This window comes from Coregonus lavaretus, assembly GCF_964263955.1.
Source record: "Coregonus lavaretus genome assembly, chromosome: 13".
NCBI lineage: Eukaryota > Metazoa > Chordata > Actinopteri > Salmoniformes > Salmonidae > Coregonus > Coregonus lavaretus.
Genome location: NC_140000.1, coordinates 22,604,798 through 22,676,886, shown reverse-complemented (window position 1 = coordinate 22,676,886; position 72,089 = coordinate 22,604,798). Strand labels below are relative to the sequence as shown.

Below are 72,089 nucleotides of genomic sequence, written 5' to 3'. Positions count from 1 at the left end.
GAAATAAGTATTTGACCCCCTCTCAATCAGAAAGATTTCTGGCTCCCATGTGTCTTTTATACAGGTAACGAGCTGAGATTAGGAGCACATTCTTAAAGGAAGTGCTCCTAATCTCAGTTTGTTACCTGTATAAAAGACACCTGTCCACAGAAGCAATCAATTCCAAACTCTCCACCATGGCCAAGACCAAAAAGCTCTCCAAGGATGTCAGGGACAAGATTGTAAACCTACACAAGGCTGGAATGGGCTACAAGACCATTGCCAAGCAGCTTGGTGAGAAGGTGACAACAGTTGGTGCAATTATTCTCAAATGGAAGAAACACAAAAGAACTGTCAATCTCCCTCGGCCTGGGGCGCCATGCAAGATCTCACCTTGTGGAGTTGCAATGATCATGAGAACGGCGAGGAATCAGCCCAGAACTACACGGGTGGATCTTGTCAATGATCTCAAGGCAGCTGGGACCATAGTCACCAAGAAAACAATTAGTAACACACTACGCCGTGAAGAACTGAAATCCTGCAGCTCTTTCCCTCAGCCAGGGCATTGAAAATGGGTCGTGGATGGGTATTCCAGCATGACAATGACCCAAAACACACGGCCAAGGCAACAAAGGAGTGGCTCAAGAAGAAGTACATTAAGGTCCTGGAGTGGCCTAGCCAGTCTCCAGACCTTAATCCCATAGAAAATCTGTGGAGGGAGCTGAAGGTTCGAGTTGCCAAACGTCAGCCTCGAAACCTTAATGACTTGGAGAAGATCTGCAATAGAGGAGTGGGACAAAATCCCTCCTGAGATGTGTGCAAACCTGGTGGCCAACTACAAGAAACGTCTGTTTTGCAGGGGGTCAAATACTTATTTCCCTCATTAGAATGCAAATCAATTTATAACATTTTTGACATGCGTTTTTCTGGATTTTTGTTGTTGTTATTCTGTCTCTCACTGTTCAAATAAACCTACCATTAAAATTATAGACTGATCATGTCTTTGTCAGTGGGCAAATGTACAAAATCAGCAGGGGATCAAATACTTTTTTGCCTCATTGTATTGTGTTACATGCCACAATGCAAATCTTATGCCATTAGTAACCCTAACATGTAATCCATATTGCTTTTTTGTTGTTGATTGAAAAGTATGTAAAAACATTTACACCTATTCCTCAGCCCCAATATCTATATACCTCAGCCCACTTACCCACACACATCAACCCAATTACCCACACACCCCAGCCCAGTTACCCCCCGGCACTAACCCTAATACCAACATGTCAATACCCTAATAGTGAAACAATAAAGTACCGATACACCCATATCCTAGCCTTAAATGTCCTATTTGTTAATCATAGACCCCAATTCCTTTACAAAAACTCCTCATCCCTGTTGCTTTCTTATCTCAGCCCTGTTACCCGCTTTGCCTAGGCTTGTATTCCCCAAGTCACCAACAGTAACCTATATCCAGCTCATCGCTGCACATCCCAACGTTCATCTTTGCATATCTTAGTCCTGTGACCTCTGACCTGTAATCACTTAATCAATTCTAATTATTTCATAGATAAACTCATTGTACAGTGCTATAACACTATTGCCCCATTCACTTTTCTTCCTACCACAAACTTTCTGCCAGAATTGATTTGAATGGGCAATAGGCGTCCATTCGGACCCATTATGAGCCTTGTGTATCATTACACCCCATTACTGATATAAACCAGGTAAAACCATGGGTATACTCATATAAAACAGGTCTAACCCAGTACCCAAGCCTCAACATTCATACAAACCAGGTCTACACATGTACTTCAGACCCAATATTGTTACAGACCAGCTGCACGTCTAATCTAATATAGATTTTATTTTGAAACAGGTCTACTTGTCAAGGGTGCTGAAGGTGGGTGTGGTGCAGGAATCAAGCGCAGGACGCAGAAACTAAGTCCAAAAGACTTTAGTGAAATATTCACGTAGTACACGAGCTCAACAAGCCCGGAGGCGAAATAAAGGCGCACACAGGCGTCAAACAAAAGGCGCACTAACATGTGCGAAAAACCCTCTTCTAAACAACGGCGGGAAACACGTAGCACAGAACACCAAACAGAAGCGTAATCACACACAACACCTGACACACACAACGAGAACTAAATAGGACACTAATGAACACTAACTGGAAACAGGTGTACAACATCAAGACAAAACCAAACGAACATGAAACATACAACGGTGGCAGCTAGTACTCCGGGGACGACGACCGCCGAAGCCTGCCCGAGCAAGGAGGAGGAGCAGCCTCGGCCGAAACCGTGACACTACTGCTATGTCAACCTCAATTTTCATAAAAATTTGTATTCTTCTGTATTTCTTCCCCAATATTCATACAAACCAGATCTACACCTGTATCTCAAATTGACATACCTAAAGTATGCACCTGTGCTTGAAGCCAATTAATCAACTAAGCTAGGTCTAAATATGTGCCGAAGCTTGAATACGCATAAACTGTTAACCAGGTCTACCCCTGCATCTTAGCTCCAGTACTCCTACAAACCAGGTCTACAGCTTTGACTGAGTACCAATATTAATATAAACAAAAATCTACACCTGCATCTCAGCCCAAATACCCATACGAACCAGGTTTAGACCTGTGGCCATGTCCCAATACTCTGATAAATACTCCGAAAGGTTTGTGTTAACCTAGGACTTCACGTTTCGTTTGTTGTTTTGTTCGTGTGGTGTACTTCAATAAAAGATGTACGTTTATCACGCTGCGCCTTGGTCCGCTTCATCTTATAACGATCGTGACACACAAAGACAAAAAAACATGAACATGATTCAGCATAAATAGTTACCATATCTGCCTGACTTGCTTTAAACATCATTCAATTATATTATTCACAAACAATTATGATTGTTATAGTCTTCAGTCTGGAAGGCACATTTTTGTAAACTGATAGAAATTAACTAAAAGAGTGACATTGATGAAGAGATGAGAAAGAAAGGCCAAGACTCACCTTTCGGCGAAGAAACGATGGGATTCTTGAAAACCACGGGAGAATAATGCAGCTCTTCTGCCATCCTTTCCTTCTCGTCAACAGTGTGTTTCTTAGAGATACAAGTACGGAGAAACCTTACCCAGTGTTGATCTCTATGAGGTGGTGGCTCTTGTTGTTTTTATCCCTTTTAGGACCTGTATTACTACTTCTGCTTTGACTCTGGTTTGCATTAAACATGTCACAGGAAACAATTTCACTGTTTCATCTGACTGAGAGGAGGAAGTTATGTTGACGTGTGATGATGGTACTGTCATGATGGTACTGAATGACAATGCAGTACTCAATATGAAAAGCTGTATGGAAAGCTGTAGGCCTACAACTGTGAATGGAAAACAGAAATAGTTTTGTACAGAAACAGAAATCGGAGTGTCTCTTACTCTCTGCTCACTTGTTTTAGTGTGAGGATACCTCTGAAGGTGTCATGAGCCTCTCACTCCACCGGGTTACCACCCTAATTTTCTTCCACTCTGCTCACCACTCTCTCTACTCAGCCTAACTAGCTCCACCTGTCCCTGCTCTGCTCTGCTCTAATTACTCTGCCAGCTGCGCTGCATTACCCACTACCTCTCCCAGTATTTAAGGCCCTGTCTTTCAGCTCTCCGGTGTCAGATCGTCTGCAAAGCTCACTCCCGGAACCTGTTTGCTCGCGCTTCTGGCTCACCCTGGTTTTGTGACCCCGGACCTGCCTGATTTTTGGATACTCTTCTGCCCCAGGAGATCCAGACCTGCTTTCTGCCTTAACGACTCCTGACTACTCTTCAATCCCGGTAACTCTGACCAGCCTTCTGCCTTGCTACTACGTATTTTGGATTTCCCTTGAACTGTACTGCTGCCTTGTTTCATTCCGCCCTGTTGTGTCTGTGTCTCCCCCCCCCAGGACTTCTGGACCACCCACCACCGGCTTCATAGGACGCATCGCTGCCACTGGGGGGGGCACAGACCCAGCACATTGGATGGGATCCCTGTTACCCCTGGAGCCTTCATTCACTCCCTACTTCCCTTTTCCCTTAAGTTTTAATAAACTTTCTGGTGTGACGCAATTGTGGTCCTCTGGTCGTCTGTCTGAAGCGTGACAGTACGATCTGACCATTATGGACTCAGCGCACACTTCCCTCGACATGGAAACCGATGAGCATGAGCAGCAGTTCCAGCAGCAGCAACAACAACTCGCCATGATCATTCAACTCCTCACCAACCTTACCCCAGCCAGTCTGCCCACCAGCCCTGCCCCCGAGTTACCTGCCCCGGTCATTGCAGCCGCTGCTCCGGAACCCAAGATTGGAAACCCCGAGCGGTTCAACGGCGATTCAACCCAGGTCCGGCCATTCCTGACTAGCTGCCGACTTCAGTTCTCCTTGCAGCCAAGGACCTTCGCCACGGAGGGGGCTAAAGTTGGGTATGCCATCACTCACCTGACGGGCCGAGCTCGACTCTGGGGAACAGCAGAGTTCGAACGTCAAACCCCCGCATGTGCAACCTTCGACCTGTTTGCTGAGGAGATGCTGAAGGTGTTTGACCTGGATTCACCAACCGCAGAGGCGTCTCGTGAACTGTTCAGTATTCGACAAGGCAGACGTACAGTCGCAGACCATTCCATCGACTTCCGAACCCTGGCTAGACGAAGTTCTTGGAACACACCATCGTTGGTGGACGCGTTCTTCCATAGTTTGGCTGACTATATCAAGGACGAGTTGGTCTCCCATGAACTGCCTTCCACTCTTGATGAAGCCATCGCACTGACTGTCAGGATCGACAGAAGGATACAGACCCGTCGTCGTGAGAGGGGGCGCCAAGGTCCACCTACTACCGGCATTCGGAGAGATCCGACTGGGCTCCTGTCATCTACTGCCACTCACCCAGGTCAGCTTGATCAGTCTGAGCCTATGGAGATTGGGCGAGCCTCTCTCACTCCTGCAGAGCGCCAGCGCCGCTTCACCTCAAACCTCTGCCTCTATTGTGGAGGTGATGGACATCGTGTGGTAACCTGCCCTTTAAAGGGGCGAAGCTCACCGGGCATAGGGGGAGTCCGGTTGAGTTCTATGACCATCCAGTCCTCCGACCGCAAACCCCTGCTGCAAGTTCACCTCCGCCTCTCTGACTCAACTCACACCCTGGCTGCTCTGGTGGATTCTGGCGCCGAAGCCAACATAATGGACATCAAGCTGGCACGCCAACTGGGACTGGAGAACCTCCGTTTGACACCTCCTATTCCTGCCCGGGCACTGGACGGACACTTACTCGGATCGGTCACTCATGTCACGGCCCCGGTCTCGATGGGTCTGTCCGGAAACCATCAAGAAACTATCCAGTTTCACCTGCTCCCCTCTCCAGGCCAACCCCTCATCCTGGGTTACCCATGGCTCCGCCGGCACAACCCTCAGCTCGACTGGGTGACCGGGGTGATCAGGGAGTGGGGAGAGGACTGCCACCGAACCTGCCTGCTTGCTGCCGCACTACCCCCTCGGCCAGAACCTACTAACTCCGCTCCTGACCTCTCCAATGTCCCAGAATGCTACCATGGTCTCAGAGAGTTGTTTAACAAAGCAAGAGCCACATCTCTGCCCCCTCACCGACCGTACGACTGTGCCATCGACCTCCTCCCTGGAACAGCCCCTCCAAAGGGTCGTCTTTATTCGTTGTCTGCTCCTGAAAGAAAGTCCATGGAGGACTACATCAATGGCTCTCTGTCCGCAGGATTAATCCGTTCATCTTCATCTCCTGCTGGTGCTGGCTTCTTCTTTGTGGGGAAGAAGGACGGATCTCTTCGCCCCTGCATCGACTACAGGGGACTCAACGACATCACAGTGAAAAACCGTTACCCTCTGCCTCTGCTCACCTCTGCTTTTGAGTTGCTCCAGGGAGCCACTGTTTTTACCAAGTTGGATCTCAGAAACGCTTACCACCTAGTGCGGATCCGGGAGGGAGATGAATGGAAAACCGCATTCAATACACCAACAGGCCACTACGAGTATCTGGTTATGCCTTTTGGCCTCACCAATGCTCCTGCTGTGTTCCAGGCTCTAGTGAATGATGTACTGCGGGACATGTTAAACAAGTTTGTCTTCGTTTACCTGGATGACATCTTAATCTACTCCAGAAACCTGTCTGAACACACCCGCCATGTCCAGCAAGTCCTTCATCGTCTTCTGGAGAATTCCCTCTACGCCAAGGCAGAGAAATGTGAGTTTCACGTCAAGACAGTGGCCTTCCTGGGGTACATAGTGGCAGAGGGAAGTATCCAAATGGATCCGGCCAAAGTATCAGCAGTCACTTCATGGCCAGTTCCGGAGAACAGAAAGAAGCTGCAACAGTTTCTGGGGTTTGCTAACTTCTATAGAAAGTTTATCCGGAACTACAGTACCGTTGCTGCCCCTCTCACTGCTCTAACCAGCACCAAGCAACCCTTCACCTGGACCCCAGCAGCCGACAAAGCCTTCAGTACCCTCAAGGTGAGGTTCACCTCCGCTCCCATCCTCCAGATGCCTGATGTGGACCGGCAATTCATTGTGGAGGTGGACGCCTCGGATGTGGGAGTTGGTGCTGTGATTTCTCAGTGGGCTGCGGAGGATAGGAAGCTCCATCCCTGTGCCTTTTTCTCACGTCTGTTGTCCCCCTCTGAGTGCAATTACGACATAGGGAACCGTGAGCTGCTGGCTGTGAAGCTTGCCTTGGAGGAGTGGCGTCACTGGCTGGAGGGGTCCACCATTCCATTTCTCGTTTGGACCGATCATAAGAACTTGGAGTACATCCGCACGGCCAAACGGTTGAACTCCAGGCAGTCCCGCTGGGCCCTGTTCTTCACCAGGTTTAATTTCACTCTGTCATACCGGCCTGGATCACGCAACACCAAGCCAGACGCCCTCTCCCGTCAATTCCAGAAGGATGACACCCCCTCCAAGGACCCTGTGTCGATTCTGCCAAGTCCCTGCATCGTTGCAGCTCTGACCTGGGCTGTTGAGGAACAGGTGCTGGAAGCTCTCCGTAACCAGCCAGGTCCCAGCACTTGCCCAGCTGACCGCCTTTTTGTCCCCGAAGACCTGAGGTCCCAGGTCGTTCAGTGGGGACATGACTCCCGCCTAGCTTGTCACCCTGGCTCCACCCGCACTTACAACCTGCTCGCCCAGAGGTTCTGGTGGCCCTCTCTGAGAAAGGATGTACGGGAATTCGTCCAAGCCTGCCCCATCTGCAACCAACACAAGTCGTCCTGCCAGCCCCCAGCCGGATTGCTGCAGCCCCTGCCTGTGCCCAGACGTCCCTGGTCTCACATCGCCCTTGACTTTGTCACGGGGCTGCCCCCTTCAAGTGGCATGACCGTCATTCTCACCATAGTTGACCGTTTCAGCAAGATGGCACACTTCATTCCCCTCCCCAAGCTCCCAACCGCCAAGGAGACCGCCCAGGTGGTCCTGGAACACGTCTTCCGGATCCACGGACTGCCAAAGGATGTAGTTTCTGACCGTGGTCCACAATTCTCCTCCGCTTTTTGGAAGGAGTTCTGTCACCTGCTGGGAGCCACAGTCAGTCTGACTTCCGGATTCCATCCCCAATCCAATGGGCAGTCAGAGCGGGCTAATCAGGAGCTCGAGAAGGCACTGCGATGCATGACTTCACGCAACCCCCACTCCTGGTCGCAGCAATTGACATGGGTGGAGTACGCACACAATTCTCTGACCTGCTCTGCCATCGGTATGTCCCCTTTCCAATGTGTTTATGGATACCAGCCTCCTCTATTTGCCAGCCAGGAAGAGGAGGTTACTTGCCCATCTGCACTTGCTTTTGCCCGTCGATGTCGCCGCACCTGGTCACAAGCCCGAGCCACACTCCTCAGATCCGTTGCCAGCTACACTACCGGGGCCAACCGTCGGAGAATTCCTGCTCCCACCTACCATGTTGGTCAAAGGGTGTGGTTGTCAGCGAAGAACCTGCCACTCAGGGTGGAGTCGCAGAAGCTGGCACCTCGGTTCATTGGCCCATTCCCTATCATAAGAGTGATTAGCCCAACTGCTGTCCGGCTCCAACTGCCTAATTCCCTGAGGGTGCACCCCACTTTCCATGTGTCTAAGATTAAGCCCATCCATGAGAGTCCGCTGGTCCCTGCTGCGCCTTGTCCTCCTCCTCCACGGCTCGTCGATGGTGGTCTGGTTTACACCGTCCGCCGCCTGCTTCGGTCCAGACGGAGGGGTAGGGGTCTCCAGTACCTCATTGACTGGGAGGGCTATGGACCTGAGGAAAGGACCTGGGTGCCAGCTAGTCGGATTGTGGATAGGACTCTCATCACCGCTTTCCACCAACGGCATCCTGATCAACCTGCAATCCGTAGGGGCCGCCCCAGAGGGGTCCCTAACCGTCCTGCCCGCTCGGCTTCCTGTCCTGTGCCTGATCCTGTCTCGGGACCTGTCCCATCTCCCGACCACGGCCCTCCGGCTTCCTCCGAGGATGAGGACGTTCACTCGGACCGTTCGGAGGAGTTCTAGCCCTCCTCCGGCTCCCCTCCTCCCGCCCGGCGTGGTGTTGCTCTTGGGACTTCTGGGGCCGTCCCTTGGGGGGGGGGTTCTGTCATGAGCCTCTCACTCCACCGGGTTACCACCCTAATTTTCTTCCACTCTGCTCACCACTCTCTCTACTCAGCCTAACTAGCTCCACCTGTCCCTGCTCTGCTCTGCTCTAATTACTCTGCCAGCTGCGCTGCATTACCCACTACCTCTCCCAGTATTTAAGGTCCTGTCTTTCAGCTCTCCGGTGTCAGATCGTCTGCAAAGCTCACTCCCGGAACCTGTTTGCTCGCGCTTCTGGCTCACCCTGGTTTTGTGACCCCGGACCTGCCTGATTTTTGGATACTCTTCTGCCCCAGGAGATCCAGACCTGCTTTCTGCCTTAACGACTCCTGACTACTCTTCAATCCCGGTAACTCTGACCAGCCTTCTGCCTTGCTACTACGTATTTTGGATTTCCCTTGAACTGTACTGCTGCCTTGTTTCATTCCGCCCTGTTGTGTCTGTGTCTCCCCCCCCCAGGACTTCTGGACCACCCACCACCGGCTTCATAGGACGCATCGCTGCCACTGGGGGGGGCACAGACCCAGCACATTGGACGGGATCCCTGTTACCCCTGGAGCCTTCATTCACTCCCTACTTCCCTTTTCCCTTAAGTTTTAATAAACTTTCTGGTGTGACGCAATTGTGGTCCTCTGGTCGTCTGTCTGAAGCGTGACAGAAGGCCTTCCATATCCTCCTGTCAGTGGTTGGTTGAGAAGTTTTTTGAGAAGTTGGCCAATCCACATTGTGGTTGACAAGTTAAAGGAAATTCCCTGATTTGCTAAGACATCAGAAAATGTTGTAATGTGTTTCCTATTTGTCTGTCTGTAACAGTAATTATCAAAATGCCTGCAATAGTGCTTCAGTAAGGGATAGTGGGGTAAGTTGAGCCTTTAGTTTTACATTCAGCATATAGCATTCTTTCTAACAAATATATCTACATATACAGTGCATTCGGAAAGTATTCAGACTCCTTGATCTTTTCCACATTTTGTTACATTACAGCCTTATTCTAAAATTGCTTAAATCGGTTTATCCCCCTCATCAATCTACACAAAATATCCCATAATGACAAAGCAAAAATAGGTTTTTAAAATGTTTTGCAAATGTATAAAAAAAAAAAAAAGGAAATATCACATTAACATAAGTATTCAGACTCTTTACTCAGGACTTTGTTGAAGCACATTTGGCAGAGATTACAGCCTTGAGTCTTCTTGGGTATGACACTACGGGTATGACACTACTATGTGCGGCACACCTGTATTTGGGGAGTTTCTCCCATTCTTCTCTGCATATCCTCTCAAGCTCTGTCAGGTTGGATGGGGAGCGTTGCTGTACAGTTATATTCAGGTCTCTCCAGAGATGTTAAACCAAGTTCAAGTCTGGGCTCTTGCTGGGCCATTCAAGGACATTCAGATACTTGTCCCGAAGCCACTCCTGCGTTGTCTTGGCTGTGTGCTTAGGGTCGTTGTCTATGTTGGAAGGTGAACCTTCGCCCCTGTCTGAGGTCCCGAGCGCTCTGGAGCAGGTTTTCATGAAGGATCTCTCTGTACTTTGCTCCATTCATCTTTCCTTCTATCCTTACTAGTCTCCCAGTCCCTGCCGCTGAAAAACATCCCCACAGCATGATGCTGCCACCACCATTTATTTTATTTGTATTTTATTTCACCTTTATTTAACCAGGTAAGCCAGTTGAGAACAAGTTCTCATTTACAACTGCGACCTGGCCAAGATAAAGCAAAGCAGTGCGATAAAAACAACAACACAGAGTTACATATGGGGCAAAACAAAGTCAAAAAATACAACAGAAAATATATATACAGTGTGTGCAAATGTAGCAAGTTATGGAGGTAAGGCAATAAATAGGCTATAGTGTAAAATAATTACAATTAGTATTAACACTGGAATGATAGATGTGCAAGAGATTATGTGCAAATAGAGATACTGGGGTGCAAATTAGCAAAATAAATAACAATATAGGGATGAGGTAGTTGGGTGGGCTAATTTCAGATGGGCTGTGTACAGGTGCAGTGATCTGTAAGGTGCTCTGACAACTGATGCTTAAAGTTAGTGAGGGAGATAAGATGGGATGTAGGGATGGTGCCAGGTTTCCTCCAGACGTGACGCTTGGCATTCAGGCCAAAGAGTTCAATCTTGGTTTCATCAGACCAGAGAATCTTGTTTCTCATGGTCTGAGAGTTTTTAAGTGCCTTTTGTCAAACTCTAAGCGGGCTATCATTTGCCTTTTACTGAGGAGTGGCTTCCGTCTGGCCACTCTACCATAAATGCCTGATTGGTGGAGTGATACAGAGATGGTTGTCCTTCTGGAAGGTTCTCCTATCTCCAAAGAGGAAATCTAGAGCTCTGTCAGTGTGACCATCGGGTTCTTGGTCACCTCCCTGGCCAAGGCCCTTCTTCCCCGGCCAGCTTTAGGAAGAGTCTTGGTGGTTCCAAACTTCTTCCATTTAAGAATGATGGAGGCCACTGTGTTCTTGGGGATCTTCAATGCTGCAGAAATGTTTTGGTACCCTAAAGGTACCATAAATGTGCCAACATTTCTAAAAACCTGTTTTCGCTAGTTTGCTGAGGATTTATTTTTATTTAATCAATTTTAGAAGGCTGTAATGTAACAACATTTTGATAAAGAGAAGGGGTTTGAATACTTTCCGAAGGCACTGTATGTCAGGATGTTGTGTGTCCCTGGAAATAATCAGAATTCATGTAGAAATTACAGTTTTGAAAAAATAGCTTGTCCACACAGCCAAGACAGCACAGTAGTGGCTTCGGGACAAGTCTCTAAATGTCCTTGAGTGGCCCAGCCAGAGCCCGGACTTGAACCCAATCGAACATCTCTGGAGAGACCTGAAAATAACTGTGCAGTGACGCTCCCCTTCCAACCTGACAGAGCTTGAGTGTATCTGCAGAGAAGAATGGACGAAACTCCCCAAATACAGGTGTGCCAAGCTTGTAGCTTCATACCCAGGAAGATTCATTATGGGGTATTGTGTGTAGATTGATGAGGAAAAAACCCAATTTAATCACTTTTAGAAAAAGACTCTGACGTAACAAAATGTGGAAATAGTCAAGGGGTCTGAATACTTTCTGAATGCACTGTAACTATGTGCAGAAACAGAAATAGGATTGTCTTTTATTCCTCTCTTGTTTTAGTGTGAGCATACCTCTGAAGACATGCCGTACCCTCTCTATACCCTCCAGTCACTGGTTGATTTATAAGTTGACCAAGCCACATTGACTGGTTACAAGTTAAAGGAAATGCCCAGACTTGTCAAAATGTAGTAATCGGTTTCCCTTTTGTTTGTAATATTAATAAATTTCCCATATGAATGCAATAAATCTTCAGTACACTAATGAGCCAACCCTAGGAGGTTGAATGGAAGCGGTGTTGCTACAATATGGACGTGGGGCAGCTGCAATGTTGAAATATTGTCACCAGAGGACAGTAGTGAGGTCGAAATGGATCAGAGAAAATAGCTACACCACTTGTTTAATCAAGATGGCATCCAATCCTTTATTCTGTCCATCAATTACCCAATTAGATGAATTTGATGAGATTAGTTATTTTGTACACAAAATAGTCTCACAATATGTGTGTATCAGATAAACTAAAACCATTGTGTACATATTACATAAAATACTTGCAAATGTATATGCAGAGACAGTCTTCTAAACAGAACAGTAATGTCAATCAAATTGTGAATTTCTTCCAGTGACTGATTCAGACACTACTATCAAAAAGAACAAGAAGTCCTCCAAGAACAAAGAGGAGTCTCCAGTGGCTGAGGAGATGGAACACACTAATGATACAGAAACCAACCAATCAGAGACTGTGGAGGACTCTGCAAAAAAGAAAATGAAACGGGATGCAGCAATAAAGGAGAGCGAAGAAGTGAGATCAGTGGAGGAGGAACAAAAAAAAAAGTAAAAAAAAAAAATGCAAAGAGGACAAACAGACAATAGGGGACAGGTTACACAATGAGTCCATACTCATGATATCAACATCAGATATGAGGTTGCTAGATACAGTGAGGGAAAAAAGTATTTGATCCACTGCTGATTTTGTACGTTTGCCCACTGACAAAGAAATGATCAGTCTATAATATTAATGGTAGATTTATTTGAACAGTGAGAGACAGAATAACAACAAACAAATCCTTAAAAACGCATGTCAAAAATGTTATAAATTGATTTACATTTTAATGAGGGAAATAAGTATTGGATTTCTTTATTGTTATTCTGTCTCTCACTGTTCAAATAAACCTACCATTAAAATTATAGACTGATCATGTCTTTGTCAGTGGGCAAACGTACAAAATCAGCAGGGGATCAAATACTTTTTTCCCTCACTGTATGAGCACAGTAATGTCTCTGTTTTATTTTGCTCAATGAGCTTTCCTTACTACTTTCTGTGATGTCACACATTTGCATGATGCTTAAGAAGCAATCTGCAGTTGCTACATTCATTTTTGGACTTATAAATTAATAATATGTACCCATTGATTTTTGAAGAATATGTCTTATAAATGCCTCATGAGCTTAGTTCAACTGTCGTACCCAGAACCCAAAATATATGCTTGTTTTTCTCCAATATTTGTAAACAAAGTAAATGTAACCAAACACTATTTAGCCTCATTACATGGTTAAAACTAGCATTTTGATATCATAGAGTCTGAATTTGAGAGTGGTTCCATTTCTCCAGCCCCATCCCTCAGCTTTTTACCAAAACAGGGACCAAAACAGGGATGGGGAATTGGCTTTATTATTGTTTCAACTGCTGATTGCCGCTTTAAAGGTGAATTTCATCAAGTGCCTAAAGCTACTGATTTAGCAGAAATATTACATTGTTTATACAACGGAGTGATTTCATAAAAAACTTGAAACTTCCATTCTATGTATTAAACTTGTACTTCATATGCTATGACCTTTCAAAATGGAAGGAAGACAATCTTTGAAGACAAGTCCTGCTTTGCTTTGTAAACTGAATATTATATGATTTCTGATCTATGAAAGACCAAAACAAATGTTATTATTAAACATGACTATACATACAGGTGATCTATGATTGTGAAAATTTCAACAACTGTACGGAACATAATACATTAAGACAATAGAAGAACATTAATTCATTGTCAAAGTGAAATTATTGATATTAAAGTAAATGTGCTTGATTTATATAAAAGCTCAAAACTAAACATACTTTTTTTAATTCACTGTAGCTACATTACAACAGATCATTGGTTGTTAACATATCAAGAACGTACAAAACAGACAATGATTGGGGTCAATTCAAATTGAAGTAAGCTCATTAAGGTTTTCCATTGTGAATTTTTTATTAAAATCACTTCCTGAATTGAGTGAATTCGAATTGACCCCAATAGACAGATGTCATGGGTCCTTAAATTAGAAGAATATAACTCAATTTAATTATCATAGGGAGATGCAATAATATATGGGTTCAGTATGTGAGAATACCTCTTAAGAGAGTGTCTCTGCAATTTAATCTGACCATATTAATGCTCTACTCACAGATCCAACGGTTCTCCATGTCACACCATGCAGGATTCCAATTAGCCAATGGTGCATTATTTGGGACAGTTAACACGCAATTACCTCCAGTTTGACTGTTCCAAAACCTGTGAAAAGAGAACAACACCATGAATGAAAAGAAACGACTGAATCAAATAATGATTTAACAATGCCTCTTTGTTGTGTTTATACTGAATGAAATGTCATTACCCATCAATCAGATTCTGATGACTTCCATCAATCCAAAGCCATTGGCCGTCTTTAGCCATGTCAGTCAGGCCGATCCAGTATCCACGATGTTTATCATAGTAGTGTTGAGTGTGGTTATGAATGAATTCCTGAATGAGAAGTGAGTGAAACAGTTCTCATAATTCACAGTTTCGGGAGGCAGTGTGTAAATACTGGATCTAATGGATGTAATCAGGTCCAAATGAGAATATAACAAAGAGCACAACAGGAAGTAGCATTGTAATGGGCTTTTGTCTTTCAGTTATGACTGCTTTACCCTGAGCTCATAGCTATCACACATTTTAATCTAGTTCCTATTTAACTTTTTTTTCATTTTCATTGTTTGAGTTACTTAAAGGTTGAGTGAATCGGTCCCTCAAAACTCTTGTTTGTACCAGTGTGCTACCTGATCCTCTTGGCTGCCAATGACTGCCAAATCAGCATTCTCTTGTTTGCAATATTGTTGGCTTTCTGTCCAGTTCTTCCATGGAGCGGCAGGGTGCAAAATCAGGTAACAACTAGATTGGAACAACATCCAGCCACCTTGACAAGAGTTACACGCTCTCTACAATATAAACAATATTAGTATTATCATACTGTATATTAATTTAAAGTGTGATATCTAATAAATAATGTATTTGAATGTACAAGAAGGAGGATTACCTCCTGTGTCTTTTTTTTGTGAACGATATTTCTTGACAGGAAAATATCCCTCTCTCTTGACACCTCTTCTTTCTCAGCCGCTAAAAGTTGGTTTGCAGTGTTTACATTGTTATAATCACTCTGCAATGTGATTGGCTGTACTCAGATTTGCAGCCAGTTCCCTCACCAACTTTGTGTTGTGCTCTGAGAAGGCAGTGCTGACTGTGGAGAAAGACGTGTTTCCTCTATGATGTCAACCTGCACCACTGCAAAATCCATACTACTTTATGATCCATATACTCACAGTAGACACAGAGGCATATAATGGCTTAAACCAAGAGGACACAAAGATCCTAACTTATATGCTCTCTGTCACTGCCGGCTGCATGGCAAATGGTCCAAAAAAACACAAAGGACAAAGATTTAAAGGCCAGTACGCACTTCCCCCTTTGAGGGGCCAAAATTATTTGAAAAAACTCCTAAGCCTAAGTTCCATCACTATCATAAAAAAAACGATAGATCTGAAAACCAGCCATGTTGCAGACACCGATGTCTTGCTCCAGGACAAGCTAAACACCTTCTTCGCCTGCGTCGAGGGAAACACAATGTCGCCGACGCGGGCCACCACCGCACCCGTGGACTGTGAGCTCTTGTTCTCCGTTGCCGACGTGAGTAAGACAATTAAGCGTGTTAACCCTCGCAAGGCTGCCGGCCCAGACGGCATCCCTAGCCGCGTCCTCAGAGCATGCGCAGACCAGCTGGCTGGATTGTTTACGGACATATTCAATCTCTCCCTATCCCAGTCTGTTGTTCCCACTTGCTTCAAGATGTCCAGCATTGTTCCTGTACCCAAGAAAGCGAAGGTAACTGAATTAAATGACTATCGCCCCATAGCACTCACTTCTGTCATCATGAAGTGCTTTGAGAGGCTAGTTAACGATCATATCGCCTCCACCTTACCCGACACCCGACACCCACTGCAATTTGCATACCGCCCCAACAGATCCACGGATGACGCAATCGCCATCGTACTGCACACTGCCCTATCCCATCTGGACAAGAGGAATACCTATGTAAGAATGCTGTTCATTGAATACAGCTCAGTCTTCAACACCATAGTACCCTCCAAGCTCATCATTAAGCTCGGGGCCCTGGTTCTGTGCAATCGGGTCCTGGACTTCCTGACGGGCCACCCCCAGGTGGTGAAGGTAGGGAACAAAACCTCCATTACGCTGGTCCTCAACACAGGGGCCCCACAAGGGTGCATACTCAGCCCCCTCCTGACTCGCTGTTCACCCATGACTGCGTGGCCACTTACGTCTCCAACTCAACCATCAAGTTTGCAGATGACACAACAGTGGTTGGCCTGATTACTAACAACGACGAGACAGCCTCCAGGGAGGAGGTAAGGACCCTGGCGGAGTAAAATAACCTCTCCCTCAACTTCAACAAAACAAAGGAGCTGATCGTGGACTTCAGGAGACAGCAGAGGGAGCATGCCACCATCCACATAGATAGGGCCGCAGTGGAGAAGGTGAAAAGCTTCAAGTTCCTCGGCGTACACATCACTGACACTCTGAAATGTTCCACCCACACAGACAGTGTGGTGAAGAAGGCGCAACAGCGCCACTTCAACCTCAGCAGGCGGAAGAAATTCGGCTTGGCCCTTTAGACCCTCACAAACTTTAACAGATGCACCATTGAGAGCATCCTGTCGGGCTGTATCACCATCTGGTATGTCAACTACACCGTCTGCAACCGCTGGGCTCTTCAGAGGGTGGTACGGTCTACCCAACGCATCACCGGGGGCACATTGCCCTCCAGGACATATACAGCACCCGGTGTCACAGGAAGGCCAAGAAGATCAGCCACGGCATGTTCACCCCACTACCATCCAGAAGGCGAGGTCAGTACAGATGCATCAAAGCTGTGACCGAAAGACTGAAAAACAGCTTCTATCTCAAGGCTATCAGACTGTTAAACAGTCACCACTAGCCGGTCCCCACCCAGTACCCTGCCCTGAACTTTAGTCACTGTCACTAGATGGCTACCACCTGGTTACTCTACCATGCACCAGAGGCTGCTGCCCTATGTACATAGTCATTGAACACTGGTCACTTTAAATAATGTTTACATACTGTTTTACCCACTTCATATGTATATACTATATTCTAGTCAACACCTATCCTATTTAACTATTGCTGTACATATACTATTCTTCAGATATACTACACATTCTATCCATATACTGTCCATATTGTCTATACATCCCATCACACATACAGTACCAGTCAAAAGTTTGGACACACCTACTCATTCCAGGGTTGTTCTTTATTTTTACTATTTTCTACATTGTAGGATAATAGTGAAGACATCAAAACTATGAAATAACACATATGGAATCATGCAGTAACCCAAAAACTGTTAAACAAATCTAAATATATGTTATATTTGAGATTCTTCAAAGTAGCCACCCTTTGCCTTGATGACAGCTTTGCATGCTCTTGGCATTCTCTCAACCAGCTTCATGAGGTAGTCACCTGGAATGCATTTCAATTAACAGGTGTGCCTTGTTAAAAGTTAATTTGTGGAATTTGTGGAATTTCTTTCCTTCTTAATGTGTTTGAGCCAATCAGTTGTGTTGTGACAAGGTAGGGGTGGTATATAGAAGATAGCCCTATTTGGTAAAAGACCAAGTCCATATTATGGCAAGAACAGCTCAAATAAGCAATGAGAAATGACAGTCCATCATTACTTTAAGACACGAAAGCCAGTCAATCCGGAAAATTTCAAGAACTTTTAAAGTTTCTTCAAGTGCAGTCGCAAAAACCATCAAGCGCTATGATGAAACTGGCTCTCATGAGGACCGCCACAGGAAAGGAAGACCCAGAGTTACCTCTGCTGCAGAGCATCAGAAATCGGCAATTAACTGCACCTCAGATTGCAGCCCAAATAAATGCTTCACAGAGTTCAAGTAACAGACATCTCAACATCAAGTGTTCAGAGGAGACTGCATGAATCAGGCCTTCATGGTTGAATTGCTGAAAATAAACCGCTACTAAAGGACACCAACAAGAAGAAGAGACATGCTTGGGCCAAGAAACACGAGCAATGGACATTAGACTGGTGGAAATCTGTCCTTTGGTCTGATGAGGCCAATTTTGTGATTTTTGGTTCCAACCGCCGTGTCTTTGTGAGACGCAGAGTAGGTGAACAGATCATCTCCGCATGTGTGGTTCCCACTGTGAAGCATGGAGGAGGAGGTGTGATGGTGTGGGGCTCCTTTGCTGGTGACACTGTTGGTGATTTATTTAGAATGGCACACTTAACCAGCATGGCTACCACAGCATTCTGCAGCGATACGCCATCCCATCTGGTTTGCGCTTAGTGGGACTATCATTTGTTTTTCAACAGGACAATGACCCAAAACTCCAGGCTGTGTAAGGGCTATTTGACCAAGAAGGAGAGTGATGGAGTGCTGCATCAGTTGACCTGGCCTCCACAATCCCCTGACCTCAACCCAAAGCAGCCAACAAGTGCTCAGCATATGTGGGAACTCCTTCAAGACTGTTGGAAAAGCATTCCAATTGACTACCTCATGAAGATGGTTGAGAGAATGCCAAGAATGTGCAAAGCTGTCATCAAGCAAAGGGTGGCTACTTTGAAGAATCTAAAATATAAAATATATTTTGATTTGTTTAAAACTTTTTTGGTTACTACATGATTCCATATGTGATATTTCATAGTTGTGATGGCTTCACTATTATTCTAAAATGTAGAAAATAGTCCAAATAAAGAAAAACCCTTGAATGAGTAGGTGTGTCCAAACATTTGACTGGTAGTGTATATATATATATTTATTTATACTCCGGACTCCGTCATTTCTGGTCTGAATATTTATATATTTCTTAATTCTATTATTTTACTTTTTAGATGTGTGTATTGTTGTGTATTGTTAGATATTACTGTACTCTTCGAGCTAGGAAAACAAGCATTTCGCTACACCTACAACAATATCTGCTAAATATGTGTATGCGACCAATACAATTTGATTTGATTTTGATTTGATTTCAGATCTCCAATTGCATTTTGACTCAGAAAGTGACCTTGGTTGGTGACAGCTGGTCTTGACAGTCTGTTATAAAAGGACAGAATATCTTAGATGTGGTTTGCAAGTTCCTTAAACATTTCCAACAGAGGAGGAACGTAGTTAGACAGATAACAACACTCATCTGAATTTGGGACCTTGTTGTGAAAGTCTGATATACTGTAATGATTAGATAACAATACACTCACATACTTGCCACAGGGAAATGTTGAGAGTGACTTGTAGAACACACAAAATCCCAAAGATCACAGAAACCATCCTGTAGAGTCTTCTCCCTGAACCCTCCGGTCCTGAGGAGATACACATTGATGTGAGAACACAAACACATGCATATACACATGCACACAAGCATACCCACACACACACACACACAAATACCCAGACACACACATGCTGCACACACACTAAAACACTCACACGCGTACACGCAATCACGCACGCACACGCACACACGTACAAGAGGGTGGGGGTGTAATATAATCAACTATAAGAGGACCGTTCCTCACAGCTGTTTTAGTGGGAATTACTGTCTCAGTATAACATGTTAAAAGCACATAATTACATTAAAGGGCTAATCTGCAGTTGCTACATACAATTTGACTTTTTAATGTATGATATATACCCATTGACTCGTCAAGCTTGAGCTCATGAGCTTAGTTCAACTGTCGTGTCATGTGTTTGTGTAAGTATTTGTCAGTGTGTGTGTGTGTGTTTTCTTAGTTCTTAACTGACCGATCGGTCTTAGTCTTCACTCACCTCGTTGCTCTATTCTCGTTTTCTTCAATAACGTTATTTAATTCAATAACCTGTTGGTTGACATGGTCATCCATCTTAACTAACTGTATGATTACCTTTCTAACTGACATGTAATGGTAAAATCTACTGTATGATTACCATTCTAACTGACTTGTAATGGTAATATCTACTGTATGATTCTAACTTCACTGGCAAGTAGTTGAGTAGTTGGTCTGATGTGTGTTTCCACGTGGCACCTCTGATCTCTGTCTGTGGTCCACTACAGTTGATAGAACGTTTTAAGAAGCCAGTCACCTTCAAGCGGGAAGTTGGTAGATCTGACAGAATAATCTAAATAAAGCGATACAACATAATAGCTGGATGACAACAAATAGTGACAAGTGCAGCCTTTCACTTTGCCAGGCCTGTTTGTGGCATCCTCAGCCTTCAAACGGAGATCATGTTATGGCTTGCACTCTATGCAGATGGCCATATAGGGGCCTTTTGTTCTATCTTTGCTGTGTGTGATATCAGTGTGAGGAGTTATTCAGAGTTGTGTGCAGGAAATCTATGTCTGCATCTTTCTCAGTGGTTTTAAAGGGTACATTTAAGATATCTTATTTCATTTCCTGTATGTCTGCAATAGATCTTCAGTACACTGTTGGGCCATCACTACGAGGTTGAATGGAAGTGGGGTTGCTGCAATATGGACGTGGGTTTGCGGCAATGTTTAAATACTTTTGGGAGATCAAAATGGATCCGACAAAACAAGCTACACCACTTGTTTATTCAAGATGGGTGTCCAATCCTTTATTCAGTATATCAATTATACAATAATTAATTTGTTAAGATCGGTTTATTTTGTACACAAAATAGTCTCACAATATGTGTGTATCAGATCAACTAAAAAACATTGTTTACATATTTCATAAAATAATTGCAGATGTAAGGCAGCAATAGAGGAGAGAGAAGAAGGGGGAACTGTGGAGGAGGAAAATAACATAATGTGAAACAAGATTGATGAGGACTTCAATGGTTGTCTAAGATTGTTGGAGCGGCAAAGAGGTCAGGCATTTAGGAGCTTGTGGTCAGAGCTCCAATGTTCAGTTCATCTCATAGACAGATTAAACAATCATATGAAACACAGTATATTTTAATCTGTGCTCAACGGCCATTATTGCAAAACCATGAACTAGAAAAAAAGCTGTTTTGTTTCCTGTCAACATGTATTTATTTGTATGCAAAAATTCAACAATAGATGTTATAGTGGAAGAGATATTAGAAATCATTTTTGAGCGTCAACTGGTGTTTTCAGATCACATCTTGTATGGAGGTCCTGTATTGTTAATGTTCTCAACATGGATGTTTTAAACAATGTGATATCAACATCAGATATGAGGTTGCTAGATATGAGCACAGTAATGTCCATGATTTTTTTTGCTTACTGCTCTCTCACATATTTGCATGATTCTTAAAGGGGCAATCTGCAGTTTCTACAAATTAATGATATGTACACATTGATTATTGAAGAATATAACTTATTTATGCCTCATGAGCTTAGTTCAAAATATATGCTTGTTTTCCTCCAATGGTCGTAAAAAAAAATACGTAAACAAACACTTTATAGCCTCATAACATGGTTAAAACTATAATGTTGATATCATGGATGGTCAGTCCTTGCATCCATAGCTCTTTCTATGAATTTGAGAGTGGTTACATTTATCCAGCCCCATCCCTCAGCTTTTTACCAAAACAGGGGCGGGGATTACACTTTGCTATTGTTTCAACTGCCAATTGCTGCTTTAAACCTAAATTGTTCTGGCTCCTCATCATCTTCAAGGACTGTATGCAACCTGTCCTCAGTTTCATCTCCCTCTGTTGTGCTGCCTCTCCCTTTTCTCTGTTGAGGCCTAGATCTCCTCCCTGTCCCCCAACCTCCAGATGAACTGGCAGAGAGGGGAGTGGTGCCAGGGCCTGCAGTGGAGGGGGTTAAAGAGGAGTGGGGCCTTTGTCGAGTGGTGGATGTAGAACCATTAGAAGGGGTGATTGACATAGCAGTGGGGGGTGAATACCTTGACCAGCGGGGGTGCTTGCTGGGGAGAGGTGGCTCCCAAACATCATTACATTTTAGTCATTTAGCAGACGCTCTTATCCAGAGCGACTTACAGTTAGTGAGTGCATACATTTATTTTTCATACTGGCCCCCCGTGGGAATCGAACCCACAACCCTGGCGTTACAAACGCTGTGCTCTACCAACTGAGCTACATGGGGCCTGTGTAGCTCTGCATCCTCCACTCTGTGGTGAATAAAATAAAGGGATATATTGTTGTAAGACACACAGAATTACAGTTGACTACATTTACAAAACGACATTACTGTAAAGTAAAAACACCAAGCCTAAACTTGATCTGTACAGTGACTCACATAGAAGGTGTGAAACACACACAAAATGCAAAAAGTAACACTTTGCATTCTTCGTCAGCCGAGTCGAAATCCTCGTTGTCCAAATTGCTCCCCTGATCCGACTCCAATATTTTCTTCAAAGCTTCTATGTCGGTATACTTATTCATAGCTGCCTTCTTTTTAGCTTCCTGTTCGATATTCTTATTTTTTCCATTTTTCTTTTTCTTGAGAAGCCATCTTCTATGCTAAAGCGATGAAATCTGTTTACAATGTAATATAGCGTGCTCGGTGCGTCTCGTCTCTGAGCCAGGTAACAATAGTTCGCATTACGCATAAAAGGTTCTAGGCCTTGCTTTGTCCCACCCAGGTCAACTGCATATCCCTGTAAAGCTTATCTCATTGGCTACAAGACTGTCAAGGTGCCATAGTAGCCAATCCCCTGTGTAATGGATGACTACAGTGCATAAGCAGGCAACATCATATTTTTGATGTGCAAAGACATAGTCACTCGGTGGACATTCGATGTTGCCATTAACATTTACATTTACATTTTAGTCATTTAGCAGACGCTCTTATCCAGAGCGACTTACAGGAGCAATTAGGGTTAAGTGCCTTGCTCAAGGGCACATCGACAGATTTTTCACCTAGTCGGCTTGGGGATTAGAACCAGCGACCTTTCGGTTACTGGCACAACGCTCTTAACCACTAAGCTACCTGCCGCCCCTAAGTCATACATCATCAGATAACATTGGTAATAGGCTGGATTTGTTCCTACCAACCTAAGGATTCATTTGACACTCCCCATGCAGCTATAGCTCAAACACAGACCAAATCTAAGCTTACCCTGTTTGGTGAAAAGGTTTTGTAAAATAAACATTTTGACTCTTGGGGTTGGTGATCAATAAAAGTAGGTCACAGGCAGACAAATAAGATATCCTCATGATCTGTGAAGTCCCGGCTTTCGGTGTGTATCAACGTACACCGTGTTGATTTCGTTTATGCCGGAATGTAGGTAGCAGGCATCTTGAAATGAGATCATCGGCATGGCCTGCCCTTATAAATTCATATGCCCACATATGGTAGTAAGTCACACCAAAGATTTGAAGGCAGAGATCAATAGCCAAGATACTCAGCTTTCCGCAGACACCCTGCTTTTGCACATAGGGGCTACCGTTCTCATACCAGACTGAATTGAATAAAACAAAAAAAAATCGTGTCCCCAAATAATATTATGATGAATTGCATCACGTGCCTAAAGCTGCTGATTTAGAAGTATTGCATAGGTTATAAAACTTTCATTCTATGTATTACACTTGTACGTCATGTGCTAAAAAAAATCAAAATCGAAGGAAGACAATCTTGGAAGACAAGTCCTTCTTTGCTTTGTAAACTGAATATTATATGATTTCGGATCTATGAAAGGCCAAAACAAATGTTATTCTAAAACACTACTATACATACGGTTGATATTTTATTGTGAACATAGCAACAACTGTACAGAACATAATACAATAAGACATTAGAAAAACATTAATTCATTGTCAAAGTGAAATTATTAATATTAAAGAAAATGTGCCTGATTTATATGAAAGCTCAAAACTAAACATATTTTTTTTAATACACTATAGCTACATTACAACAGATCCTTGATTGTTAACATATAAAAAACGTGCAAAACAGACCCATGTTGGGGTCAGCCAATGAAGGTTTTCCATTGTGAATTTGATATTTAAATCACTTCCTGAATTGAGTGAATTCGAATTGGCCCCAACAGACAGATGTCATGGGTCCTTAAATTAGAAGAATAAAACTCAATTTAATCTGACCATATTAATGCTCTACTCTCACAGATCCAACGGTTCTCCATGAAACACGATGCAGCCTTCCAATTAGCCAATGGTGCATTATTTGGGACAGTTACCACGCAATTACCTCCAGTTTGACTGTTCCAAAACCTGTGAAAAGAGAACACCACCGTGAATGAAAAGAAATGACTGAATCAAAGAACGATTTAACAATGCTTCTTTGTTGTTTACACTGATTAAAATGTCCTTACCCATCAGTCTGATTCTGATTACTTCCGTTAACCCAGAGCCATTGGCCGACTTTAGCTTTGTCAGTCAGGCCGATCCAGTACCCATGATGTTCATCATAGTAGTGTTGAGTGTGGTTACTAATGAATTCCTTAATGAGAAGTGAGTGAAACCACAAATTAGGTGTTAGTAGAAAGCGTTTTTTAAAATATTTTTTATAGCAATTCACAGTTTCGGGAGGCTGTGTGTAAATGCTGGATCTAATGGGTGTAATCAGGTCCAAATGAGAAAATTACAAAGAGCACAACAGGAAGTAGCATTCTAATGGGCTTTGTTCTTTTGTCTTTCAGTTATGACTGCTTTACCCTGAGCTAATAGCTGTCACACATTTTAATCTAGTTCCTATTTCACTTTTTTTTAAATTCATTTTCATTGTTTGAGTTTCTTAAAGGTTGGGTGAAACTGTCCCTTTAAACTCTTGTTTGTACCAGTGTCCCACCTGTTCCTCTTGGCTGCCAATGACAGCCAAATCAGCATTCTCTTGTTTGCAATATTGTTGGCTTTGTGTCCAGGTCTTCCATGGAGCGGCAGGGTGCAAAATCAGGTAACAACTAGATTTGAACAACATCCAGCCATGTTGACAAGAGTTACACTCTCTCTCTACAACAATAAAACATTACAGTTTTAACGCTACAATATAAACAATATTAGTATTATTAAGACTGTATATTAATTGAAAGTGTAATATCTAATAAGTAATGTATTTTAATGTTTAAGAAGGGTGATTACCTCCTGTGCCATCTTTTTGTGAACAATATTTCTTGACAGGAAAATCATCAAGCTGATATATGACCTGAAGATTCCAGTTCAGTCTATCCCTCTCTCTTGACACCTCTTCTTTCTCAGCCGCTAAACGTTGGTTTGCAGTGCTAACATTGCTATAATCACTCTGCAATATGTGATTGGCTGTACTCAGATTGCTGTTGAGATTCATTAGGTCCTGATTGGCCGCCAGTTCCCTCACCAACTTTGTTGTCATGACTGTGGAGACAGAAAGACATGTTTGCTCTATGATGTCATCCTGCACCCCTCCAAAATCCATAATACTTTATGATCCACATACTCACAGTAGACACAGAGGCCTATAATGGCTGAAAGCAAGAGGACACAAACAACCCCCAAACACAATGCCACTCCTCGAAAGGGTTGAGAGTGGAGAGCAGGCCTCTCATCCACTAGGAATAGCAAAGATAAGAGTCATGTTATTATAACCATACTGTTAGCATAAAAGTATACATGTAATGGTAAGCGTTATTCCATCATTTGATGAAATCTAAAAATTTAACAATAAATGGTGGATAATTTGACTACAGTGTAGAGTCAATCCAGACTGCGGAAGATTTGCACTATAGCGCGATTGAAATGTAAAGGCATTCGTGGAGACTGTATTCACGGTTAACGCTGCATATGTCGGGTCATTCAGAAATGACCTTAATATATCTATTGCTCTATAGTCTCGTAAGCCCGACCCTAGGCAGCAGCAGTGACTAAGGTCTGGTTTCATTGACAGACTTTTTCGGCAACTTCAATAAGGGAAAAACAGACAACTCTCCCAACAAATAACGAGGCTGGCATGCCAGAACGTCGAGATTCGAAACCAAAGTTTGCAGGCAAAACCTTTGCAATGGTTTTAGTGAAGGTAGTTGATGCAAACTAGCCACTTGCAAAATGCACTCATTAAAAATAACCTCTGTGATCTCCATCTTGCTAGCTACTATTTTGTATTTTATTCAAGTGGATAAGGTAGTGACATAGGCAGTGACGTAGTTATTCTATGCCAAACTGACGTTCTATTACTTACAGACAGTCTGTGTTAAGCCGGAACATTTGAAAATTGTAAGAGGCAACCCGGATGTCTACAAAGATTAATCACGCTATAATTTGGATCTTCCGCAGTCTGGATGGAGTCTAGCCTTATCTCCCAAATGCACCTGTTGTGGCAGGACTTTGTTGAGTGACTGCACTTCCCTTAGCCTTTACTTCAGCATATACTGTTTCGTCCTCTTTTTTCTCTGTGGGGAAGAGAAAGGGGCACACATTCATATCCAATAATATGATTTTGATATATTGTGTTATTGATTTTGATATATTGTGTTACATGCCACTAAGCAAATCTTATGCCATTAGTAACCCTAACATGTAATCCATATTGCTTTTTTGTTGTTGATTGAAAGGTATGTAAAAACAGACATTTAAACCTATTCCTCAGCCCCAATATCAATATACCTCAGCCCACTTACCCACACACATCAACCCAATTACCTACACACCCTAGTCCAGTTACCCCCTTGCCCTAACCCTAATACCCACATGTAAATACCCTAATATTGAAAAAATCAAGTACCGATACACCCATATCCTAGCCTTAAATGTCCTATTTGTTACTCATAGACCCCAGTTTCTTTGCCAAAACTCCTCATCCCTGTTACTTTCCTATCTCAGCCCTGTTACCTGCTTTGCCTAGGCCTGTATTCCCCAAGTCACCAACAGTAACCTATATCCAGCTATTCGTTGCACATCCCAACCCTGTTAATTGCATATCTTAGTCCTGTGACCTCTGACCTGTAATCAGTTAATCAATTCTAATCATTTCATAGTTGTACAGTGGTATAACACTATTGCCCTATTCACTTTTTTTCCTACCACAAACTTGCTGCCAGAATGGATTTGAATGGGCAATAGACGTCCATCCAGACCCATTATGAGCCTTGTGTATCACTACACCCCATTACTGATATAAATCAGGTAAAACCTTGGGCATACTCATATAAAACAGGTCTAACCCAGTACCCAAACCAGGTCTACACATGTACTTCAGACCCAATATTGTTACAGACCAGCTGCACGTCTAACCCAATATAGATTAGATTTTTAAACAGGTCTACTGCTATGTCAACCCCAATTGTCATAAAAATGAGTATTCTTCTGTATTTCTGCCCCAATATTCATACAAACCAGGTCTACACCTGTATCTCAAATTGACATACCTAAAGTATGCACCTGTGCTTGAAGCCAATTAATCAACTAAGCTAGGTCTAAATATGTGCCGAAGCTTGAATACGCATAAACTGTTAACCAGATCTACCCCTGCATCTCAGCTCCAGTACTCCTACAAACCAGGTCTACAGCTGTGACTGAGTACCAATATTAATATAAACAAAAATCTACACCTGTATCTCAGCCCAAATACCCATACGAACCAGGTTTAGACCTGTGGCCATGTCCCAATACTCTGATAAACCAGGTCTACACTTGTGACTATTCAGCAAAACCAACATAAACTTTGTGCAAGAGACAGTAAAGAAACCTATTGACATTAAATATTTGTCAATTTATTACACTAATTCAGTACCATCATGAGAGTACAATTCCCCCTGAAATAACAGAATATGACGTTTTACAATTCAGAATCACTGATTAAAAACTATTGTAAAGGCTAATGGATAATGCTAAAATGATGTGTAAAATAATTTTGATCAAGTACACTACCGGTAAAAAGTTTTAGAACACCTACTCATTCAAGGGTTTGTCTTTATTTTTTACTATTTTCTACATTGTAGAATAATAGTGAAGCCATCAAAACTATGAAATAACACATATGGAATGATGTAGTAACCAAAAAAGTTTTAAACAAATCAAAATATATTTGAGATTTGAGATTCTTCAAATAGCCACCCCTTGTCTTGATGACAGCTTTGCACACTCTTGGCATTCTCTCAACCAGCTTCATGAGGTAGTCACCTGGAATACATTTCAATTAAAAGGTGTGCCTTCTTAAAAGTTAAATTGTGGAATTGATTTCCTTGTTAATGCGTTTGAGCCAATCAGTTGTGTTGTGACAAGGTAGGGTGGGTATATGTCACGTTACCGATGTGGATGTGGTGGAGGAGTCAGGCGCAGGACACTGAGGTAAAGTCCAACAGTATATTTAATAGTCCAAAGAAACTGGAAAACCTCTGACCTCAAAAACACAAAGAGGCGAGGGAGAATTACGCACACGCGTAAACACTAAGCACAAAACAAACAGGGAGCAAAGACGTAGCTCCGACACTGTGGCAGTAAAATTAACAACACACAATAATACTAACACAAAACAAGGAACTTATAGGGCACGCAATCAGCACACAAATGGCCACAGGTGATACAGACAGACAAAAGCAATCGACTGACGAAACATAGAGCGGTGGCAGCTAGTACTCCGGGGACGGCGCTCGCCGAAGCCTGCCCGAACCAGGAGGAGGAGCAGTCTCGGCCGAAACCGTGACAGTACCCCCTCCTTGACGCGCGGCTCCAGCCGTGCGCCGACCCCGGCCTCGGGGACGGCCAGGAGGACGAGGACCCGGGCGCGTGGGATGCCCATGGTGAAACTCAGTCAGGAGGGATGGATCGAGTATGTCCCTCCTGGGCACCCAGCACCGTTCCTCCGGACCGTACCCCTCCCACTCCACGACATACTGGAGACCACTCATCCGGCGCCTCGAGTCCAAGATGGTCCGGACCCGGTACGCCGGGGCCCCCTCGATGTCCAAAGGGGGCGGAGGGGTCTCTCCTATCTCATCTTCTTGGAGTGGGCCAGCTACCACCGGCCTGAGAAGAGACACATGCAACGAGGGGTTAATATTTTTATACTCTATAGGCAGTTGTAACCTGTAACACACCTCGTTCAATCTTCTCAGGACTTTGAAGGGCCCCACAAACCGCCGACCCAGCTTCCGGCAGGGCAGGCGGAGGGGCAGGTTTCGAGTCGAGAGCCAGACTCGATCTCCCGGTGCGTACACCGGTCCCTCACTGCGGTGGCGGTCGGCGCTCGCCTTTTGTTGACGGATGGCACGCTGCAGATGGACATGGGCAGCGTCCCACGTCTCCTCCGAGCGCCGAATCCACTCGTCCACCGCAGGAGCCTCGATCTGGCTCTCGTGCCATGGTGCCAGGATCGGCTGATAGCCTAAAACACACTGGAAAGGTGTTACATTGGTGGAGGAGTGGCGGAGAGAGTTCTGGGCCATCTCTGCCCAGGGGATGAACCTAGACCACTCCTCCGGCCGGTCCCGGCAATAGGACCTCAAAAACCTACCCACATCCTGGTTGACACGTTCCACCTGCCCATTGCTCTCTGGGTGGTACCCCGAGGTAAGGCTTACCGAGACCCCCAACCGTTCCATGAACGCCCCCCAAACTCTGGAGGTGAACTGGGGACCTCGGTCAGACACTATATCCTCGGGGACCCCATAGTGCCGGAAAACATGGGTAAATAGGGCCTCAGCGGTTTGTAGGGCAGTAGGGAGACCCGGCATGGGAAGGAGACGACAGGCCTTGGAAAACCGATCCACAACGACCAAAATGGTGGTATTCCCCTGGGAGGGGGGAAGATCGGTTACGAAATCCACCGATAGGTGGGACCATGGTCGTTGTGGAACGGGCAGGGGGTGTAGCTTACCCCTGGGCAAATGTCTAGGCGCCTTACACTGGGCACACACCGAGCAGGAGGAGACATAAACCCTCACATCCCTAGCTAACGTTGGCCACCAGTATTTCATGCTAAGACAGTGCACGGTCCGGCCAATACCTGGATGTCCAGAGGAGGGTGATGTATGAGCCCAATAAATCAGTCGATCACGAATCTCGAGCGGAACGTACGTCCGCCCCACAGGACACTCGGGGGGAGTAGGGTCGGTACGCAGTGCCCGCTCGATTTCCGCATCGACCTCCCATACCACCGGAGCCACCAAACAAGACTCCGGCAATATGGAAGTAGGCTCGTTGGACCTCTCCTCTGTGTCATACCGCCGGGACAGGGCGTCTGCCTTACCATTCTGGGACCCAGGGATGTATGTGATCTTAAAAACGAACCGGGTTAGGAACATGTTCCACCTAGCCTGACGAGGGTTCAATCTCCTAGCTGCCCGGATGTACTCCAGGTTACGGTGATCAGTCAGAATGAGGAAAGGGTGTTGAGCCCCCTCAAGCCAATGCCTCCACACCTTTAGGGCCTGGACTACGGCTAACAGCTCCCTGTCCCCAACATCATAATTACGCTCCGCCGAGCTGAGCTTCTTGGAGTAGAACGCACAGAGGCGGAGTTTAGGTGGCGTGCCGGACCGTTGTGACAGAACTGCCCCAATACCGGTCTCGGACGCGTCTACCTCTACTTGGAAGGGTAAAGAGGGATCCAGATGCGCCAGCACAGGGGCCGAGGTGAACAGGTTCTTTAGTTTGACAAATGCCCTGTCCGCCTCAGCCGACCACTGCAAACGAACCGGACCCCCCTTTAACAGGGACGTAATGGGAGCTGCAACCTGTCCAAAACCCAGAATAAACCTCCGGTAGTAATTAGCAAAACCCAAGAACTGCTGCACCTCTTTTACAGTGGTTGGAGTTTGCCAATTACGCACGGCCGATACCCGGTCTACCTCTATCTCCACGCCAGACGCGGACAACCGATAACCCAAAAAGGAGACGGAATCCTGGAAGAACAGGCATTTCTCTGCCTTGACATACAGGTCATGCTCCAACAGTCTTCTCAACACTCGGCGCACCTGGGCTACATGCTCGGCTCGTGTAGAAGAATACACTAGGATGTCGTCGATGTAAACTACTACACCCTGCCCATGCATGTCCCGGAAAATCTCGTCAACAAAGGATTGGAAGACTGAAGGAGCATTCATTAACCCCTATGGCATGACGAGATACTCGTAATGACCCGAGGTGGTGCTAAATGCTGTTTTCCATTCATCCCCCTCCCTAATGCGCACCAGATTGTACGCGCTCCTGAGATCCAACTTTGTGAAGAACCGCGCTCCGCGTAATGACTCCGTCATCGTCGCAATCAGTGGAAGTGGGTAACTGTATTTAACTGTGATCTGATTGAGACTACGGTAATCAATACACGGGCGCAATCCCCCGTCCTTCTTCTTCACAAAGAAGAAACTCGAGGAGACCGGGGAAGTAGAGGACCGTATGTATCCCTGTGCCAAGGACTCAGCTATGTAAGTCTCCATAGCCGCTGTTTCCTCTTGAGACAGGGGACACACATGACTCCGGGGAAGGGCTGCTCCTGTCTGGAGATTTATCACACAGTCCCCCTGTCTGTGAGGAGGTAGCCGTATTGCCCTCGATTTGCTAAACACGAGTGCTAAATCCTCATACTCAGGGGGAATGCGCAGTGCGGGCACTTGGTTCGGACTCTCTACCGAGGTCGCCCCTACGGAAACACCTAGACATCTCCCTACACACTGGGCAGACCACTCCATAAGAGCCCTCTGTTGCCACGCTATGGTAGGATCATGGGTGCTTAACCAGGGAAGGCCCAACACCACGGGGTACGCAGGAGAGTCAATCAGATAAAACTGAATGGTCTCCTCATGACCCCCCTGCGTCGTCATCGTCAGTGGTGTTGTGACTTCCCTGATCAGACCCGACCCCAACGGCCGGCTGTCTAATGCGTGGACAGGAACTGGAGCTTCTACCGGCCGAAGGGGAATTCCTAACCTACCACAAAATGCCCGATCAATAAAGTTCCCAGCTGCGCCTGAATCTACTAGCGCCTTATGCTGGGAATGAGGTGCCACCTGTGGAAATCTCACAGGAATACTCATGTGACCAACAGAAAGCTCTGGGTAAGTGGGGCGCCTACTCACCTGAAATGACTCCCCAGTGCGTGGCCTGTTGTCACCTCTCCCAGGAGACCCTCCCCAGCACCTGGCCGCGGTGTGTCCTCCACGACCAAAGGTGGTGCACGGGATGGCCCCCCTCGGGTTCCCTCTCCTCCTCTCTCTAGCGCCAGCACCCCCGAGCTCCATGGGAATCGGCTCGGAGGTGCTGGAGGGTGGAATGGACGAACCCCATACTCGGGACGTCCGCGGGTAGCCAGCAGGGTGTCTAGACAGATGGAAATGTCCACCAACTGGTCGAACGACAGGTTGATGTCCCTGCAGGCCAGCTCACGTCAAACGTCCTCTCGTAGGCTACACCGGTAGTGGTCGATGAGGGCCCTCTCATTCCACCCCGCATCAGCCGCTAGTGTCCGGATCTCCAGTGCGAACTCCTGTGCGCTCCTCTTCCCCTGTCGAAGGTGGAATAGACGCTCTCCCGCCGCTTTCCCCTCAGGTGGATGATCGAAGACAGCCCTGAAGCGGCGGGAGAACTCCGCGTAGGTGATGGTTGCGGCGTCTATTCCCCTCCATTCGGCGTTGGCCCACTCCAACGCCTTGCCGGATAGACAGGAGATGAGGGCGGAGACGCTCTCGTATCCCGAGGGTGCCGGGTGTATGGTGGCAAGGTAAAGTTCCACCTGCAGGAGGAATCCCTGACACCCGGCTGCAGAACCGTCATATGCCCTCGGGAGCGAGAGCCGAATGCCACTGGGTTCCGGTGCTGAGAGAGGAGGACTGGCCGTTGGTGATGGGATGTTGTAAGAGTGCGTGGGCACCTCTCGATTCACCAATCGGCGCAGAGTGTGGGACACCTCGTCCATGGCGGTCCCGAGTTGCCGGATCATGTTGTCCTGGTAGTTGATCCGGTCCTCCAGGGATTCGGGTACCGCCGTTGTTCCTGCTGACTCCATGATGGTGTGTTGTTCTGTCACGTTACCGATGTGGATGTGGTGGAGGAGTCAGGCGCAGGACACTGAGGTAAAGTCCAACAGTATATTTAATAGTCCAAAGAAACTGGAAAACCTCTGACCTCAAAAACACAAAGAGGCGAGGGAGAATTAAGCACACGCGTAAACACTAAACACAAAACAAACAGGGAGCAAAGACGTAGCTCCGACACTGTGGCAGTAAAATTAACAACACACAATAATACTAACACAAAACAAGGAACTTATAGGGCACGCAATCAACACACAAATGGCCACAGGTGATACAGACAGACAAAAGCAATCGACTGACGAAACATAGAGCGGTGGCAGCTAGTACTCCGGGGACGGCGCTCGCCGAAGCCTGCCCGAACCAGGAGGAGGAGCAGTCTCGGCCGAAACCGTGACAGTATACAGAAGATAGTCCTATTTGGTAAAAGACCAAGTCCATATTATGGCAAGAACAGCTCCAATAAGCAAAGAGAAACGACAGTCCATTACTTTGAGACATGAAGGTCAGTCAATACAGAACATTTCAAGAACTTTGAAAGTTTCTTCAAGTGCAGTCGCAAAAACCATCAAGCGCTATGATGAAACTGGCTCTCATGAGGACTGCCACAGGAATGGAAGACCCAGAGTTAACTCTGCTGTAGAGGATAAGTTCATTAGAGTTACCAGCCTCAGAAATTGCAGCCAAATAAATGCTTCACAGAGTTCAAGTAACAGACACATGTCAACATCAACTGTTAAGAGGAGACTGTGTGAATCAGGCCTTCATGGTCGAATTGCTGCAAAGAAACCACTACTAAAGGACAGCAATAGGAAGAAGAGACTTGCTTGGGCCAAGAAACACGAGCAATGGACATTAGACTGGTGGAAATCTGTCCTTTGGTCTGATGAGTCCAAATGTGTGATTTTTGGTTCCAATTTGTGATTTAAGGCACACTTAACCAGCATGGCTACCACAGCATTCTGCAGCGATACGCCATCCCATCTGGTTTGCGCTTAGTGGGACTATCATTTGTTTTTCAACAGGACAATGACCCAACACACCTCAAGGCTGTGTAAGGGCTATTTGACCAAGAAGGAGAGTGATGGAGTGCTGCATCAGATGACCTGGCTTCCACAATCCCCCGACCTCAACCCAAAGCAGCCAACAAGTGCTCAGCATATGTGGGAACTCCTTCAAGACTGTTGGAAAAGCATTCCAGTTGACTACCTCATGAAGATGGTTAGAGAATGCCAAGACTGTGCAAAGCTGTCATCAAGCAAAGGGTGGCTACTTTGAAGAATCTAAAATATAAAATATATTTTGATTTGTTTAAAACTTTTTTGGTTACTACATGATTCCATATGTGATATTTCATAGTTTTGATGGCTTCACTATTATTCTAAAATGTAGAAAATAGTCCAAATAAAGAAAAACCCTTGAATGAGTAGGTGTGTCCAAACTTTTGACTGGTAATGTATATATATATATTTATTTATACTCCGGACTCCGTCATTTCTGGTCCGAATATTTATATATTTCTTAATTCTATTATTTTACTTTTTAGATGTGTGTATTGTTGTGTATTGTTAGATATTACTGTACTCTTCGAGCTAGGAAAACAAGCATTTCGCTACACCTGCAACAATATCTGCTAAATATGTGTATGCGACCAATACAATTTTAATTTTGATTTGATTTCAGATCTCCAATTGCATTTTGACTCAGAAAGTGACCTTGGTTGGTGACAGCTGGTCTTGACAGTCTGTTATAAAAGGACAGAATATCTTAGATGTGGTTTGCAAGTTCCTTAAACATTTCCAACAGAGGAGGAACGTAGTTAGACAGATAACAACACTCATCTGAATTTGGGACCTTGTTGTGAAAGTCTGATATACTGTAATGATTAGATAACAATACACTCGCTTCAGCGAAACAGATTGAATAGAGCCCATTGTTAAAACTGTAATTTTGATCTCATGTATGGTTAGTCTTTGCAACCAAAGACCAGCCCCATTTCTCTGCTGTTCATCAAATCAGTGGCATGGTGGATGCTTTGTTTATGTTTGAACGGCAGATTACCCATTTAATACCTCTGAATACAGTTAAAACATACATTTATTTGCATATTTAAATGTAGGGTCAAATGTTTTATTATTATGTATTTTTTTACTGTGACTTGCTATCAGTTAGAATTGTTCTGTGTTTTGTGTCATGTGTTTGTGTAAGTATTTGTCAGTGTGTGTGTGTGCGTTTTCTTAGTTCTTAACTGACCGATCGGTCTCAGTCTTCACTCTCCTCGTTGCTCTATTCTCGTTTTCTTCAATAACGTTATTTAATTCAATAACCTGTTGGTTGACATGGTCATCCATCTTAACTAACTGTATGATTACCTTTCTAACTGACATGTAATGGTAAAATATACTGTATGATTACCTTTCTAACTGACTTGTAATGGTAATATCTACTGTATGATTCTAACTTCACTGGCAAGTAGTTGAGTAGTTGGTCTGATGTGTGTTTCCACGTGGCACCTCTGATCTCTGTCTGTGGTCCACTACAGTTGATAGAACGTTTTAAGTAGCCAGTCACCTTCAAGCGGGAAGTTGGTAGATCTGACAGAATAATCTAAATAAAGCGATACAACATAATAGCTGGATGACAACAAATAGTGACAAGTGCAGCCTTTCACTTTGCCAGGCCTGTTTGTGGCATCCTCAGCCTTCAAACGGAGATCATGTTATGGCTTGCACTCTATGCAGATGGCCATATAGGGGCCTTTTGTTCTATCTTTGCTGTGTGTGATATCAGTGTGAGGAGTTATTCAGAGTTGTGTGCAGGAAATCTATGTCTGCATCTTTCTCAGTGGTTTTAAAGGGTACATTTAAGATATCTTATTTCATTTCCTGTATGTCTGCAATAGATCTTCAGTACACTGTTGGGCCATCACTACGAGGTTGAATGGAAGTGGGGTTGCTGCAATATGGACGTGGGTTTGCGGCAATGTTTAAATACTTTTGGGAGATCAAAATGGATCCGACAAAACAAGCTACACCACTTGTTTATTCAAGATGGGTGTCCAATCCTTTATTCAGTATATCAATTATACAATAATTAATTTGTTAAGATCGGTTTATTTTGTACACAAAATAGTCTCACAATATGTGTGTATCAGATCAACTAAAAACCATTGTTTACATATTTCATAAAATAATTGCAGATGTAAGGCAGCAATAGAGGAGAGAGAAGAAGGGGGAACTGTGGAGGAGGAAAATAACATAATGTGAAACAAGATTGATGAGGACTTCAATGGTTGTCTAAGATTGTTGGAGCGGCAAAGAGGTCAGGCATTTAGGAGCTTGTGGTCAGAGCTCCAATGTTCAGTTCATCTCATAGACAGATTAAACAATCATATGAAACACAGTATATTTTAATCTGTGCTCAACGGCCATTATTGCAAAACCATGAACAAGTAAAAAGGCTGTTTTGTTTCCTGTCAACATGTATTTATTTGTATGCAACAATTCAACAATAGATGTAATAGTGGAAGAGATATTAGAAATAATTTTTGAGCGTCAACTGGTGTTTTTAGATCACAACTTGTATGGAGGTCCTGTATTGTTAATGTTCTCAACATGGATGTTTTAAACAATGCGATATCAACATCAGATATGAGGTTGCTAGATATGAGCACAGTAATGTCCATGATTTTTTTTGCTTACTGCGCTCTCACATATTTGCATGATTCTTAAAGGAGCAATCTGCAGTTTCTACAAATTAATGATATGTACACATTGATTATTGAAGAATATAACTTATTTATGCCTCATGAGCTTAGTTCAAAATATACGCTTGTTTTCCTCCAATGGTCGTTTAAAAAAATACATAAACAAACACTTTATAGCCTAATAACATGGTTAAAACTATAATGTTGATATCATGGATGGTCAGTCCTTGCATCCATAGCTCTTTCTATGAATTTGAGAGTGGTTACATTTATCCAGCCCCATCCCTCAGCTTTTTACCAAAACAGGGGCGGGGATGCACTTTGCTATTGTTTCAACTGCCAATTGCTGCTTTAAACCTAAATTGTTCTGGCTCCTCATCATCAAGGACCGTATGCAACCTGTCCTCAGTTTCATCTCCCTCTGTTGTGCTGCTTCCACTGCCTCTCCCTCTTCTCTGTTGAGGCCTAGATCTCCTCCCTCTCCCCGAACCTCCAGATGAACTGGCAGAGAGGGGAGTGGTGCCAGGGCCTGCAGTGGAGGGGTTGAAGAGAAGTGGGGCCTTTGTCGAGTGGTGGATGTAGAACCATCAGAAGGGGTGATTGACATAGCAGTGGGGGGTGAAGACCTTGACCAGCGGGGGTGCTTGCTGGGGAGGGGTGGCTCCCAAACATCATTACATTTTAGTCATTTAGCAGACGCTCTTATCCAGAGCGACTTACAGTTAGTGAGTGCATACATTTATTTTTCATACTGGCCCCCCGTGGGAATCGAAAGAACACAACCCTGGCGTTGCAAACGCTATGCTCTACCAACTGAGCTACATGGGGCCTGTGTAGCTCTGCATCCTCCACTCTGTGGTGAATAAAATAAAGGGATATATTGTTGTAAGACACACAGAATTACAGTTGACTACATTTACTAAACGACATTACTGTAAAGTAAAAACACCAAGCCTAAACATAGGTGGGAAACATACACACAATGCAAAAAGTAACACTTTGGAGACAAAGGCAGCAGTGAGAACCACAAATAAACAATGGCCATGAGAGTTTAGTGGCCTCTCCAAAGTTACAAGGATGAAACTTAGAATAGCAAATAGGGAACTAATATGAAACATAGACATTAACTACTTTGGAATTATATAACATTTAAATTACTTGTTACATAGGCCTATGTAAACTAAATCCAAAGCACAAAAAGCAGACAACTTATAAAAAACGAAACACATATAGTAAATTAGCTATATAAAGTCATGAAAATAATTTACTTACAGATCTAAAAGTGGATCCAATCTTTCTAGAAAGCATTCTTCGTCAGCCGAGTCGAAATCCTCGTTGTCCAAATTGCTCCCCTGATCCGACTCCAGTATTTTCTTCAAAGCTTCTATGTCGGGATACTTATTCATAGCTGCCTTCTTTTTAGCTTCCTGTTCGATATTCTTAGTTTTTCCATTTTTCTTTTTCTTGAGAAGCCATCTTCTATGCTAGAGCGATAAAATTAAAGCGATGAAGTCTGTTTACAATGTAATATAGCGTGCTCGGTGCGTCTCGTCTCTGAGCCAGGTAACAATAGTTCGCATTACGCATAAAAGGTTCTAGGCCTTGCTTTGTCCCACCCAGGTCAACTGCATATCCCTGGAAAGCTTATCTCATTGGCTACAAGACTGTCAAGGTGCCATAGTAGCCAATCCCCTGTGTAATGAATGACTACAGTGCATAAGCATGCAACATCATATTTTTGATGTGCAAAGACATAGTCACTCGGTGGACATTCGATGTTGCCATTAAGTCATACATCATCAGATAACATTGGTAATAGGCTGGATTTGTTCCTACCAACCTAAGGATTCGGTGTGTATCAACGTACTCCGTGTTGATTTCGTTTATGCTTCACAACGCTAGCCGGAATGTAGGTAGCAGTCATCTTGAAATGAGATCATCGGCACGGCCTGCCCTTATAAATTCATATGCCCATATATGGTAGTAAGTCACACCAAATATTTCAATAGCCAAGATACTCAGCTTTCTGCAGACACCCTGCTTTTGCAGATAGGGGCTACCGTTCTCATACCAGACTGAATTGAATTTAGAAAATCTAATCGCGTCCCCAAATAATATTATGATGAATTGCATCACGTGTCTAAAGCTGATGATTTAGAAGTATTGCATAGGTTATAAAACTTTCATTCTATGTATTACACTTGTAATCGAAGGAAGACAATCTTGGAAGACAAGTCCTTCTTTGCTTTGTAAACTGAATATTATATGATTTCGGATCCATAAAAGGCCAAAACAAATGTTATTCTAAAACACTACTATACATACGGTTGATATTTTATTGTGAACATAGCAACAACTGTACAGAACATAATACAATAAGACATTAGAAAAACATTAATTCATTGTCAAGTGAAATTATCAATATTAAAGAAAATGTGCCTGATTTATATGAAAGCTCAAAACTAAACATTATTTTTGAAATACACTATAGCTACATTACAACAGATCCTTGATTGTTAACATATCAAAAACGTCCAAAACAGACCCATGTTGGGGTCAGCCAATTAAGGTTTTCCATTGTGAATTTGATATTTAAATCACTTCCTGAATTCGAATTGGCCCCAACAGACAGATGTCATGGGTCCTTAAATTAGAAGAATAAAACTCAATTTACTCTGACCATATTAATGCTCTACTCTCACAGATCCAACGGTTCTCCATGAAACACATTGCAGCCTTCCAATTAGCCAATGGTGGATTATTTGGGACAGTTAACACGCAATTACCTCCAGTTTGATTGTTCCAAAACCTGTGAAAAGAGAACACCACCGTGAATGAAAAGAAATGACTGAATCAAAGAACGATTTAACAATGCTTCTTTGTTGTTTACACTGAATAAAATGTCCTTACCCATCAGTCTGATTCTGATTACTTCCGTTAACCCAGAGCCATTGGCCGACTTTAGTCAGGCCGATCCAGTACCCATGATAGCCATCAAAGTAGTGTTGAGTGTGGTTACTAATTAATTCCTTAATGAGAAGTGAGTGAAACCACAAATTAGGTGTTAGTAGAAAGCGTTTTTTAAAATATTTTTTATAGCAATTCACAGTTTCGGGAGGCAGTGTGTAAATGCTGGATCTAATGGGTCTAATCAGGTCCAAATGAGAAAATAACAAAGAGCACAACAGGAAGTAGCATTCTAATGAGCTTTGTTCTTTTGTCTTTCAGTTATTACTGCTTTACCCTGAGCTAATAGCTGTCACACATTTTAATCTAGTTCCTATTTCACTTTTTTTTTAAATTCATTTTCATTGTTTGAGTTTCTTAAAGGTTGGGTGAATCTGTCCCTTTAAACTGTTGTTTGTACCAGTGTCCCACCTGTTCCTCTTGGCTGCCAATGACAGCCAAATCAGCATTCTCTTGTTTGCAATATTGTTGGCTTTGTGTCCAGGTCTTCCATGGAGCGGCAGGGTGCAAAATCAGGTAACAACTAGATTTGAACAACATCCAGCCATGTTGACAAGAGTTACACTCTCTCTCTACAACAATAAAACATTACAGTTTTAACGCTACAATATAAACAATATTAGTATTATTAAGACTGTATATTAATTGAAAGTGTAATATCTAATAAGTAATGTATTTTAATGTTTAAGAAGGGTGATTACCTCCTGTGCCATTTTTTTGTGAACAATATTTCTTGACAGGAAAATCATCAAGCTGATATATGACCCGAAGATTCCAGTTCAGTCTATCCCTCTCTCTTGACATCTTTTCTTTCTCAGCCGCTAAACGTTGGTTTGCAGTGCTAACATTGCTATATTCACTCTGCAATATGTGATTGGCTGTACTCAGATTGCTGTTGAGATTCATTAGGTCCTGATTGGCCGCCAGTTCCCTCACCAACTTTGTGTTGTGCTCTGAGAAGGCAGTCATGACTGTGGAGACAGAAAGACATGTTTGCTCTATGATGTCATCCTGCACCCCTCCAAAATCCATAATACTTTATGATCCACATACTCACAGTAGACACAGAGGCCTATAATGGCTGAAAGCAAGAGGACACAAACAACCCCCAAACACAATGCCATTCCTCGAAAGGGTTGAGAGTGGAGAGCAGGCCTCTCATCCACTAGGAATAGCAAAGATAAGAGTCATGTTGTTATAACCATACTGTTAGCATAAAAGTATACATGTAATGGTAAGCGTTATTCCATCATTTGATGAAATCAAAAAATTGAACAATAAATGGTGGATAATTTGACTATAGCTTAGAGTCAATCCAGACTGCGGAAGATTTGCACTATAGCGCGATTGAAATGTAAAGGCATTCGTGGAGACTGTATTCACGGTTAACGCTGCATATGTCGGGTCATTCAGAAATGACCTTAATATATCTATTGCTCTATAGTCTCGTAAGCCCGACCCTAGGCAGCAGCAGTGACTAAGGTCTGGTTTCATTGACAGACTTTTTCGGCAACTTCAATAAGGGAAAAACAGACAACTCTCCCAACAAATAACGAGGCTGGCATGCCAGAACGTCGAGATTCGAAACCAAAGTTTGCAGGCAAAACCTTTGCAATGGTTTTAGTGAAGGTAGTTGATGCAAACTAGCCACTTGCAAAATGCACTCATTAAAAATAACCTCTGTGATCTCCATCTTGCTAGCTACTATTTTGTATTTTATTCAAGTGGATAAGGTAGTGACATAGGCAGTGACGTAGTTATTCTATGCCAAACTGACGTTCTATTACTTACAGACAGTCTGTGTTAAGCCGGAACATTTGAAAATTGTAAGAGGCAACCCGGATGTCTACAAAGATTAATCACGCTATAATTTGGATCTTCCGCAGTCTGGATGGAGTCTAGCCTTATCTCCCAAATGCACCTGTTGTGGCAGGACTTTGTTGAGTGACTGCACTTCCCTTAGCCTTTACTTCAGCATATACTGTTTCTTCCTCTTTTTTCTCTGTGGGGAAGAGAAAGGGGCACACATTCATATCCAATAATATGATTTTGATATATTGTGTTATTGATTTTTATATATTGTGTTACATGCCACTAAGCAAATCTTATGCCATTAGTAACCCTAACATGTAATCCATATTGCTTTTTTGTTGTTGATTGAAAGGTATGTAAAAACAGACATTTAAACCTATTCCTCAGCCCCAATATCAATATACCTCAGCCCACATACCCACACACATCAACCCAATTACCTACACACCCTAGTCCATTCACCCCCTTGCCCTAACTCTAATACCCACATGTAAATACCCTAATATTGAAAAAATCAAGTACCGATACACCCATATCCTAGCCTTAAATGTCCTATTTGTTACTCATAGACCCCAGTTTCTTTGCCAAAACTCCTCATCCCTGTTACTTTCCTATCTCAGCCCTGTTACCTGCTTTGCCTAGGCCTGTATTCCCCAAGTCACCAACAGTAACCTATATCCAGCTATTCGTTGCACAACCCAACCCTGTTATTTGCATATCTTAGTCCTGTGACCTCTGACCTGTAATCAGTTAATCAATTCTAATCATTTCATAGATAAACTCATTGTACAGTGGTATAACACTATTGCCCTATTCACTTTTTTCCTACCACAAACTTGCTGCCAGAATGGATTTGAATGGGCAATAGACGTCCATCCAGACCCATTATGAGCCTTGTGTATCACTACACCCCATTACTGATATAAATCAGGTAAAACCATGGGTATACTCATATAAAACAGGTCTAACCCAGTACCCAAACCAGGTCTACACATGTACTTCAGACCCAATATTGTTACAGACCAGCTGCACGTCTAACCCAATATAGATTTTATTTTGAAACAGGTCTACTGCTATGTCAACCCCAATTGTCATAAAAATGAGTATTCTTCTGTATTTCTGCCCCAATATTCATACAAACCAGGTCTACACCTGTATCTCAAATTGACATACCTAAAGTATGCACCTGTGCTTGAAGCCAATTAATCAACTAAGCTAGGTCTAAATATGTGCCGAAGCTCGAATACGCATATACTGTTAACCAGTTCTATATCGTGGAGCTCCGCCCCATAGGGGAGCTCTGCTCCTATTGGTTTACCCTCTGCCCTAAGGCAGCATCAGCCTGAGACAAAATTATGCACACACCTACAGCCAATAGGAGTACAGGTGTCCCTATAAGAGGGGATGCCTCCCCTCAATCAGCCTCCCTTTTTCTTCAGCGACTGGATGACTAGACTGAAGAGCCAAGAAGAGACGAAGCACAAGACTCAGGACGAAAAAACGCTGTTGATATTCCAGTCATCAACGTCGTCTAAATGAGCACACCGGGAGATTTTCCACCCCCAAAAGCTCTTTTCAGAGCTCAGTGCAGATGCACTTCCATGGCGGCCGGTGACCACCACGACCTGTGTTTCGTGTGTTTGGGATCCCAGCATGCCAAGGAAGGCGTCTGCAGTCCCCCGAATTGCGCCTCCTGCGCCCTCCTTTCTTTAAAGGAGAGGAAGCAGCGTTGGGCGTTTTTCAGGGAGGACATCCCCCTTGAGGACGTGCTGTCGATACTAGCCTCTGCTTCAGAGGCGTCGTCCGACGGCGCAGACTCGGGGGAAGATAAGGACTTTGAGGAGGAGTCTGGCATTCCAATGAAACAGTCGGACCCCATCCCTCATACTTTCAAGCCCCCCCTTTCCTTTGGAGAGCGAGAGGGCTTGTAGTCCTTATAGCGAAGGGGATACGAGCTCTGAGAGATCAGAAGCTCTCTCTTTCGCCGCAGCCTCTCTGAGATCGGATTTTCCGGGTCTCATTGAGAGAGCTGCTCAACGGCTGGTGATAAGGCTGCCCCCTCTTCCCTCCGCACCGGAGGTTGATATGATGGAGGGCGGTCCTTATTCCAGACCAAGGAAGGCGGCAGAGCCAGTGGCTCCTGCCATGCCTTCTTTGGCTAGATACGTTGAGGGCTCGTGGGAGGCACCTTTAGCGGCGCGTTCGCCTGTAAAAGCGTATCTCCCATTCACGAGAGTGGAAGGAAGGTTCCAGGGTCAGGGAATCCCCAGGTTAGAGAGCGCCATGGCGGCGTATCTCGTACCGGGTTCGAGCCCTTGGCCCTCTTCCAAGAAGGCCACGTTGCCATCCCACAAGGACCGACTCACAGCGTCGCTGTTAGAGAAGTCCTTTGGGTTGGGAGCCCAAGCTGTAGCAGCAGCTAACAACATTGCCCTCTTGGCGGCCTCTCTGTCCCGTTTAACCACGGGCAAGACAGAGCTGGCACCGGAGGAGGTGGAGGAGGCGTCCAGAATTTCTGGCGCCATACTCCACCTGACACAGGCGTCCGCAGTCTGCGCGGGGAGGTCCATGGCCACTTCGGTGGTCGGGGAACGACACCTCTGGTTGTCCTTGACATCCATGAAAGAGGAAGACAGGACGACTCTTTTGAACGCCCCCCTCTCTGACGACGGCCTCTTTGGGGTCGCAGTCAAAGAGGCGACGGAGCGTTTTTCTAAGCTGGAGGAGGAGAAGAAACAGCTGGCCAAGCACCTGCCGTTGGCAGGACGACTCGGCCCCGCTCCATCCCAAAGGCCATCTACCTCCGCCCCTCCAAGTAGACCGTGGTCTACGGCGAGGCGGCGTAATTGGCGTCATCCGGCTGTCACGAGCAGCAAGGGAACGGGCCCCGCCCTTCCAGCAGCTACGGTAGCCCCACTACAGCCGGCGAGGGAGGTGACGAGGACGCCGACCTGGCCCTCCAAGGGAGGCAAGAGGAGGCGAATGTGACGGGACGCGGGGGAGTGGATGGAGGACGCATCGATGGTGTCGAAAGCGCCCACTGTTCCCCCCCACCCTTCGGTTGAAGGGATGGGTGTTGATGTAAATGCCTTTGTTGATGTATTTAATAAAGAGTTGGCTCCACCTGACTTTGTCAAAAAAGAGCTCCTTTTCCATAATACGTCAGAGAGCGTTCAAACCTCACCCTCTCTTCCTTACCACTCTAAGAGCCGTTCAGCCCACTGAGGGTGCGTTGCTGAACAGGCACATAGAGTAGGTATCCATAAGACCTCAATCAGGTCGTCACATCACACTTACATTTACATTTACATTTTAGTCATTTAGCAGACGCTCTTATCCAGAGCGACTTACAGGAGCAATTAGGGTTAAGTGCCTTGCTCAAGGGCACATTTACGTCATTTAGCAGACGCTCTAGTCCAGAGCGACTCACAAATTGATGCATTCACCCTATAGCCAGTGGGATAACCACTTTACAATTTTTTTTTGGTGGTGAGTGACTCCGCTGTGGGGTGGGGGGGGGGGGGGGGGGGGGGGGGTAGAAGGATTACTTTATCCTATCCCAGGTATTCCTTAAAGAGGTGGGGTTTCAAATGTCTCCGGAAGGTGGTGAGCGACTCCGCTGTGTGTGTGGGGGGGGGGGCAGTAGGATTACTTTATCCTATCCCAGGTATTCCTTAAAGAGGTGGGGTTTCAAATGTCTCCGGAAGGTGGTGAGTGACTCCGCTGTGGGGTGGGGGGGTAGAAGGATTACTTTATCCTATCCCAGGTATTCCTTAAAGAGGTGGGGTTTCAAATGTCTCCGGAAGGTGGTGAGCGACTCCGCTGTGTGTGTGGGGGGGGGGTAGAAGGATTGCTTTATCCTATCCCAGGTATTCCTTAAAGAGGTGGGGTTTCAAATGTCTCCGGAAGGTGGTGAGTGACTCCGCTGTCCTGGCGTCGTGAGGGAGCTTGTTCCACCATTGGGGTGCCAGAGCAGCGAACAGTTTTGACTGGGCTGAGCGGGAGCTATGCTTCCGCAGAGGAAGGGGAGCCAGCAGGCCAGAGGTGGATGAACGCAATGCCCTCGTTTGGGTGTAGGGACTGATCAGAGCCCGAAGGTACAGAGGTGCCGTTCCCCTCGCTGCTCCAAAGGCAAGCACCATGGTCTTGTAACGGATGCGAGCTTCAACTGGAAGCCAGTGGAGTGTGCGGAGGAGGGGGGTGACGTGAGAGAACTTGGGAAGGTTGAACACCAGACGGGCTGCGGCATTCTGGATGAGTTGTAGGGGTTTAATGGCACATGCAGGGAGGCCAGCCAACAGCGAGTTGCAGTAATCCAGACGGGAGACGACAAGTGCCTGGATTAGGACCTGTGCCGCTTCCTGTGTAAGGCAGGGTCGTACTCTCCGAATGTTGTAGAGCATGAACCTGCAGGAGCGGGTCACCGCCTTGATGTTAGCGGAGAACGACAGGGTGTTGTCCAGGGTCACGCCAAGGCTCTTCGCACTCTGGGAGGAGGACACAACGGAGTTGTCAACCGTGATGGCGAGATCATGGAACGGGCAGTCCTTCCCCGGGAGGAAGAGCAGCTCCGTCTTGCCAGGGTTCAGCTTGAGGTGGTGATCCGTCATCCATACTGATATGTCTGCCAGACATGCAGAGATGCGATTCGCCACCTGGTTATCAGAAGGGGGAAAGGAGAAGATTAGTTGTGTATCGTCAGCGTAGCAATGATAGGAGAGGCCGTGTGAGGATATGACAGAGCCAAGTGACTTGGTGTATAGGGAGAAAAGGAGAGGGCCTAGAACTGAGCCCTGGGGGACACCAGTGGTGAGAGCACGTGGTGCGGAGACAGCTTCTCGCCACGCCACTTGGTAGGAGCGACCGGTCAGGTAGGACGCAATCCAGGAGTGAGCCGCGCCGGAGATGCCCAGATCGGAGAGGGTGGAGAGGAGGATCTGATGGTTCACAGTATCAAAGGCAGCAGACAGGTCTAGAAGGACAAGAACAGAGGAGAGAGAGTTAGCTTTAGCAGTGCGGAGAGTCTCCGTGACACAGAGAAGAGCAGTCTCAGTTGAATGACCAGTCCTGAAACCTGATTGGTTTGGATCAAGAAGGTCATTCTGAGAGAGATAGCAAGAGAGTTGGCTAAAGACGGCACGCTCAATAGTTTTGGAAAGAAAAGAAAGAAGGGATACTGGTCTGTAGTTGTTGACATCAGTGGGGTCGAGTGTTGGTTTTTTGAGAAGGGGAGCAACTCTCGCTCTCTTGAAGACGGAAGGGACATGGCCAGCGGTCAAGGATGAGTTGATCAGCGAGGTGAGGTAGGGGAGAAGGTCACCGGAGATGGTCTGGAGAAGGGAGGAGGGGATGGGGTCAAGCGGGCAGGTTGTTGGGCGGCCTGCAGTCACAAGTCGCAGGATTTTATCTGGAGAGAGAGGGGAGAAAGAAGTCAAAGCATAGGGTAGGGCAGTGTGAGCAGGACCAGCAGTGTCATTAGACTTAACAAACGAGGATCGGATGTCGTCAACCTTCTTTTCAAAGTGGTTGACGAAGTCATCCACAGAGAGAGAGGAGGGGGGGGGGGGGGGGGAGGATTCAGGAGGGAGGAAAATGTGGCAAAGAGCTTCCTAGGGTTAGAGGCAGATGCTTGGAATTTAGAGTGGTAGAAGGTGGCCTTAGCAGCAGAAACAGATGAAGAGAATGTAGAGAGGAGGGAGTGAAAAGATGCCAGGTCGGCAGGGAGTTTAGTTTTCTTCCATTTCCGCTCCGCTGCCCGGAGCTCTGTTCTGTGAGCTCGCAATGAGTCATCAAGCCACGGAGCTGGAGGGGAGGACCGAGCCGGCCGGGAGGATAGGGGACACAGAGAGTCAAAGGATGCAGAAAGGGAGGAGAGGAGGGTTGAGGAGGCAGAATCAGGAGATTGGAGGGAGAAGGATTGAGCAGAGGGAAGAGATGATAGGATGGAAGAGGAGAGAGTAGTGGGAGAGAGAGAGCGAAGGTTGCGGCGGCGCATTACCATCTGTGTAGGGGCAGAGTGAGTAGTGTGGGAGGAGAGCGAGAGAGAAAAGGAAACAAAGTAGTGGTCGGAGACATGGAGGGGAGTTGCAGTGAGATTAGTAGAGGAGCAGCATCTAGTGAAGATGAGGTCAAGCGTATTGCCTGCCTTGTGAGTAGGGGGGGACGGTGAGAGGGTGAGGTCAAAAGAGGAGAGGAGTGGAAAGAAGGAGGCAGAGAGAAATGAGTCAAATGTGGACATAGGGAGGTTGAAATCCCCCAAAACTGTGAGGGGTGAGCCATCCTCAGGAAAGGAACTTATCAAGGCATCAAGCTCATTGATGAACTCTCCAAGGGAACCTGGAGGGCGATAGATGACAAGGATATTAAGCTTAAATGGGCTAGTGACTGTGACAGCATGGAATTCAAATGAGGAGATAGACAGATGGGTTAGGGGACAAAATTGAGAATGTCCACTTGGGAGAGATGAGGATTCCTGTACCACCACCCCTCTGACCAGATGCTCTCGGGGTATGCGAGAACACATGGTCAGACGAGGAGAGAGCAGTAGGAGTAGCAGTGTTTTCAGTGGAGATCCATGTTTCCGTCAGCGCCAGGAAGTCGAGGGACTGGAGGTTGGCATAGGCTGGGATGAAGTCAGCTTTGTTGGCAGCAGAACGGCAGTTCCAGAGGCTGCCTGCGACCTGGAACTCCAGGTGTGGGGTGCGTGCAGGGACCACCAGGTTAGAGAGGCAGCAGCCACGCGGTGTGGTGCGTTTGTGTAGCCTGTGCAGAGAGGAGAGAACAGGGATAGGCAGAGGCATAGTTGACAGGCTGTAGCAAATGGCTACAAAAATGCAGAGGAGATCGGAATGAAATGAGCTAAGCATCTGGGAGAGGAGAGAGCAGGGCCTCCCTCACCAAAAACGTCTACCTCAGAAACTAAAATTGTTTCACTGAACCACCCGAACAAAAACTCTCCCAACTTCCACCTTTAGAAATCAGAATTGTTGTGAACCACAGCGGTTCAATGTTTAAAGGAATAGACTCAACCCACTTTATTCAGCTAGCTAACTATGACACCATAGCTAACTAGCATGCTAGCATCCAATAACAATAACACACAGTTTAGCACCAACACTTGGTCACAACAAACCACCAATAGTGTGTTAACTAGCTAACTAGCATGCTAGCATCCAGTAACACACAGTTTAGCACCAACACTTGGTCACAACAAACCACCAATAGTGTGATAACACACTAAACAGATCATTCGTGTCTGTGTCAAGTTCCTTTCATGACGCAGCAATGATTAAACGTTGGCTAGCTAGGACAAGTATATTGTATTTAGCTACTACAGTACAGTTAGCTGGTCGTGTTGGGTAGCTAGCAATGGCCACTGTGTTGACTTTCACGTATAAGAAGTGTTTTACATAGCAGGCAGCAGTCCCGGTCAGATTCTGACATGAGGACGCAGCCGCTTGTCGGGGATGGCGCACTAGCACAGACTAAGGTCTCCGCTAGTACGAGCCAGACCCATGCTGCGTTCACGGAGGGCCCGATTACCGCGGTCACGAAGGTGTCCAGAGTATCGGCGCCCCCAGGCATTGTAACACAGCAGCTATCTGGGGACGGCGCATTATCGCAGACCAAGGTCTCGGTTAATGCGATTCAGACCCATGCTACGTTCACGGAGGGGCGGATTACTAAGGCTATGGGTATAACCAACGTATCGGCTCCCCTGACAGAACGAGCTAGTACTCACCACACTGAGTGTGAATCAACCCACCAGGGGTGCAGAGTTGAACACACACAGAAGGTGAAAGTTAAGAAGGTATCAAGGCGCCGCCTTGTTTTACCTCATAGAGACCTCATACTACAGACTTCTAGGAGTACTGTAGTGAAGGGCTCTGATAGTGAATTGCAGTCACCTAAGATGACGCAATTGCTTGCTGGGGATGGTGCCCTGCCGCAGGCTGTGACCTCGGTCAGCGCAATTCAGACCCGCGATGCATTCAAGGAGGGCAGGAATACGACGGTTACGAGTTTAACCGACGTCCCTGCTCCTCTTTCTCTCTCAGAACGCATTGATGGTTCCTCTCCCTTTCACGGGAGGCCCACCTTGGGCTGTTCCACCACTTCGATGTTGGGGAACAGTGGCGGTAAGGGCCATAGAGGAATACAGGTCCTTCCTACTGGATGCACCACAGCTTCGGGCTCAGCCGCTTTCTCTGCATTGCCGGCAGTGGCGAAGAAGCTGCAACCTCTCACGCTGGCTAGAACAGACGTTGCAGAAGGGTTATGCTCTCCAATTCCACCGGACCCCACCCCCGTTCAGGGGAGTGGTGGAGACGGTGATGAAAACGCCAGACAAAGTGGCCGCTCTGATGACAGAGATTACGGAACTTTTGGCGAAGGAGGCGGTGACAGTAGTTCCCCGGGAGCAAAGGAACAAAGGGCTATATTCGCCTTATTTCCTAGTGCCCAAAAAGACGGGGGGAGTGAGGCCGATTTTGGATTTACGCATTCTCAACGAGAGCATAACCAAACGGCCCTTCCAAATGCTAACGACAAAACGTCTGCTGGAATGTGTCCAGAGAGGGGACTTTTGTACGAGCATAGACCTAAAGGACGCGTACTTTCATGTGCCGGTTCAGCCGCGTCACAGGAAGTTTCTGCGGTTCGCCTTTCAAGGGGTGGCGTACGACTACACAAGGATGCCATTTGGGTACGCCCTGGCACCTCGCATATTTTCCAAGTGTGTGGAGGCGGCATTGGAACCGTTGCGTCGTCAGGGAATACGGCTACTAGCCTACCTGGACGACCTACTGGTTCTCGCCCCGTCAGCAGAGCTGGCGATCACTCACACAACACAGACAGTGATGCATCTCACAAGTCTGGGGTTTGCTGTGAATTGGAAAAAGAGCGCGCCCTGGCCCACTCATCAGATTGTCTACCTGGGGATACAGCTAGACACTGTGAGGATGAGGGCTCGAATTTCGGACCCCCGAAGGGTAGCCTTGTTGCTAGCCCTAAGGAAGTGTTGTCCGAATCACACGGTGACGGCGCTGTCGATCATGTCACTTTTGGGTCTCATGTCGTCAGCCCACTCTGTGGTTCCGCTGGGACTCCTGCATATGCGCAGGATGCAGCGATGGTTCGCCCAACTAAGACTAGACCCATTGCGTCAACGTCATCGGTTGGTGGTGGTTCCCCTCTCGCTCAGTGCAGACCTGAACTATTGGAGAAACTTGCGCGTTCTCACGCACGGAGTCCCGATAGGAAAGGTGTCCTCTCACATCCCAGTATTCACGGATGCGTCCCTGACGGGATGGGGAGGGACATGTCAGACACAAGCGATAGGAGGTGTGTGGCCTCAATCAGGTCGTCACATCAACCTCCTGGAGTTGGAAACGGTTCGACTGGTTCTGACCCACTTCGCGTCTACCCTTTGGGGTCGCGATGTGCTGGTCTGGTCAGACAACCGGACCACAGTAGCCCACATAAATCGCCAGGGAGGAGTCAGGTCTCCTGCTCTCCATCGGGCGGCAGAGGAATTGTGGCTGTGGGCTCACGAGCACCTTCGCTCATTGAGAGCAGCACACATTCCGGGCTACTTGAACGTAGGAGCAGACCTCATGTCAAGAGGGGGTCCTCGAGATGACGAGTGGTGTCTGCATCCAGACATTGTTCTCCAGATTTGGGAACAATTCGGGAGAGCCGAGGTGGACCTATTCACGTCACGCGTGAACGCGCAATGTCCTCTGTGGTTCTCTCTGAGGGAACAGGACGAACCGCCACTGGGAAGGGACGCCTTTGCGCACCAACCGTGGCCGAGAGTTCTCCTGTATGCATTCCCTCCGCTGTCCTGCATTCTCCCACTGCTAGCCAGGGTGAGGTCAGGGGGGCTGTCAGTGATACTGATAGCGCCCGATCGCCCGGGGGCTCCTTGGTTTGCGGAGATGAGTCAGATGTTGATTGCGCCACCTTGGCCAATTCCACATCGACGGGACGCGTTGTCTCAGGCGGGTGGCACGATAGGGAAATTGCCCATAATCGGCCAACCACTGAAGGCCTGGCTGCTGAGAGGGACAGGCTAGAGCGCCGTGGGTTATCTGATGCAGTGATCAGGACCATACAGGGTTCACGTGCCAGTTCCACTTCTAAGATGTATGCCAGTAGATGGAACGTGTTTTCACGATGGTGTGTCACACAAGGTGTAGACCCCATGAGCTGTCAGGTGGAGAGTATTCTCTCTTTTCTACAGCTCATGTTTGATAAGCAAAAATCGCCTGCCACGATTAGAGTGTTTGCAGCAGCGATTTCAGCTTGTCATGAGGGTTTTGGCAGAGACAATGTCTTTAGCCACCCTCTAGTGAAACGCTTCCTATTAGGAACACGGCGACTTAGGCCAACACCTAGAGTCACGCTTCCTCAGTGGGATTTGGCTTTGGTACTCGAAGCGCTATGTAAGTCGCCGTTCGAGCCATTGAATCAAATACCCCTCAAGATGCTGTCTATAAAGACAGCACTGTTGCTCGCTTTGACTACAGCTAAGCGGGTCAGTGATTTGTGTGCTCTTTCGACGAGACCTGACTGCTTGGCCATCAATGGTGACCTGAGCAGAGCAGTGTTACGTCCTAACCCGGCATTTGTGCCGAAGGTTATTAAGAGTTCATACAGGTCACAGACCGTGGAGCTGTGGGCTTTTTCTCCTCCTCCTCATAGAGAGAGGAGTGAGGAAAAGCTCCATCGCCTGTGCCCGGTACGCGCTTTGGCGTGTTACGTCGAGCACACAGCAGCGATTAGGTCATCGCCTCAGTTGTTTGTGTGTCACGGTGCGGCTGCACTAGGTAGACCACTTTCAAAACAGAGGTTGTCTCACTGGCTTTGTGAAGGCATTGAGACAGCTTATGAGGCAGCAGGGCGGCAATTGCCTCAGGGTATCAGAGCTCACTCCACTCGTGGAGTAGCGGCTTCTACTGCCCTTTTCAGAGGAACAGGGGTAGAGGATATCTGTAGAGCAGCATCCTGGTCGACGCCGTCTCCATTTATCTGTTTCTATCTCTTAGATATGTCTTCTAACTCTCTGGCTCGATCTGTACTCAGCGTGTCTGAAGGGAGATCTTGAGCAAGAAAGAGAGGAGAAGCAGGACTGTGGACACAGGTTTCCATCAGGTCCGCTTTGGTTAGGAAGACGTGTTTTTGACAGATGTGTTTTCTAACTCTTTGGCTCGGTCTGTACTCAGCATAGCTGAAGGGAGATCTTGAGCTAGGAAGAGAGGAAAAAGCAGGACTATGGACAAGGTTTCCATCAGGTCCGCTTTGGATAAGAAAACATATTTTGTGGCATGACTCCTGACTGACAGGTTCAGTACAGTAGAGGCATGCGTTGATTGACAGAATGTGAGGTCATCTATCTGCTTGTTCAGTTTAGTATGACTCATGTTTTGTTCCTGCCCACTAATCTTGGGATTCCATTGAGTGAGTGGGGCGGTCTACCGCGTTCACAATGTTGAGTGACACTTTGTGTCATTCCATTAGTGGTCGGTAGTGTTTTCACAGGATATTGAGGCACATCTATCTGCTAGTACAGAGTAGTATGGCTTCTATTCTGGTGATCTGCCCACTAGTCATTGGCATTGCCATTGGACTAGGTGGGGCGGGTCTTTAACCGATGACGCGGTATATTTGTGACGCCCGTATGGGTTTTTAGTTGCAGTACTGCGGGACTTGGTCGCAGCCATTGCTAGGCCTGACCTTTTCGTTTCGATGGGAAGTGTTGGGCTCGGCAGGGAGTACATTTTGGAGCGCTACGCTCCGCCTTAAACCAATAGGAGCAGAGCTCCCCTATGAGGCGGAGCTCCACGTTATAGAACGATTAGTTACCGGAGTGTAACTCCAGTTCTATGAGTGGAGCGGAGCCCCATAGGACTTAAGGCCCTGCCGACCCTCTCTAGTCTCGCTGAAGAAAAATATCTCGGGAGGCTGATTGAGGGGAGGCATCCCCTCTTATAGGGACACCTGTACTCCTATTGGCTGTAGGTGTGTGCATAATTTTGTCTCAGGCTGATGCTGCCTTAGGGCAGAGGGTAAACCAATAGGAGCAGAGCTCCCCTATGGGGCTCCGCTCCACTCATAGAACTGGAGTTACACTCCGGTAACTAATCGGTCTACCCCTGCATCTCAGCTCCAGTACTCCTACAAACCAGGTCTACAGCATTGACTGAGTACCAATATTAATATAAACAAAAATCTACACCTGCATCTCAGCCCAAATACCCATACGAACCAGGTTTAGACCTGTGGCCATGTCCCAATACTCTGATAAACCAGGTCTACACTTGTGACTATTCAGCAAAACCAACATAAACTTGCAAGAGACAGTAAAGAAACCTATTGACATTCAATATTTGTCAATTTACTACACTAACTCAGTACCATCATGAGAGTACAATTCCCCCTGAAATAACAGAATATGACGTTTTACAATTCAGAATCACTGATTAAAAACTATTGTAAAGGCTAATGGATAATGCTAAAATGATGTGTAAAATAATTTTGATCAAGTACACTACCGGTAAAAAGTTTTAGAACACCTACTCATTCAAGGGTTTGTCTTTATTTTTTACTATTTTCTACATTGTAGAATAATAGTGAAGACATCAAAACTATGAAATAACACATATGGAATGATGTAGTAACCAAAAAAGTTTTAAACAAATCAAAATATATTTTATATTTGAGATTCTTCAAATAGCCACCCCTTGCCTTGATGACAGCTTTGCACACTCTTGGTATTCTCTCAACACGCTTCATGAGGTAGTCACCTGGAATACATTTCAATTAAAAGGTGTGCCTTCTTAAAAGTTAATTTGTGGAATTTATTTCCTTGTTAATGCGTTTGAGCCAATCAGTTGTGTTGTGACAAGGTAGGGTGGGTATACAGAAGATAGTCCTATTTGGTAAAAGACCAAGTCCATATTATGGCAAGAACAGCTCCAATAAGCAAAGAGAAATGACAGTCCATTACTTTAAGACATGAAGGTCAGTCAATACAGAACATTTCAAGAACTTTGAAAGTTTCTTCAAGTGCAGTCACAAAAACCATCAAGCGCTATGATGAAACTGGCTCTCATGAGGATTGCCACAGGAATGGAAGACCCAGAGTTAACTCTGATGTAGAGGATACGTTCATTAGAGTTACCAGCCTTAGAAATTGCAGCCAAATAAATGCTTCACAGAGTTCAAGTAACAGACACATCTCAACATCAACTGTTCAGAGGAGACTGTGTGAATCAGGCCTTCATGGTCGAATTGCTGCAAAGAAACCACTACTAAAGGACACCAATAGGAAGAAGAGACTTGCTTGGGCCAGGAAACACGAGCAATGGACATTAGACTGGTGGAAATGTGTCCTTTGGTCTGGAGTCCAAATTTGAGATTTTTGGTTCCAACCGCTGAGTCTTTGTGAGACGCGGTGTGGGTGAACGGATGATCTCCACATGTGTATTTCCCACCGTAAAGCATGGAGGAGGAGGTGTTATGGTGTGGGGGTGCTTTGCTGGTGACACTGTCTGTGATTTATTTAGAATTCAAGGCACACTTCACCAGCATGGCTACCACAACATTCTGCAGTGATACGCCATCCCATCTGGTTTGGGCTTAGTGGGACTATCATTTGTTTTTCAACAGAACAATGACCCAACACACCTCCAGGCTGTGTAAGGGCTATTTTACCAAGAAGGAGAGTGATGGATTGCTGCATCAGATGACCTGGCCTCCACAATCCCCCGACCTCAACCAAATTGAGATGGTTTGGGATGAGTTGAACCGCAGAGTGAAGGAAAAGCAGCCAACAAGTGCTCAGCATATGTGGGAACTCCTTCAAGACCGCTGGAAAAGCATTCCAGGTGATGCTGGTTGAGAGAATGCCAAGAGTGTGCAAAACTGTCATCAAGGCAAAGGGTGGCTATTTGAAGAATCTCAAATATAAAATATATTTTGTTTAACACTTTTTTGTTTACTACCTAATTCCATATGTCTTTCATAGTTTTGATGTCTTCACTATTATTCTACAATGTAGAAAATAGTAAAAAATAATGAAAAACCCTTGAATGAGTAGGTGTTCTAAAACTTTTGACCGGTAGTGTATATAATAAATTACAGACACTGTATTCATTCATATACCTCAAGCATCAGTGATTCAATGTATTTAAAATTAAGGCACGCATGTATACTAGACCCTTTAAACATTATATTTACAGAGAAAATATTTCAGAATTTCAACAATGTATTCGTTTTTAAAGTTGTTGTATACAGACTTCTGGTGCCAAATTTGTCTGTAAAGGTACATCTTCGAGAAATATGCTTGTGGTCTTGTGATCATTTTGAGAAATCATATGAAACTTATCTAAATGATATGATAATGCATAATATATTAAACATTTTATTATAAGTACAACTTTAACTTCTCCAGAGCCTGTAAAGTACAAAAAAAGTATTCTCGCTATTGTGACCCATGAGATTAAATGGGTTAAGAATGTAATTTGTACTTGATTAACTGTAAAGACACTTGATTAAAACATAATAGCAGAGTAGATTTGCCATCACAAAGACAAAAAAACATGAACATGATTCAGCATAAATAGCTGGCATATCTGCCTCACTTGCTTTAAGCACCCTTCAATTAGAATATTCACAAACAATTGTGATTGTTATAGTCTTCAGTCTGGAAGGGACATTTTTGTAAACTGATAGAAATGAACTAAAAGAGAGTGATATTGATGAAGAGATGAGAAAAAAAGGCCAAGACTCACCTTTCGGCGAAGAAACGATGCGATTCTTGAAAACCACGGGAGAATAATGCAGCTCTTCTGCCATCCTTTACTTCTCGTCAATAGTGTGTTTCTTAGAGATACAAGTACGGAGAAACCTTACCCAGTGTCAGTGTTGATCTCTATGAGGTGGTGGCTCTTGTTGTTTTTATCCCTATTAGGACCTGTATTACTACTTCTGCTTTGACTCTGGTTGGCATTAAACATGTCACAGGAAACTATTCCACTGTTTCATCTGACTGAGAGGAGGAAGTTATGTTGACGTGTGATGATGGTACTGTCATGATGGTACTGAGTACACTTTTGAGCCAACCATAGGATCGAGGTTGAATATGGACGTGTGGCTGCTGCAATGTTGAAATACTGTCCCCAGAGGGTAGTAGTGAGGTCAAAATGGATCTGAGAAATAGCTACATCAAGATGGTGTCCTATCCTTTATTCAGTCAATCAATTATCCAATTAGATTGATTTAGCCTATGATTTCTAAACATACATCACATGTGACAATCGGAGTTGTCTTAGTACAAATACAAATGTTTCCTCTAGGCTTCCTGTCAAGTCTCTCCATTTACAGTGCTGTATTAGAGTATTGTATTCATGCTATTGCATTTAGCCTTACATATTGTACATTCAATAGTCTCACAATTATGCACAATATGTGTGTATCAGAAAAAAACTGCTGTAAAGAAATACATTATTTCATAAAAATAACTAAATATGTACTTGTAGAGAGATAACAGAAATCATTCAATCAAAATGTGAATTTCTCCCAGTGAATAAGAAGCAAAGACATTCCAGCAGTGCTAGAGTTAACCCCAAATGACATCACTGCTCACTCCCACCTCCCTCTCTTCCTCCCTCTCCATCTCTCCTCCCCTCTCTTCCCCTCTGCCCTCCCCCTGCATTAATTACAGTATGAAAGGAGAGTATCTCACCAGCGGTCACACTACAGGAGGCAAGCAGCCTCACAGCACATTCTGACCCTCAAACACAGGCTTGGAGAGAGAGACCGAATCAGCACCTCACACACATTGACAGAAACTGCTAGCTCCAGAGTGAGGCTCTCTTTACTCAACCAGCATCACTATCTTTCCTCTCGCTCTCTCTCTCTCTGACATGGAGCTCCACAGCATCCGACACCACCACAGCCACCGGACCGACAACAAGCTCCAGATGCTGAACCTCAACCAACGCCTGGAGACCTACCTGGGCCGAGTGAAGCTGCTGGAGGAGGAGAACAAGCTACTATGCCAGGAGATCCAGGCCCTGAGAGGCAGCGGCCAGGGGGGGCGGATGGGCCTGGAGGACAAGCTGAGCCTGGCCAGGCAGGAGGTGGGGGAAGCCTGGAGGGAGAAGGACCGGGTGGAGCTAGAGCTAGGGAGCCTGGGTGAGGAGCTCCAAGCCCTGGGGCTGCAGAGACAGTGGGAGGCGGACACCCATGGGGAGGTGAAGAAGAAGCTGGCAGACAGCAGGAAGGAGATGGAGGAGGAGAGGAGGGCTCAGATCTGGTTAAGAGAGAAGGTGAGCCAGCTAGAGAAACAAATCCAGTTCCAGATACAAACCCACCAGGAAGATGTTGCCGGCTTCCAGGCTACACTAATCCATGTCAGACCTGCACTGCCACCCCCTCCACCCCAAACGGGCACCCAGCTACCCAGCCTCCAGGAGCTGGGTGAGGAGTACTCCCAGATGGCTGTCAGGGCGTGGCATGAGGCGGCCATGGTGTTTCAGGGCCAGGTGAACAGCCTGGAGGAGTCTCTAAACCAGGCCAGAACCCGGTTGGCCCAGGTGGGCCAGGAGAAGATTGAGAGCCAGCTGAAACTTCAGGCCCTGGAGAATGAGCTGGCATCAGCCCAGGATAGGAGGCAGTATCTGGAGAGGAGTGTGGCCCAACAGAGAGACAGGCAGAGGCAGGAGATACAAAACCTGCAGGTAAGAACAGTTAAAGTAGCCGACCCCTGGTCTTTAGTGTGGGCGTATTCATGGGTGTGGGTTTATTCATGTCAATTTCTCATAGGTAACTTTGTTATAACATTGTAATTTGCCAATTCAATCGTATAATAGTATCAATTAGCTTATTTAGAACTCCTGTTCACCTGAACTGAGACTGAAGCCATAAAGTGAGATTCCTAACCTTACTATGAAATTCCCTTGAATCATCATGCATTGTTTAAAACGTCTTGAGTGTGTTGTCTGAATGTGACTGCTGTCTGGGATTTAGAAACTTCAAATGATTTCAGTCCAAAGACAAATGACAATGTGCTTGTTGTGTATCTTACCAGTTAATCCAGACAGCTGGAGCTACTTCCAGTTATTTCCAGCACAGGGGGTGGGGGTGAGCATACCAGAGCAAAACAAAACGTTTGAAATGTCAGTCATAGCAGAACATTTTTCAAATGGACATGGCCCAAAATAAAAACGGGGAAAATATGGTAATGTTATTAAAACGCACAGAGGTGTTTTTGTCCAAATGAGTCTGATGATATCTATGATGTAGAAACATACCAACTGAGTATCTCTGAGAGGCCTTATATTGTCCTCCCTTTCATTTTAAATGCTAATGAAATGTTTGGATAGAAACGGCATGGTGGGGCTCTGGGTATTAGTTTCAGGTCATAATTTGTCCAGAAAGGTAAAAAATCCAGACTGGGGCCCAACCATTAGATGCAGGGAACACAATATTGAACATTCTATGTTCTATTCTGGGCATAAACTCTTGCCATGGGGCCAGGAACCAGAATTCAGTGCCTTCAATACCTGTTCATGTGCTATAGTTGGATGACAACAATGCCATTTCTAATAAATTCTCTTCCCTTTTCCTGTTCCACAGGCCCATCTGGAGGTGTTGGAGATGGAGAAGGGGGCTCTGGGAGATCAGATTGACACTCTCCTGATAGAAAGTAGGGGTCTGCTGCAGCTGAAGATGTCTCTAGGCATGGAGGTGGCCACATACAGGTACGGTTCATGTCTCAGTACATATATCAGACACCACATACAGGTACGGTTCATGTCTCAGTACATATATCAGACACCACATATAGGTACGGTTCATGTCTCAGTACATATATCAGACACCACATACAGGTACGGTTCATGTCTCAGTACATATATCAGACACCACATACAGGTACGGTTCATGTCTCAGTACATATATCAGACACCACATACAGGTACGGTTCATGTCTCAGTACATATATCAGACACCACATACTTCTCTCATCATACCTTTAGCACTAAACTACACTGCTCAAAAAAATAAAGGGAACACTTAAACAACACATCCTAGATCTGAATGAATTAAATAATCTTATTAAATACTTTTTTCTTTACATAGTTGAATGTGCTGACAACAAAATCACAAAGAAATTATCAATGGAAATCAAATGTATCAACCCATGGAGGTCTGGATTTGGAGTCACCCTCAAAATTAAAGTGGAAAACCACACTACAGGCTGATCCAACTTTGATGTAATGTCCTTAAAACAAGTCAAAATGAGGCTCAGTAGTGTGTGTGGCCTCCACGTGCCTGTATGACCTCCCTACAACGCCTGGGCATGCTCCTGATGAGGTGGCGGATGGTCTCCTGAGGGATCTCCTCCCAGACCTGGACTAAAGCATCCGCCAACTCCTGGACAGTCTGTGGTGCAACGTGGCGTTGGTGGATGGAGCGAGACATGATGTCTCAGACGTGCTCAATTGGATTCAGGTCTGGGGAACGGGCGGGCCAGTCCATAGCATCAATGCCTTCCTCTTGCAGGAACTGCTGACACACTCCAGCCACATGAGGTCTAGCATTGTCTTGCATTAGGAGGAATCCAGAGCCAACCGCACCAGCATATGGTCTCACAAGGGGTCTGAGGATCTCATCTCGGTACCTAATGGCAGTCAGGCTACCTCTGGCGAGCACATGGAGGGCTGTGCGGCCCCCCAAAGAAATGCCACCCCACACAATGACTGACCCACCGCCAAACCGGTCATGCTGGAGGATGTTGCAGGCAGCAGAACGTTCTCCACGGCGTCTCCAGACTCTGTCACGTGTGCTCAGTGTGAACCTGCTTTAATCTGTGAAGAGCACAGGGCGCCAGTGTCTGTCTTGGTGTTTGCCAATCTTGGTGTTCTCTGGCAAATGCCAAACGTCCTGCACGGTGTTGGGCTGTAAGCACAACCCCCACCTGTGGACGTCGGGCCCTCATACCACCCTCATGGAGTCTGTTTCTGACCGTTTGAGCAGACACATGCACATTTGTGGCCTGCTGGAGGTCATTTTGCAGGGCTCTGGCAGTGCTCCTCCTGCTCCTCCTTGCACAAAGGCGGAGGTAGCGGTCCTGCTGCTGGGTTGTTGCCCTCCTACGGCCTCCTCCACATCTCCTGATGCACTGGCCTGTCTCCTGGTAGCGCCTCCATGCTCTGGACACTACGCTGACAGACACAGCAAACCTTCTTGCCACAGCTCGCATTGATTTGCCATCCTGGATGAGCTGCACTACCTGAGCCACTTGTGTGGGTTGTAGACTCCGTCTCATGCTACCACTAGAGTGAAAGCACCGCCAGCATTCAAAAGTGACCAAAACATCAGCCAGGAAGCATAGGAACTGAGAAGTGGTCTGTGGTCACCACCTGCAGAACCACTTCTTTATTGGGGGTGTCTTGCTAATTGCCTATAATTTCCACCTGTTGTCTATTCCATTTGCACAACAGCATGTGAAATGTATTGTCAATCAGTGTTGCTTCCTAAGTGGACAGTTTGATTTCACAGAAGTGTGATTGACTTGGAGTTACATTGTGTTGTTTAAGTGTTCCCTTTATTTTTTTGAGCAGTGTATATACATTTTGGGCCAAATACTAAAGGGTAACTAGTAAATAATGCATTGATGTCAATTGGAGCTTTGCTTGAAAACATTAGTTGTATACAAGGATCTCAAGTTGGACTTCAGTCTTAACTAGCTTGTTTTCCTTGTCTGTTTTTCTTCCCAACCACTGATCTGATAGACCATGACAGGTGAAAGCATTATGATGGCAATCCATCCAGTTATTTTACTTATCAGCTGTAGAGGGAAAGGAGACAAGGGGAGGAAGCATGAAAGACCATTGGCACACAGCCAAAGGTGATCAGAGGTAGTCATTATTTTATGTAAGAGAGGCGTGGTTAGGTTCAAATAAAAGCGTCACCTCAAGTCGGTTTGAACATGCTCTGATGAAGGCGGCAACAGCTGAAAAAGCGACACCAAGCCCATGTATGTTTGATGTCTGTAAAAAAGCCTGGCGATCAGAATATGGAAATTGAGGCAAATGTCCCACTCATCCCATCTTCACTAATATCTTCCCCTTCTTCTTCGTGGTCCTCTGTAGCTCAATTGGTAGAGCATGGCGCTTGTAACGCCAGGGTAGTGGGTTCGATCCCCGGGACCACCCATACGTTAAAAAAAATGTATGCACACATGACTGTAAGTCGCTTTGGATAAAAGCGTCTGCTAAATGGCATATTATTATTTTCCAAACATGTTATTTTTCTTTTTTTGCCGATTTGTGAGAAAGCCATCCTTATTAGCCCCATGCCAATCCTGATTTAGATGTCTAGTTTACCACATTCAGAGATGCCTTTTCAAATGGGAGTTCAGACTGAGCCCCATCACCCCTCCCCCTGTGAGAATGTGGAACAATATGTAGATGTCCAAGGTCTGTTGTCCAATAGGGCTCAGCCGTCTGGCCTAAAGGTCATCACCTTGAAAAGACCAGTCTCAGCTGTCTTGAGCAGGGTAACTTTATATGGGCCTCTATTGTGGCGCCTCTCTCTTTCCCTTGGCCTCTTCCCCCTCCATAGTGACCCCAAGGTATCAGCAGGGAATGACCAACGTATGAGCTATGGGAGTCTAGTGTAACAGGAATAAGAGGCAGGGGGAGAAGCAGAGAGAGTCTCAAAGAGATTTACTAAATGCATTACATTCATATTATCTGCACCTATACAGTACAACACATTGAGCAACACTTGGAATGTCATTCTGGGATCATATTGGGATATTCATGTGCACCTGTTTATAAGTATTTATAAGTATTGTTTCATTAGAGATGCTGGTGTGAATGTGTGTTGGAATGGGCATGGTCCACATCTGTGAATACAAATTGTATTGTAGTTCTGCTTGAGCTAATCAGAATGTCAGGGCGTACATGCCTGTATTTTAGGCTGTGAGTATGTGAGAGGGGGAATTGATGGCAGTGGTGTGCACTGCAGATGGCTCGTCAATGACAATGTCGTCCCTACATTTCCATAACAACAGATCTCATGTTGGCAACAAAAGCCCTCCCCCTTCACTCCTCTGACCCCACCCTATGACACATCATTTCAGAATACCCCCTAGTATGGCCAAACTAAAATTATTTTGGTTCTTCGTAATATTAGTATTCAAGCTGCTTCTAACCAGGACATATTATTTTCTAGATAGTGATGCAAAAAAAGATTACATGACTTTCCCTTTATGAATCCTTCTCTCATTTGTCTATGTCTGTTCTTTTTCTTCAGAGCTTTACTGGACAATGAAAGTCTGATGGGGGATTTCTCTTCAACAAATCAGCTAAGGAGTACCTACATGTCTGGTAAATTATCACTTCATTCAGGAATCAAACAGCTATATCAGTGACTGTGTTGTAGTACAACATGATATTGACATGTACTCCTGTTACTGTGTAATTTTACTCAAAACCAAGAGGCATCTTCCTTATCCTTAAGGTGGGCGAATCTTGACTCTGTATTGTACTGTATACAGTGCCTTTGGAAAGTATTCAGACCCCTTGACTTTTTCCACATTTTGTTACGTTACAGCCTTATTCTAAAATTGATTAAACCATTTGTTCCCTCATCAATCTACACACAATACCCCATAATGACAAAGCAAAAACAGGTTTTTAGAAATGTTTGCAAAACCCACCCTAAAAAACGGAAATATCACATTTACATAAGTATTCACACCCTTTACTCAGTACTTTGTTGAAGCACCTTTGGCAGCGATTACAACATTGAGTCTTCTTGGGTATGACGATACAAGCTTGGCACACCTGTATTTGGGGAGTTTCTCCAATTCTTCTCTGCAGATCCTCTCAAGCTCTGTCAGGTTGGATGGGGAGCGTTGCTGTGCAGCTATTTTCATGTCTTTCCAGAGATGTTCGATCGGGTTCAAGTCCGGGCTCTGGCTGGGCCACTCAAGGACATCCAGAGACTTGTCCCGAAGCCACTCCTGCGTTGTCTTGGCTGTGTGCTTAGGGTCATTGTCCTGTTGGAATGTGAACCTTCGCCCCAGTCTGAGGTCCTGAGCGCTCTGGAGCAGTTGTTCACCAAGGATCTCTCTGTACTTTGCTCCGTTAATCTTTGCCTCGATCCTGACTAGTCTCCCAGTCTCTGCCGCTGAGAAACATCCCCACAGCATGATGCTGCCACCACCATGCTTCACTGTGGGGATGGTGTTCTCGGGGTGATGAGAGGTGTTGGGTTTGCGCCAGACATAACGTTTTACATTTGCAAAAAATTCTAAAAACCTGTTCTCGCTTTGTTAGTATGGGGTATTGTGTGTAGATTGCTGAGGATTTGTATTTATTTAATCAACTGTAGAATAAGGCTGTAACGTAACAAAATGTGGAAAAAGTCAAGGGGTCTGAATACTTTCCGAAAGCACTGTATACAGTGGCTTGCGAAAGTATTCACCCCCCTTGGCATGTTTCCTATTTTGTTGCCTTACAACCTGGAATTAAAATGCATTTTTGGGGGGTTTGTATCATTTGATTTACACAACATGCCTACCACTTTGAAGATGCAAAATATATATTTTTTGTGAAACAAACAAGAAATAAGACAAAAAACAGAATACTTCAGAATGCATAACTATTCACCCCCCCCCCAAAGTCAGTACTTTGTCGAGCCACTTTTTGCAGAATTACAGCTGCAAGTCTCTTGGGGTATGTCTCTATAAGCTTGGCACATCTAGCCACTGGGATTTTTGCCCATTCTTCAAGGCAAAACTGCTCCAGCTCCTTTAAGTTGGATGGGTTCCGCTGGTGTACAGCAATCTTTAAGTCATACCACAGATTCTCAATTGGATTGAGGTCTGGGCTTTGACTAGGCCATTCCAAGACATTTAAATGTTTTCCCTTAAACATTTACATTTTAGTCATTTAGCAGACGCTCTTATCCAGAGCAACTTACAGGAGCAATTAGGGTTAAGTTCCTTGCTCAAGTGCACATCGACAGATTTTTCACCTAGTCGGCTCTAGTCGGGGATTAGAACCAGCGACCTTTCGGTTACTGGCACAACGCTCTTAACCACTAAGCTACCAAACCACTCAAGTGTTGCTTTAGCAGTATGCTTAGGGTCATTGTCCTGCTGGAAGGTGAACCTCCGTCCCAGTCTCAAATCTCTGGAAAATGAAACAGGTTTCCCTCAAGAATTTCCCTGTATTTAGCGCCATCCATCGTTCCTTCAATTCTGACCAGTTTCCCAGTCCTTGCCGATGAAAATGGGATGGTGTTCTCGGGGTGATGAGAGGTGTTGGGTTTGCGCCAGACATAGCGTTTTCCTTAATGGCCAAAAAGCTCAATCTTAGTCTCATCTGACCAGAGTACCTTCTTCAATATGTTTGGGGAGTCTCCAACTTGCCTTTTGGCGAACACCAAACGTGTTTGCTTTTTTTTCTTTAAGCAATGGCTTTTTTCTGGCCACTCTTCTGTAAAGGCCAGCTCTGTGGAGTGTACGGCTTAAAGTGGTCCTATGGACAGATACTCCAATCTCCACTGTGGAGCTTTGCAGCCCCTTCAGGGTTATCTTTGGTCTCTTTGTTGCCTCTCTGATTAATGCCCTCCTTGCCTGGTCCGTGAGTTTTGGTGTGCGTTCCTCTCTAGGCAGGTTTGTTGTGGTGCCATATTCTTTCCATTTTTTAATAATATTTAATGGTGCTCCGTGGGATGTTCAAAGTTTCTGATATTTTTTTATAACCCAACCCTGATCCACAACTTTGTCCCTGACCTGTTTGGAGAACTCCTTGGTCTTCATGGTGCTGCTTGCTTGGTGGTGCCCCTAGCTTAGTGGTGTTGCAGACTCTGGGGCCTTTCAGAACAGGTGTATATATACTGAGATCATGTGACACTTAGATTGCACACATGTGAACTTTTAAAAACTAATTATGTGACTTCTGAAGGTGATTGGTTGCACCAGATCTTATTTAGGGGCTTCATAGCAAAGGGGGTGAATACATATGCACGCACCACTTTTCCGTTATTTATTTTTTTGAATTTTTTGAAACAAGTTATTTTTTTCATTTCACTTCACCAATTTTGACTATTTTGCGTATGTCCATTACATGAAATAAAAATACAAATCCATTTAAATTACAGGTTGTAATGCAACAAAATAGGAAAAACGCCGAGGGGGATGAATATTTTTGCAAGGCACTGTAATCACATTAGACCAAAAAGAGTATGGGGGATGGTGTGGGGTGGTTAGGGGACTGAGCTAGGCACTTTGTGCTCTGTAACACAAGCTAACTAAGAGGGTCCCCAAAGGTCATTGAGCCATATGGCTTTGCTTTCCGGTAATTCAGACTGGAGGGGAAGGAAGTCATGATCAATATCTCTCCATTACTGTCTAACCTCTGTTCAGGAGAACATGTCTCCTAATATTGCCTTTGGGTTGGGGTTTTCGAGATATCTGTCAACCTAAGATAAAACTGAAGACATTTTGGAATAGGCAGAGATTTGCAATCAAAAAGCAATCAAAGCATTGGTGAATGTTTCCTGTTATTGCCAAGATTATTGTCAGTGTCATTTCAACTTTATTGATGTCTATCTATGATAGACCCTGGCCTGTGGTCTACCCATTACCATTATGTATGGTATACCTATTCAATAGTCTTCCTATGCCATTCACAGATGGAGTGCCCAGCTCTCGAGGGGTTAAGCAAAGCTTCAAGACACAGCTGGCTACCAGTCACATTATCAGTCCTATCTCTACCATCCATGGAGCAAGCCCACGATCCAATGTAACAATGATGTCCGCATCACCAATCTGGACTCAAAATCGGGTAACCCTCAACGAAACACCTGAGAGTTGTCGAAAGACAGAGGAAAGGCATGTTGACTTTGGCGTAGGGTCCAACCGGCAGGTAAGTTGGTCAACGCCTTACCCCAAAGTACCACAGGACGGAATTTCAGTCGACCACTTCAGACCCCAAGATGTCCATGAAGAAGTCAACTATGCTGAACCTCTCTCACCTCCCACTGAAGAGGGAGGAGCTGATGTTGTATCTTGGCTTGGATCTGACCATAAGGAACAATCCATGTGGGATATGGAAAAGGAGGAAGAGGATCAGAACATAGTCAGAACCTGGGTTGCTGAAGAGAAACCAGTTGTGGAATCTACCATGAGCCACCAGGCTGAGACCAGCTTCAGTATGCCAACTGTGTTCAGCACTCATGCTCAAGAGCTCTACAGCCCTTCAGTGAGCTATGAGAGAGCACATTCTGGTTGCTCAGCGAATAATGATAATGATGTACGTTTTGAAATGTTTTCTGAAAAAGAGGAACCTCTACTAGATCTGAATGAATCGGAGGAAAGAAATCTTGAAACAGCAAGGAAAGATGCTGAATGGGTGAGAAATGAAGGCTTGGAATCTGAAACTGCATCAGTGCTAGAACAAGCATTTGAGACCTTCACAAGCAGTCAAGCTTTTGAGTATGGGGTGGGGAAAAGTGGTTACAACAAGCCAATAGAGTTCAATCAAGAGGACAATATGTCATATGAATCTGCTCAAGCATCCCACGGTTTAGAAGAGGCCTTTCACCATGTTAAAAGAGTGGAGGAAGATGTTATTAATCTCACAAAAGAGGATGATGAAAATGATATGTCTAACAAAGATGAGGAGCAATTGGAAGATGAATTGCGCCCCTATGGGTATGGTAAGGATAATTGGGAAAGATTGGGAGGGTTCAATAAGGATAATGATATGACAGAAAGAATCGATGAGTTCAACCAAGAGAAGATTATCTCATATGAATCTGCTCAAGCTTCTCACTGGTCAGAAGAGGTATTTCACCATGTTGAAAGAGTGGAGGAAGGTGATATACATTTCAGAAAAGGGGATGATGAAAATGATATGTTTAATAAACGTGAGGAACAATATGCATTGCACCCCAATGGGGATGTAATGGATGAATGGGATAGAGTGGAAGGGTACAATGAGGAGAATGGAATTAGAGAAAGAACGGATGATTGGAAAGAAGGAAAGGATCACATGAAAGCGGAAGAGATGAGGAATAACAGAGAAACCCAACCCAATCGGTCTGATCAAGAGTATATACCGTCAGGCGGAGAGAAACTGAATCAGTCTGAGCAAAAGTATATAAATTCAAACGGAGAGAAACTGAATAAATCCGAGCAAAAGCATATACCTTCAGGCAGAGAGAAACTGAATATATCTGACAAAGAGGATGATGATGAGGCAAACTACTCTCAAAATACTTCTGTTTCATGGAGGGCTGAGCTAGAAGGAAACAGCTACGCTCAGGACAACACACTGGCCGACACACACCCCCTGATCCGTTACAAGAGCGACGAGACAGATACCAACACGCAGGCTTCACACATGGGCGAAAGTGACTCCAGTGATGGTGAAGAGGACAGGGAGGTTGGCCAGACAGCAACAGGCACCTGGGGCGAAGGCAAGTCCAAACAGTTTGACACCATGGAAGATCTGTATGAAGAGCCAGAAGGGGATGTCATAGATCAGGAAAGTAACATGGGCTCCACTCACACAGAGGACATGGATGCTAGCCAAACAAAGGAGCATGCTACACAGGAGAACAATGAGGAGAATGCTGTAGATCAGTTGATTCAGAAGGCAGAAGAGGAGCAATCCTATGAGGAACTTACAGAACCTGGAGAGTACTCCATTATGTGCTCTGATGAGGACTATAATGAAGAAATAATTGATAGATTGGTGGAGCAAGAGTTAGAGAATTTATCTATATCCAGTTACAATGAACACTTTACTGGGCAGATGATTGAGAGCGAGTCAGTACTGAGTCTTCAAATTGAGTCTCACACTGAACTTTCCCAGACACAAGACATGTTATACAGTGAGGAGGTAGAGCAGATACACTCAGAGAGACTGAATCAAACTGAGCAAAAGCATATAACCTCAGGCAGCGAGAAACTGAATCAATCTGAGTCAGGGCATATAACTTCAGGCGGAGAGAAACCGAATCAATCTGAACAAGAGTATATAACTTCAGGCGGAGAGAAACTGAATATATATGAGCAAGAACACATACCCTCAAACGGAGAGAAAATGAATAAATCTGAGCAAGAGCATATACCTTCAGGCGGGGAGAAACTGAATCAATCCGAGTCAGAGTATATACCTTCAAACAGAGAGAAAATTAATCAATCCGAGCCAGAGAATATACCTTTAGGTGGAGAGAAACGGAATAAATCAGAGCAAGAGCATATACCTTCAGGCGGAGAGAAACTGAATCAATCTGAGCAAGAGCATATACCTTCAAACGGAGAGAAAATGAATCAATCTGAGCCCGAGTATATACCTTCAGGCGGAGAGAAACAGAATAAATCTGAGCAAGAGCATATACCTTCAAATGGAGAGAAACTGAATCAATCTGAGCAAGAGAATATACCTTTACGCGGAGAGAAACTGAATCAATCCGAGCAAGAGAATATCCCTTTAGGCAGAGAGAAACTGAATCAATCTGAACAAGAGTATATACCCTCAGGCGGAGAGAAACTGAATCAATCTGAGCAAGAGCATATACCTTTAGGTGGAGAGAAACTAAATCTATATGAGCAAGAACATATACCCTCAGGCGGAGAGAAAATGAATCAATCTGAGCCCGAGTGTATACCTTCAGGCGGAGAGAAATTGAATAAATCTGAGCAAGAGCATATACCTTCAAACGGAGAGAAAATGAATCAATCCGAGCCAGAGTATATACCTTTAGGAAGAGAGAAACTGAATCAATCTGAACAAGAGTATATACCCTCAGGTGGAGAGAAACGGAATCAATCTGAACAGCAGTACATACCTTCAGGCGGAGAGAAACTGAATCAGTATGAGCAAGACCATATACCTTCAGGTGGAGAGAAACTGAATCAATCGGAGCAAGAGAATATACCTTTACGCGGAGAGAAACTGAATCAATCCGAGCAAGAGAATATCCCATTAGGCGGAGAGAAACTGAATCAATCTGAACAAGAGTATATACCCTCAGGTGGAGAGAAACTGAATCAATCTGAGCAAGAGCATATACCTTTAGGTGGAGAGAAACTAAATATATATGAGCAAGAACACATACCCTCAGACGAAGAGAAAATTAATCAATCCGAGCCTGAGTATATACCTTCAGGCGGAGAGAAACTGAATAAATCTGAGCAAGAGCATATACCTTCAAATGGAGAGAAACTGAATCAATCCGAGCAAGAGAATATACCTTTACACGGAGAGAAACTGAATCAATCCGAGCAAGAGAATGTCCCTTTAGGCAGAGAGAAACTGAATCAATCTGAACAAGAGTATATACCCTCAGGCGGAGAGAAACTGAATCAATCTGAGCAAGAGCATATACATTTAGGTGGAGAGAAACTAAATCTATATGAGCAAGAACTCATACCCTCAGACAAAGAGAAAATGAATCAATCTGAGCAAGAGAATGTCCCTTTAGGCAGAGAGAAACTGAATCAATCTGAACAAGAGTATATACCCTCAGGCGGAGAGAAACTGAATCAATCTGAGCAAGAACACATACCCTCAGATGAAGAGAAAATGAATAAATCTGAACAGCAGTACATAACTTCAGGCGGAGAGAAACTGAATCAGTATGAGCAAGATAATTTACCTTCAGGCAGAGAGAAACTGAATCTATATGAGCAAGAACATATACCCTCAGACAACAAGAAAATTAATCAATCTGAGCAAGAGTATATACCTTCAGGCGGAGAGAAACTGAATCAGTCTGAGCAAGAGCATATACCTTCAGGTGGAGAGAAACTGAATCAGTCTGAGCAAGAGTGTATTTCCTCAGAGGTTATGTATTCGGTGCACTCTACGATTCTAATGACACCTGAACACACATCTCTTAGAGAAAGTTCAGTAGAAATGTCCAAAGCAGAATATTTGGCTCAAGGTAAGGTCTTCAGTAGGGGACTGGGAACTGAAGTTGTACCAGACAAAATAGGAGAGGATGACCAGAAGCTTTCTATGCTGACTCATGCAGACTTCACTGAAAGCCATTATATCCACAGCAGTTTAAATAGCAGGCTTGAGAGTCAAACCAACATGAACAACTCGGATATAGAAGAGTCCAACAGCATAGATGATGAGTCGCCAAATGCAAGCCAGTATTTGCAACCTGTCACCAAAGCAAATCTAACTGCAGATCAGAAAGACTTGTTAGATGTGGCGGTCTCTCACTATGAGGATTGCAATGCTCTTATAGAACATTCTTTAGAGGAGGTCACTAGCAATCAGGCAAGCCATGAATGTCTTCAGACAGACGAATGGGAAGTCTTAGAATGTCCAAACAAACACCTAGAATCTGGAGATCCTTTTGCAGGTCACAAGAGAGACTCAGAGAGATCATCCAAAACTGACAGCAAAGGCCGGGACCTCCACAGCTTCCTCAGCTCTGGTGTACACAACAACTTCTGGGGTTCCAATCCGGAGACAGGAGCCCCCTATCAACCGGATGAGCCATATGACCATGTGACCGAGCTACCCAATCAGAACCTAGACTTGGCTGACAACCTATCCTGGGTGGATTTGAAGAATCCACAGGCGGCCAATTGGAACACAAAGATGGACAGTGACACACCTAAAGCTTCCACCCTTGAAGAAGAGGACAAACAGATGCCCCCACAAGTGAAGCAGCTGGTGTGTAGAGAAGTGGTGGAGGGTGTGAATGTTACTTCTGAAGGTTCTGAAGATGAGGGAGACTCCTGGTCATCTGGGGAAGAATAGGAACAATTTCAGCATGGTTTCTATAAGTGGAAGTACCAAATGTTATTGAGAGTGTAAAACTATTTACACTTTATAGGCTTTGAATTTGAGCATTGATTCATATTGATCCTCAAAGTGAAAAGTAAATGAAAAGATAATTTCATCCAAACATGAATGTACTATGTCACAGAATGTCATGACAATTCAATTTGTAATTGGCTGAGCAGTAAAATAGGAGTCAGTGCTATCCGGAATCCTTGGGACGTCCCTACCCTAAACCCTAACCTTAACCCCTACCCTTAACTTAACCCTAACTATAACCCTTACCTAAACCATTTAAAATGTCAACTTCAATGGGGTAGGGATGTCCCAAGGATCCCGGATAGCACAGACCATAAAATATTTCTGCTGTTTTCAAAAACCAAAGTTGTGCCTTGGTGAACACCCTGCTGATACAAACTACCAGTGTACCTACTCCATCCCAAGACATTGAGTGCCATTTTTTTAGGTTTTACAACTTGATGTTTGAATAGCCATTTTTTTCCTTCTTGTTTTTATTTTGTATTTTTATTAGCCCATCCACCACTCCTTCTCTTTGGAGGACAAAAGTAACAATTAGAAACCAAATAAAGGACATTTGAAAGTCAAAGCATTCCAAACTGCCATTAATTGATACTTGATTTGATTGCACTGATTGAAGAAAATCTATTAGAGAAAAGTGTTATTTATGATTATAATTTGATATTTAAACTCACACACAAGCAGCAGTGCATGGTTTGAAATCTTAGAAGAACAGTTTGCCTTACTTTTAATAAAGCATTTCACAATACAGTGTCAAAGTATAACTAACATCCCATGAAACAACATGTTACCATATTAGTCTTTATATCATATTAGTCAT

At 45.0% G+C, this 72,089-nt stretch overlaps 2 protein-coding genes and 1 pseudogene across 3 annotated transcripts in view; 1 reads left to right on the top strand and 2 right to left on the bottom strand.

The window, feature by feature from the left end:
• LOC311139152 (C-type lectin domain family 9 member A-like) overlaps window positions 1-3,124 on the bottom strand; it is a 6,520-nt gene extending 3,396 nt beyond the window's left edge. The window contains exon 1 of the mRNA XM_084174043.1: window positions 2,988-3,124. Coding sequence (XP_084030169.1) covers window positions 2,988-3,051 — 64 coding nt within the window. The 5' untranslated portion in view covers window positions 3,052-3,124. The remainder of the gene's footprint in view (window positions 1-2,987) is intronic.
• A 10,953-nt stretch (window positions 3,125-14,077) lies between these two features.
• On the bottom strand, window positions 14,078-27,017 carry LOC311139974 (annotated as a pseudogene). Its single transcript has 7 exons — window positions 26,961-27,017; window positions 26,249-26,421; window positions 25,385-25,492; window positions 25,047-25,325; window positions 24,757-24,917; window positions 14,318-14,445; window positions 14,078-14,214 (listed from the first exon to the last, which is right to left on the bottom strand). The product of its transcript is annotated as an uncharacterized misc_RNA (transcript).
• Window positions 27,018-57,319: 30,302 nt separating this feature from the next.
• Window positions 57,320-71,209, top strand: LOC311139973 (uncharacterized protein; the record flags this gene model as incomplete). Its single annotated transcript, XM_084174960.1, has 6 exons — window positions 57,320-58,135; window positions 59,034-59,158; window positions 62,721-62,794; window positions 66,114-68,474; window positions 69,735-69,914; window positions 70,806-71,209. The coding sequence occupies 6 exons, from the start codon at window positions 57,320-57,322 to the stop codon at window positions 71,207-71,209; spliced, it is 3,960 nt and encodes a 1,319-aa protein (XP_084031086.1).
• Between the last annotated feature and the right edge of the window lie 880 nt (window positions 71,210-72,089).